This window comes from Haliotis asinina, chromosome 3 (assembly GCF_037392515.1).
Source record: "Haliotis asinina isolate JCU_RB_2024 chromosome 3, JCU_Hal_asi_v2, whole genome shotgun sequence".
NCBI classification, from domain to species: domain Eukaryota; kingdom Metazoa; phylum Mollusca; class Gastropoda; order Lepetellida; family Haliotidae; genus Haliotis; species Haliotis asinina.
The window spans coordinates 84860700-84932788 of NC_090282.1; the positions used below are offsets into that span (position 1 = coordinate 84860700).

General features: G+C 43.3%; 1 protein-coding gene across 1 annotated transcript; it reads right to left on the reverse strand.

Annotated features, from left to right (window-relative positions):
- Positions 1 to 7095: 7095 nt before the first annotated feature.
- Positions 7096 to 16766, reverse strand: LOC137279105 (S-antigen protein-like). Its single transcript, XM_067811581.1, has 3 exons — positions 16472 to 16766; positions 15095 to 15452; positions 7096 to 7195 (listed from the first exon to the last, which is right to left on the reverse strand). Exons 1-3 carry the CDS (start codon positions 16764 to 16766, stop codon positions 7096 to 7098), a joined length of 753 nt encoding a protein of 250 aa, XP_067667682.1.
- Between the last annotated feature and the right edge of the window lie 55323 nt (positions 16767 to 72089).

Here is a 72089-nt window from a genome sequence, read left to right on the forward strand (position 1 = left end):
GCAGTCAGGCCAGTTCGATGGTCAGCTGATATTGGCATCCCCTACTAATGACAATCCAGTAGCCACTCATTTCCGCTGTCGTAATACTAAGTAAAACCACCGAGGGCTGATTGTTGCGAGATGTGTCAATTACCCGTTACAACCCGGGGGTAGGTTTAATAGCTTCGGACAGCCATTAACTGCTTCAGTACTAGAGACTGTGACGAGTTTCTATCTATGTCTGTCAGTCGGTATGTCTTCCCTTGATTCAACACGATCTTACTAAACTGAATGACATTGAATGGTCTATAATGAATATCATGTTGTCAAGTTGGACAATCGTGTGATCCATACGGATCCACAAAATGTTGAACAACAACTGTCTTTTTCTTTACGGCGATGGTGTTTATTGGACACTAACGTCAGGTCTGTAACCTGTATCGGGTGGTATATATGGACTACAGAGTTTACATTTCATCATTCTGTTTTGTGTCGAGGCTTTGAGGTCAGGGGTTTGGAAAACGTTTACAGCTAATTGAACGATCAACAGCAAGCAACTCGCACATGTGTACTGAGATATGAAACTGGTTATACGTGTCACCTTTCGTGACTTGTTACTGCTGTTTCTGTTGATGACCACCACGTAACTAGCTCTACCCAATGTTTAATTCCAGGGGGCTGGATTCAACATCCATGTTGTCAGTTATCGCCATCTATATGCTCCTTGTATATCAAACAGTCGTGGGTTGTCCTTGATGTCTCCACCACAGTAATCAACGGCAGAACCGAGATTGGCCCGCCCGGGACTAGCCAGCAGCCAGTGTTTCGTCCCTTGTTTAGGTAGCCACGCTCCATGCATGATAAACAGGTAATTTCACATTTAAATTGAACATAAGTATATTCATTCCCTGATCAGTCAGATTTGCTTCCACTCGCTGGGTGGAGAACTGAATCAGCCTTGTTCCAAGGCTGCAACTGAAGCTGAACCCACAGATGTTTGGTAATGCTATTCTTTAAAAAGGACAGTCTAGATAACTGGCCACTAAGGACTGTGGTCTATTGTTTATTATTTTGTTCATAAATTATCATTAAAACTATTAATTGTTTACATTATATTTGTGCAAGTTTATTGGGGGATGAAATGGTTGTTGAAACTTTGAATCTTTGTCCCCTTATACTGTGTAGTTGCCATGGACACTGTCATCTGCCAAATGGGTCCGATTTATTCCCCATTCGTCTTGGATGGTTTGGGCAACACAATAACACTGATGATGGACATTATGTTGACGGACATATTCCCCTTACAATGTCCAGTTTCACTTGTTATGGGCATCACAATTATGATTTGTTTCTTGAGCGCCATTGTTGAGACTGATAGATGTTCTTAGACTGTCTTGTTCTTGAGATATCATGATGAGAAATAGAGCAGCATGACCCTGATCACCCCTCGTCCTCATCACAAGGCCAGTCTCCTGCCGTGCTGTTGTTCCGTGTGGTGTAGATGCAATATATAACGGACTCCCACGTTGCTCTGAACTAATACGTGACATTCTAACATGAAGCTCCTTCCCCCACCGTCAGGCGGCGTTATTTGTCACCGTTTACAGCACACAAATCACTGTGGTCCGCTCGGCCAATTCGCTGGTTTGGTGAACCCTGAAATAGCGGTGCTAGACAATACACTGGCTTGGTGAACCCTGAAAAGTGTGCAGCCTCCCCCACCCCCGGCTCCCATCATACTCTATGAACTGTCATATGGGGTCAAACCATGTATGGATGGGTAATGTAGCTTCAAGTCATGTAAGGGTGGGGGATGTTGCGTCAAGCCATGTAGGGGTGGGGGAATGTAGCGTCAAGCCATGTAGGGGTTTGGGTAATGTAGCTTCCAGCCATATAAGGGTGGAGGATGTAGCTTCAAACCATGTAAGGGTGGGGTAATGTAGCTTCAAGTCATGTAGGGATGGGTGTGTGTGTGTGTGTGTGTGTGTGTGTGTGTGTATGTGTAGCGTCAAACCATGTAAGGGTTGGGGGATATAGCTTCAAGCCATGTAAAGGTAGGGGATGTAGCGTCAGGCCATGTAGGGGTTTGGGTAATGTAGCGTCAAGCCATGTAAGGGTGGGGGATGTAGCTTCAAGCCATGTAGTGATGGGGTAATGTATCGTCAAGTCACAACATTGTGGCTGGGCACTACGTGTGACGTTAGTGAGTCCACTGTAATGATAATGATGCATGTAATACACTTTATATATTTTACAGAGTAATAAGAGAACACACGGTCATCGGGAATCAAGAACAAGACAGTTGGCAGGAGGCGTCGAAAGGCGTCACTCAGTTTTCATATTTATCACTTACGTCTAGTTCTCACTGTTATTTCCTCAAGGTCCCAGTTTTCCTTAAATTAAGATTCTAAGAACGCAGATCGTTAATCATATTCTGTCAACACCCACAGTTGCCGATACGTTAGTGCCTAATCCTGGATCCGGTGCATGAACTTCTCATGGGAAATATTCTCTAACCTTTTTTCATTGTTAACGTTGTTAAAATGGGAAATGTTACATCCAAACTGTTACATAGTAAATGTTCCAAATAGACTGGCGGTAAACACTTCATGCACGTACGTGGTAAATATTCGCATGGTAAACACCCAGTGCAGCTGCCTGGTTTATACTAAAAGACTCGTGAAGGTGCGGGCTTCATTGACGAGACTGATACTAGAACATTTAATCAAGAATGTGGTCAATGAAAATGGAATTCAAAATACGTTTTACTACACCAGGTCTACTAGAGAAATATACTGACATTACACAGGCTCCGCAGCAACAAGCGCTTCAAGATGTGCTGGTGTACATCCGCCATCACGGACACTGTCGGTCCATCTGAAGGCCATTAACAAGAAACTCGGGTCTGGTTTTAGGAACAAACCATATTTTTGTATTTTCATGAGGTTCACACAAATGGAACTCATTTTCTCACTAAAAAGCGCATGGGCAATGTGAGATTGTGAAAAAGTATGTTTTAGTTGGAAACCCGAGCTGATTCCGACTCTAGCGCCTGTTTAGATGGTGTGGGTATGGCAGATCGCCGTATCCTCGGGTAACGAGGCTAGTTAGCACATTCGCACTGAAACACACTATTGGCGTGAACGCCCAGACGCCCTCATCCACACAGACTTGCAGACAGTCAGGGGTGAGGCGTGCGTGTGCACGAAGGTGTTTCAAACTCTCCGATCAGTTCATCAGATATTGCTGATGGCAGAAAACTAATCCTATACCACAGACCATATAATACATCTGTTATATGGTCTCTTCTTAAACTCATGCAGTTTGATCTCCATGATTTAAAAGATACATAGTATTTTGGTTAAGAAGTACTGAACTTACGAAACAAGAAGTGTTATAACAGGGAACAGTTGCTTTTGCTATCTTATATTGACTGTTCATGAAGCTTGTATAACAGACTGGTTTGTAAATGGGAGGTTCATTGAACAGCATGATCATTCACGACGAAGTGTCTGTAACGTTTCTTTTCTAGTATAGGTGTTTCCCATGACAGGATAGTCTGCTAGCATTAGTCTTTGTTACGGCATTGGGATTCCTCAAGGGAAGTGTGCAAGGATCCGTCACGGCATGGTTTGTAGAAGGGTGCATCCGAGAACAGCGTGGTCTGTGAAAGGGAGGTTCCGAGAACATCGTGGTCTGTGAAAATAATTTTCACTTAAGCAAAAAATTGATCCCAAGTGAATAGACTTTAGAAAATCTAATCTTAAAAACAATACATTTTCAAATTTACATTGATATTCAGTTACGAAAAGAGTAACGTTACAGGAAATCGGAAGAACGTGTATAAGAAAAAAACGTATCAAAAAAGGACGAAACAACTACTTCGGCGTTATAGTTGAGAGGAAAACGTTCCACTTAGAAGTTACTGACACACCTGAGGATAACAGGGAACAATAGTAGAGGATACTAAAGTACCTTTCGTGTAATACCATTTTTATTAAACGAGTAAATGATTTGGTATCAAACGAACGAAAGCGAGTTTGATACGAAATCTTTTACGAGTTTAATAAAAATGATATTTCACGGAAGCGAGTTTAGTATTCTGTTTATTACTCGCCAACATAAATTGACAGAAACTGCCGTGAAATTCCCTACAGTGTGAGGACTAGTAAAATTGCGACATCGGCATTAGCATTGTGACGTCACAACTTTGAACCATTTTGACGTCATACGTCAAGCGGTCTTACACTAGTGCAATATTCCCGTAAAAATATTACACTGCAGTATCTTCAACGGGCGAGTAATAATAGAAGTTACTGACACACCTGAGGATAACAGGGAACAGGTATAATACAGTTTATTACTCGCCCGTTGAAGGTACTACAGTGTAGATCTAATATATTTACGGCAGTATTACACTAGTGTAATTCCGCTTAACGTATGACGTCAAAATGTTTCAAAGTTGTGATGTCACAATGCTAATGTCGCAGTCGCAATTTTACTAGACTCGCTGAAACCTGAGAGTCCTCATACTGTAGACAATTTCGCCGCAGTTTCTGTCAATTCATGTTGGCGAGGGATAAACTGAATACTAAACTCGCTTTCGCTTTTTGCTCGTTTGATACCAAATCATTAACTCGTTTAATAAAATTGGTATTACAGGTAAGGTCGTTGTTTAGTATCCTCTATTTACACTGAAACAATATTCACCCTGTTTATAGACTAGCGCGGTGTGTACGAACATGGTCCAATGTAAATGCACACCGCAGAGGCCAGTCTATCTGTACTGAAAGCATTCATCTATACTGGATAAATGAATGTATGATACAGAGTGAGAGCACGGTCCAGCCCGGGGGTGAAGATACAGATTAATCTCAGTGGGGAATAAGATATTATGGAAAGTATGAACAATCTGATACCAAACTTGTTGACTTGTGGTTCAACTCCAGACAGATAAATATGGAGTCATGGCTCAAGGCCGTCACAGGAATATTCATCGATAGACAAGTCATTATTGTGTTGGTACATGACGCTTGGGTCACACCATCTAGACGACGGGTAGAAATGGTCTTGAAAGTCGACAGTGAGAAATGGTGGCCATAATGTGTTTGTTAGAGATGAGGTGTATCACATTTAAGACATATGGTAAATCGACGATCAGAAGGGTCGTATATATTCTTCACTAGTCTTGATTGTTGCATATTTCATATACGCTGGATATATTGTATGTAATCCAGACTGATGGAATATCACTTGGAAAATACCCTGGAATAATTGTTTTTCAACCAAGATAGCACGGACGCTGAGGGAGAGCAGCTTGCTGTCAGTTTAGTCAAGGTAGTCCCTGGATCTGTCCTGATACACTGGTCACTCTCCACCCCTGACACACTGGTCACTGTCCATCCCTGATACATTGGTCACTGTCCATCCCTGATACACTGGTCACTCTCCACCCCTGATACACTGGTCACTGTCCACCCCTGATACACTGGTCACTCTCCACCCCTGACACACTGGTCACTGTCCATCCCTGATACATTGGTCACTGTCCACCCCTGATACACTGGTCACTGTCCACGCCTGATACACTGGTCACTGTCCATCCCTGATACACTGGTCACTGTCCACCCATGATACACTGGTCACTCTCCACCCCTGATACACTGGTCACTCTCCACCCCTGATACACTGGTCACTGTCCATCCCTGATACACTGGTCACTCTCCCCCCCGATACACTGGTCACTGTCCATCCCTGATACACTGGTCACTGCCCATCTCTGATACACTGGTCACTGTCCATCCCTGATACACTGGTCACTCTCCACCCCTGATACACTGTTCACTCTCCATCCCTGACACACTGTTCACTGTCCATCCATGATACACTGGTCACTGTCCATCCCTGATACACTGGTCACTGTCCATCCCTGATACACTGGTCACTGTCCATCCCTGATACACTGGTCACTGTCCACCAGACGTTTTCACAGCAAACAATATCACCATCGTAACTATATTTTGGCCAAAACAATGAGACAACCTTTTTTGCCAATTTATCCCAAATTGACACCAATTGTTGTGAGAATGATTTTGGTTTTACGCCGCTTTGAGCAATACTCCAGCAATATCACGGCAGGGGACACTAGAGGTGGACTTCACACGTTGTGCTCATGTGGGGTATCGAACCGGGGTCTTCGACGTGACGATCTTTTACCATATGGTTAGCCTGCCGTCCCAGACCATGTCGAACACAGACTGTCGTCATGGAATACAGCTGTGACATTTCCCATCATGAGAACAATGCATGAAGTGAAGGAGTAGTGTCGCCGCCAGTAGAAGGCTTGGTGTTTGCTAATAGTGCCGGAAAACAATACTCACCATTGCAACTGTTTGAACCAACTCCCGGTGTAATGAATGCGTATATGCGACTTAACAATTACCGATAGGAAAACCAGAAATTAACTCAGGTACCTCATGGTGTGCCCGACACCGTTTCAAAACGTATTCCATACCACACCTAGACTAGTGGTTCATAAACGTATACCATACCACACCTAGACTAGTGGTTCTTAAACGTATTTCCTATATAGAATAAGGTGTGATATGTCGTCTGGAAAATATATTATGCATCCCACAGAAAAGACAATGAAACAAGAAAGAAATACAACTTCCTTACATAAATTCAATTTTATGGTTCTTCAAAGAAACAGTCATGGCTAGTCACCTTTCATGTAAATATACAGGATATAACGGCAAAGGTTAGTTTTCTCCATGTTATATTCGTGATAGAGCAATACCAACTCCACCAAGGTGCAGAGGGCATGAACATGCGCTGATAACCAAGGTATCGATATATCCCGGCGTTTTATCTTCATCCACAGCTGAATAATGTTTAACGAAAGCGTGAATGTTGTTATCATGACACCAACGCTTCTCCGTAACATGTCGGCCCCAGCACGTTGTCAGTGGCGGCTTCGCTTATCGCCGTTTCCTAATCCCCATCATCTTCTGGCGTAACGCGGTCAGTTGAGCCGAGTCCCCGCAGGACACAATGTAGATTTCCTGGAGATAGATATGCCGTTATATCTGGGTTATACATGCAATTAGATACATATCAGAGCCTTCTTATCTTGGGTTGGGGGTAGAAGGTGAGGGTAGGGGGGTGAGGGTAGGGGGTGAGGGTAGGGGGTGAGAGTCGAGTCCCTCGTTTGAGGCTGCCAGTGTCACACATATGTGTTGAGGTGACTAGCGAGGGGTGTTTGGGCTTAGTCTGTCTCACGGCCCCTGAATCACATTGTTTCCCTTACTGCCAAGCCCTCTCTGCAATACTAAAGCCCTGTATGAAGCAAGTGTGGATTTCCTCAGGTTCGGGTTCTGAATCTCTGGTCTCCCCGGGCTCCATTTCAGTTTGTATAGGTTTGTTTGGTACTATCAAATTTATATACTTATGATTATAAGCTTTAGTCTAATTTGGGCTGTGTAACCTACTTTGGGTCTAGTTTAGGTTGAGCAACCTACTTTGGGCTCTGGAGATGGTCACTGGATTGAAGGAAATGATTTAACTGGGCTGGCGTGTCAACATACATTGATCTTTTAAAGGGGGATGCAGATATATTACTATAAACTAGATGCTCTGGTTCTAGGTTTATGCTAAACGTTTCATAGCAACATTGACAAGACTACTCGTGTTTCCAGTCTCTAGTGCCCTCTTTACGCTTAGTTCCTGGTTAACCCTAACCTGCTTTATCGTTATGGAGGTCGTAAATGAGTCTGTGGTTGTACACAAAGGTGTCCCCGAGACTGGTCTGTGGTCAGTAACGGACTAGGACATCGCTGACAAGCACGACACGCACGCCAACTGCACACCCATTGTAAATGTTTTTATACATCACACACGTCATCTAAAGTATACACGTCCAGCTCATCAGTTAATATGGCATCATATATGACACTAGTCTGTCACTACACTAGTCTGTCACTACACTAGTCTGTCATACACTAGTCTGTCATACACTAGTCTGTCATACACTAGTCTGTCACTACACTAGTCTGTCATACACTAGTCTGTCATACAAACCCTGAAGCAAACATATCAAAGAATGTCCAGAAAATGTGGCAAGTCAAAAAATACTCAGCTTCTGAAAATAAAGAAAATCTCCGGGCTCCTTTTCATTATATTTGATATTTTACTGTGAGCTTTTTTTCTGTAATATACGTTCATTTCAGAGACTAGTTGTTAGTCTAATGTGATACAACAACGAGTATATATCGGTAGGTCGATTGGATAATCCGTTTGATAAATCATTCTCTCGATATGTCGAAGATCCGGATCGATTGTCCTCGTGTAGACAATGTCAGGATTCTGACCATATATTTTTAAGTAAAAGCATCAGCAAGGAAGCAGATCTCACGTTTTGATTGGTCTCATTTATACATTATCACACCTCATCTTAATGTTTTCATCCATTGACATTGATAGGTATACTCTCAAATCAGAGTAAACTTTTCATCTAAGTGAGTAGAGCAAGTCATCCCATAAAATCAGTTATCGACATACGGAGGTCATATCAATCATAGAGACACGGTGATCATATCAATCATAGAGACACGGTGATCATATCAAGTAAGATCTTTTCTTCAGACACCACTGTCGCGAACACTAAGTCTCCAGAACGAGCCTAGTCCATCACGTGACCATCCCTAAGGGGATTTGATCAGATTGTTGCACTGGTCTTAATAGGTTTGTTGCTTTAATAGAAAACTTTACTGGTGGACATCACCGATCGCTTCTTTGCGATAAAACCAGTTTGAAATGTGACATCGATTTAGTGTTTGACAACAGCGTTCAACAGCGGCAACTCATCTCCGAAATCTGACTGTCGTTAGGGAGATATGATCAGCCCGGATAAGGGGGCTGAAGTAACCTTTTGCCTTGTGTTTAGCGTGAGTTATTGTCACGTTTGCATTTAGAAGAGCTTGTTTACGGTTTATCTTGAACAAATCTGACAATGATTGAAAAAAGGACAGCAGTCCAACTGCTGAAAACGACTGACCTTTGGCGCCATAGTCACAGTATGTATGTTTTATTAATGATTGAAAGACCACTTTATGCCTTATATTGATGCTCCAAGGAAGTATGATAAATGTTTCAGTGTCGGAATAAATGAGGACATTTGCAAACATCGCAGTGAAGATAATAACGCGGTTATATCTGGATTATGTTTGTAGCATTAATAAATTCAAAATTGAACCTGATTTTCTCTCGCGCCCATATAATGCGCGAAATTGTCTTTGTACGATACACAAAGCATATTATCTGGGTTTATCGTACCGACGTTGGGAGTGGAACCCGGACCCACAGTGTGCAAAGCAATGCTTAAGCCCTTGGACTATCTATCCACCGAGCATCATGTGAGTGGAATATCATGTTGTTGGCTGCACGTCTGTGACAAACATGAAGTAGTATTACTACCTGCCTATTGGTCATCTGACATACTGACTACAGATACACGATACGGCATGACGTCAGTGTCAGCTTGGCGGTGCCAGCAGGAGTGAGATATGTCTGCCAAGGTCACTCACTGGACTTGGAATGTTTACGTGTGTCCGGGACAACAACAAACGCCAGGTATAAGCACGACGTAACATTCACGTAAGAGCTGATGTACATGGGGCGACAAATGTTGTATTGAAATACTTAATCACATGACCAAACATGCTGATGTTACAAAACACCGATTACACAGAGCGACGCTATATAAGCCTTGCAATGCCGATCCCTAGCAACTAACAATAAAATGTTACTTCATAATCCGACCCTTGGGGCAGTGAGGGGAAGCGATAAACGGCAAGATTTCTCATACAAGCAGGTTAGATGGGGGCTCAAGATTGGCGTCTAATTTAACGCCGAATCACTAAACCGCCTTTGCACATGGCCGCTGACCCCAAACATCCCCGCGACCCCACTGGAGTTGGTTGGATCTGGGTTGAGTTGCCAGCGCCGTGGTCAGTCAGGAGAGACAGAGGGTCATAGGTCACACAGATACGACCTTTATGAGCTTGGTGAATGAAGAGTTGGATTTCAATCAATATTTATATAGATATAGGTGCTGGGGTTTGGTGTCTCCAAACGGAGTCACGGTATCCGTGCGCAGCTCTGTCTGGGTATTACTGAAAAGCGTTCATGTCTCCTGTTGGGTCAGTTGTTTATTAGGCTATCACCTGGCGGCGTTTTCATGCTTGAATTTACCTGAGTCTTGTCTTAACTCCTTTTCATGTAGTGTGTATCTATTACTTGCCTTCACATTCTATTGTGAATAATTGTCAGAACGATACACAAACGTATATTTTGCTCAGAGTCCTAGTATCCGTCGTGTCACATCACCATTTTCCGTTCAGCGACTGGACTGTATAAGAGACATTGATTGGCCAAACACTACAACAAAAGATAAATAGATGTTCAAGAAACACTTGACGTGTCTCCAGTTCACTGAAAACAGTCAGCATGCATCTACATTACGCAACACATTACACGCAATGTTATATCATTATGATGGGTTTTTTTCGAGATAATCCATACAAAACCTTAAACAGGCGTATTGCACAATCAACGCAGAAGGGCTCGGTGTATAAATTTCGCTCACTCAAACACGCATTCAACAAGCCATCCACCCAAGCACTCAACCACACAGTTAACCAACAAAACTCACCCTAGCACTCACCCACACAACTCACCCTAGAACTCATCCACACAACTCACCCTAGCACTCATCTACACAGCTCACCCACGCAATGAACCCTAGTACTCACCCGAGCACTCATGCAACAAACTCACCCCAGCAAGTCACCCGCATACAAACTGACAACACACAATAGTTTAGCGAGAGCTATTTGTTTGGATGACACGTCTCTTCATTAGGGGTTATATTACATTGCCATTGTTTCATTTCTACATTGAAATGTGTTTTGTGACTGAGAGTTGACCTATTGTTCGAAGAAAGTGGCTCCGAGAGTTCATTAGCCGTTTAGAGAATCATAATAAAGCGTATTTTCAAAGCTACAACTGGTCAGTACGATAGGCCATTATCTCCCTTATTACATAATGACCATGGACTTATCAAGCTGTCAATCAAACAGGAGCACTCATCTCACGATGGGAAACAGATTATTCAAATATCGTAAAGGGGCAATAAGGTCGAATGTTCTGGGAATATACAAATCAGTCAGAAATCGATAAATCTGATGACCGAGATTTCTGTAATTTGATTCAATATTGCCGTTTATGTATGTGGAAGAATTCCAGGACAACCAGGAGGTCGGCGTGGCCATTTGGGGTGGTATTTACTGTGATGCTGGGGCTGGATATATATTTTTTATGGCACAAACTTACTGCTAACGGGAAAGAACAGTGGGGTCAATTTCTACAAATTAATTCCTTGGCACTAATGACTAACGCAAACATCAACTCTGAAATTCTGTGTACCACAACACGAACACACAACCCGTCAAGTAAGGTCAAGACCCGTCAAGGCCCGTTAAGACCCGACATCGCCTTTTGTGAGGTGGTGAGCAATGAGATCAGTTATGATGTCGAGATGGATGGTGAGCAATGAGATCCGTTATGATGTCGAGATGGATGGTGAGCAGTGAGATCAGTAATGATGTCGAGATGGATGGTGAGCAGTGAGATCAGTAATGGTGTCGAGATGGATGATGAACAATGAGATCAGTAATGATGTCGAGTTGGATGGTGAGCAGTGAGATCAGTAATGATGTCGAGATGAATGGTGAGCAGTGAGATCAGTAATGATGTCGAGATGGATGGTGAGCAGTGAGATCAGTAATGATGTCGAGATGCATGTGAAGAAGGAAGTCAGTAATCATGTAGAGTTGGATGTTAGTAATCATGCTGAGTGAGACGATGAGCAAGGAAGTCAGTAATCACGTTGAGCTGAATAACAGTAATCGTATCGAGTGGGATGATGAGCATGAATGGTGGTGGCGAAAGGAGTGACAGTGAGTACTAGAGATAAAGAGAGAAATGCCACCTTAAGCAGACTCTTCAGTCGTAACGACATTGTGAACAGCTACAGTGTATGTTACCACTCAGCTGACATATCTTCACACCTTCGTCAACAGGGCTTACCTTTATTTTCCTTTGCAAATCACCTTCTTTGAAGCCGCCGACATAACGCTCCGAGCTTTATTTTAATGGATTTTTTTCTTTGCCATCAGCTCAAAGTAGTTGGCGTAGTGCGAGGAAAAATATCGTCTAGTCTCGCTGTACTGGTGTCTCGCTGTACTGGTGTCTCGCTGTACTGGTGTCAAGGGGCTTTGCCGGGGCTCCCCGGGTATATGTGGAAAAAAATGTTGGAGAGCAACACTGACCTAAGTAATATAACTCGTAAAAAGGGTGCGTGTGCCTGCCTGCGTGTGCGTGTGCGTGTGCGTGTGCGTGTGCGTGTGCGTGTGCGTGTGCTTGTGTCATCTACGAGATCTGCACGCACTGTGCCATCAGTCTGTATACGTAAACTAAGTCACCTTCATTATTGGTAGTTAAGTATATAACAGCTCTCTAGGTTCTAGTATTAGAAATCTCAGTCCTTACTTGTTTAAGAAAACATCGTTCTGATCTGGTTGCTCTGTGCACAGCTTTGTTGCAGTATTACTCTAGGTGTGGAAGTGACAAAGTTTCGATCATGTATTCCATGTAGGAAATGAATACATGCCACTCACCTTACATTACAGGAAATAAAGAGAGTTATAAAGCGATGATAACACTGACACCAGCGTGCAGCTGGGATCGCGAGATCCACCTCCCGCTTTGAAACCCATCGCTGCGTTCAAGGCTTTGACGTGATAGACGATCGATACGAAACCGTACAAGTTTCTTCAGGGTGTTTTTGTAATCTGGAAATTGCATGAATTTGTAATTTTAGCTAGGCAGTTTCCAAGAGGGTTTTCCAATTATTACATTCTGAAGGGAAAATATTCTAATCACGACAAAGATGAACCATGAAAGAAAGGTGTCGGGGGAGGTGTTGGTTGACCGGGTCGGGTGTGAGGTATCGGCTTCCCTCGGTGTCTCCCTGGTCGTCAGATTGGGGTAAGGATATGGAGGAGAGGAGGGGCCAGGAGCCTGGTAGCGGCGACACCCGACCCCTGAGTTCCTCACCCTGTTCTTGCCTGATTTCTTCTCTCCATGCTTCTTCCACCTCAATGTGTGATAGGGAGAGCTTGTTTTTTCCGTTGACTGTTATTTTCAGTTGGGAGGTGTAACAATGTGCTCGAGGGGAATGCTATGGTGGTTGATCGTTTGTCTCGGGTGGACTGTACCACGGGAAGCTGGGTTATTTGGAGTGTCAGTTCATGCGTGCTGCTTCTTTTGTGTACCCTCATCGTCCCTTCGCCACGCACCATCGCTCCCCCTCCTTAATATGGAAATGAAACATAATTATCTCCTTCAGACGGGGAAAGCATATTTCAAAGAAGTACACTGGATGACAATGGCGTATTTAAATAACCCGTCCTTTGGCAAACTCCCCGCAATGTCGGCCTACAAAGGAGAACGTGTCGAAATTGACCAGGGCGACTCTCGTCGCCCACCGTGCTCAGATGTCACCCTCCCTATGGCACGTCTACCTTGACCAGAGGTCAATCATAAAAACACCCGTTACCTTTGAAAGAAAACCTTCTCAAAGTGAAAAATAACATTCTGTTTATCCTCTCCCCATTTCATTACTGTCAAATCTGCCAGTACAACTCACTGTCACTCAAAACTTAAATCGGTTTTATTTCGATCTCATTTTACCATTAACCGTTTATCTGCTGCCCAGTGGGGATTGACGAATGCCATGGAACCATTAACTGTGAATTACGTCATCAATTTGCGTTACACGTCATCACGTTTTGTCGTCCTTGGCAGCTATGGCGGATCGCAATTACCACCCATTCCGTCGCCTCAGGGGTCAAGGAGGAGGCTAATTGTTCTCACCTGAGTTTAAGAGTGCGTAACAGCTCATAACTCTCTCCGCTCATGGAAGACCGGTTCTCATAGCTAACATTCCTTTATTATTGTTCAGTCAGTCAAAGGATCTTTGGGGACGAAATTGCAATGCCAGAAAAGCAATTACGGATTTCGGCCCTGTTATTGAAAAAGAAAACATTAAACGAGACAAATATTGCAGAGACAAATAGTCGGTTTTGGTTTGGGAGGAAAATAGAATGTCTTAATTCAAGAACCCCTGGCGATGTCACAGCTTGACACGGTCGCTCAAGGCATAAGACAATAAATTACCCCGGAATCAAAGATACTATAGTTTTCTAGTTAAAGACTATCAAGTGTGTGGTCTCGAATGTTTGACTGGTAAGAATTGCAACGTATTTTTCTGTTTTTCATGAATATTCATAAAAGTAAGGATACAGTATCGGCTTTATGTTTTTTTTAACCTTGTATATGACAACCAAAATTAACTGAAGCAGTTGTACTGTCCCCGTGAATAATGTTACAGTATTTTTTGTTGCTGTCATTAGGGTCGCATTCCATAATGTGAGTTAGTGTGACCTGTAATCGAAATGCCGATAGAGATTTTGAATCATCTGATGGTAGCCTGTTCCTGATCCTTCAGTTATTAACCATGGGGTCTTCATCAGGACCGCGGGTTCAGTAATGTAACAGTTTTAACGCCACCCTGACTTCACTGTGTAAAGTACGCTATACTCGGTAACTGTGACGGGTGCACCGAATGTGTTTTATGTCTGTGATACTGAAGCCATGTATACAAAGTGGGCTCACTGCATGCTGGCTTCATTTAGTTTTCCGGTTGCAATTTCCAGAGAACGAACTGTGGGTGTGTGGATCCCTTCTCTATGCATGCATAGCTGTTGATAACTGAAACTGGTTACGTATCATATTCCTTGAAAAACAAGAGGTGGCATCCTCAAATCCAACAAACACAAGATCGATCCTATGCTAAGTCTGTATGAAAACAAGTTAGCTTCCATATCACGAACACACATGGATATATAACAGATTTTGGTTGGAATGAATTGTACAGCAAGCTACATCCCTAACAATTACCCGGCGACTGATGCAGTTAGAAAAAGAACCCAACCCGTCCGCCGTCTTCCCTCGCAAGTCCGTCGTCTCACCATAGTCGTCTGTCGTCTTGCCCTGCCTGTCCGTTGTATTCCGTTGCCTGTCCGCCGCCTTCCCCTGCCTATCCACCGTCTTCCCCTCCCTGTCCGTTGTCTTCCCCTGCCTATCCGCCGTCTTCCCCTCCCTGTCTGTTGTCTTCCCCTGCCTATCCACCGTCTTCCCCTCCCTGTCCGTTGTTTTTCCCTGCCCAACCGCCTTTTTCCCCTGCCTCTCCGTCGTCTCCCCCGCCTGTCCGTCGTCTTCCAATCCCCATCCATTTTCTCCCCCCCCCCCACCCCGTCCGTTGTCTTCCCCTCCACATCCGTCGTCTTCCCCTGCCCATCAGTCGTTTTCCCCTCCCTGACCGTTGTATTCCCCTGCCCATCCATAGTCTTCCCCTGCCAGTCCGTCGTCTTCCCCTCCTTGTCCGTCGTATTCCCTTGCCCGTCCGTCGTTTTCCCCTACCCGTCTGTTGTGTTCCGGCACAGCAACTCTTTCTATGTCGATTTAATACAAACCAACAAATGCATCCCCTCGGCAAGCCTGTGTATATATGCCCCCAACGCACATCGGAAATATAGTCAAAAGCCTTTTGGTACTTGTGAGGCCTTCAAAGTACGATATGTTAATTGATGAGTGCATAATTATCCGGCTTTCGATCATGTCGCCGTGTTTCTGTGATACACCTTACATGTTATATACTAAGGTGACTGGATAGCAAACCGGGACCCAGTCTATCGATTTTGTGACCCACAGTAGGGGCCGATGGTTATCCACATTGGTGTCTCCAGGCCTCTCGAACCTGCCGTGCAATATGTTTAACAAGCCTTAAACCTAAATGATTCACCCTCTCTTGACAGAAAGCCGTACTTTCAGGCTCATGATTAGTCCACTGGTTTTGTGACACCTGCTGGCCTGGATGATTATGCTAACTTCAAATGCAGTTTAGCACAGGTGCACGTTGAAATATGTGAATGGCAGGTGAAAATGTCACAAATACGTTCATATCTGTGGTTAAATGAAGGGTCCCCCGTTCTTAAGAGCTGACTATCGTCCGTTTTGTTGGCCTCCTCACTTCTCATCCATACGTTTTGGGCCAGACAGCACCACCCCATCCATATCTGGTGGGCCAGACACCACAAACCCATCCATACCTGGTGGGCTAGACACCACAACCACATCCATATGTGGTGGGCCAGACATCACCATCCCACCCATGCCTGGGTGGGCCAGATAACATCACCCCAATCATGCCTGTAGGGTCAGACACCACAAACTCATCCATACCTGGTGGGCCAGACACCACCACCCCATCCATACCTGGATGGGCCAGACACCACCACCCCATCCATACCTGGTGGACAAGACACCACAACCACATCCATACCTGGTGGGCCAGACACCACCACCCCATTCAGACCTGGTGGGCCAGACACCACAACCACATCCATACCTGGTGGGCCAGACACCACAACCACATCCATACCTGGTGGGCCAGACACCACAACCACATCCATACCTGGTGGGCCAGACACGACAAACCCATCCATACCTGGTGGGCCAGACACCACCACCCCATCCATACCTGGTGGGCCAGACACCACAACCCCATCCATACTTGGTGGGCCACACAACAGCCCCTCATCCATATCTGGTGGGCCAGACACCACCACCCCTTCCATACCTGGTAGGCTAGACACCACCACCCCACCCATACCTGGTGGGCCAGACATCACCATCCCATCCATGCCTGGGTGGGCCAGGTAACATCACCCTAATCATGCCTGTAGGGTCAGACACCACAAACTCATCCATACCTGGTGGGCCAGACACCACCACCCCATCCATATCTGGGGGGCCAGATACCACCACCCCATCCATACCTAGGTGCGTCAGACACCACCATGCCATTCATATCTGGGTGGGCCAGACACCACCACCCCATCCATACCTGGTGGTTCAGACACCTCTACCCCATCAGTACCTGGTGGGTCAGACATCTCCCCCCATCCATACCTGGTGGGTCAGACACCTCCACCCCATTCATACCTGGTTGAGTCACACACCATCTCTTCATCCATATCTTGGTGGGCCAGACACCGCCTCCCCATCCATACCTGTGTGTCAGGCACCACAGCTGATATACCAGTTCCCCATCAAACACCTGTATATGCAATAATGGACGACACGGATTAAAGTCAACGACCTGTGGAAATCCGAATATGATTTCATTTAAATTAACACTGGTTCAGCTTTTGGAGTGGTTTACACATATTTCAGCTGAACCTGCGTCCACTTCTACCATGCTGCCCGCATGCTTACCATGCATGATAAGTCTCGGGGATCTCCATGCATGCCGTATCTGAATTGTACACAGAGAAGAAAAAAGATCCTCTACCTAATGTACGCAGTTTGTCAAATTCCATCTTTCTTTATAAGGCTCCCCTATCAACGACTTGTGTTCTCAAGATGGTTCCGAAACGGGCACCCTGGGAACGGATCTCATTTGGGGCTAATATGAGGAATTCACGCAGGTCTTGTGGAATGGATTCTTGGTGTGGCGGAGACGACAACAGACTACAGGTGCACACACATCATGGACAGCTTCCGGTTAGAGAAGGGTGATACATCACGCGGAGGCGGCAGTGAGGGTCTGGACGTGTTTGTGAGCGAGTCTGTGGTGTTTCTTTTGGCCGCTTACCACCAGTTAGATCATGATAGACAAAATACAACCAATTCCAGTGAAGCAGTGGAGGGGGGTCGAAACTGTTTCGAGATGAGCGAATGTGGTACAGTTCGAATTTTATTCGTTTTTCTGTTGTCTTAATTGTTTACATCTAGTGATATTTCCGTGTAGGTGACATTATGCGAAAATATAATAATCATAATTAAATAAACTCCCGTAGAGTCAGTCATCACTCAGTATGCACACTAAAAGTGGTTTAAAGTCAGGTCGCTCAGGTTATCTTGGTTGTAGTTGATTGTACAGAGCGGCTTCGATCAGACGTGCCTGAATTGCTGGTCGTAGGTTCGAAACGAAACAAACAATCGCGACATACACTATTAGTTAAAGCGTTCGCTCGTCACGCCGAAGACCCGCGTTCGATTCCCCACATGGGTACAATGTGTGAAGCCCATTTTCTGGTGTCCCTTTGAACAGCATGCATGCCCTATAAAACTTAAATAACGCACAATGTACACTATAAACATCATGTACACCATACACGACATGTACACAATAAACACTATATACAAAATAAACACCAAGGACAGCATAAATACAAACAAACCACATACACGAATATCACCTCAAACCAGATGTCTAATCACAATAAGTACATTAAGAGACCGAATGTTGTTTTATGTCACATTTCGCATTACTCCCGTGATGCATGTTGAATTAGCTGTGTCTTGACAGATCGATCATGTCATTCTGGTCGAATTCTATGAGACACGGTTTTAATAAGTATTGGCTGGCCACACTGAATGTCGAGATGGGCTGTGGGTGTTCGTCAAATGGAATACACACCGCACCGTGGCTGACTGCATGTCCTACATGCCGTTACATATTGCTGTAATAGCGGCACCATGCACGACTTGCCAAGTAAGTACTACTGTACCACGGCAGCAGCATCGACGACTGCAGCGACAATCCCTGTTCCCTCCGATACTACAGAGACTACGTCCTCACCATCCAGGTCTCTGGTGTGGACAGTGGCGATGTTATACTCTTGCCGAAACGGCATTATCGTGGCTGCCTGTCACTTTCTAACGCTCCTGGTTTACTCGTAGTACGCTTGAACTTTAAATATTGACAGAAAACGTGTTGATTTGGCCGCTTCATTCTCCGTTAAACCAGCGTCCGTCGTCGCTCTTACCTCCTTAACCCTAATAACAGACCCTGGAAACTGTCCGACATTTGTTCTGGACGCTGTGAATCCTTTCAGTTGTGCAACATTGGGGAGTGTATCTAGGATTGCATTCGCGATAGAAAGTGTTCAATCTTCACGGTATGACAGAGAAACTTTGGCAATATCGTTTTTAACGTTTTAGTAGTATGTGATGATTCAGCTTACAGGAAGGACACAGGATATGAAAAGGGTATAGGACATTGTGCGTTCTGATGTCAAAAGACATCCACATCATCACCATGGGTCCGTCACCGGCCGTTATAAACCATCCACCTCTCCGGGAAGGACTATTTTCATCTGGTCACATGCAATATGCCTCGCTCGTTCTGGACTGGCTTGTGGAGCAGAACCGCTTTGTTTTTTAAATGAAATATTATTATGCAAGCATTTATTGTATTCCAGCACGAAATTGCTCCTTGAAGAAATGCTTTCATTTATATTTTCAAAGTAAGAAAAATATCGTTCCTTAGTGGTTATGTCAGAGCGCACGCGCACTTGTATTTATCACCGAGTGATAAATAAATCTGCCGCCTCAAAATGGTGTATGGGTGTAAAGTACCACAGAGCTGAACTTTTACCAGATCGCTGCCAACTGAATCACCGTCACTAACATAGGGACTGGCTTGACCTTCTCCTCGTCTTCATGTACAATAACGATCTGCGATGAGGTGGTATAACGAACTGGTCTCCGATTGTGGTGGCCTAGATGCAGATCTCCCCAGAGTGAACCTCGTGGAGTTCTGAGTTAGAGGACTCCTCCGCTAACCGGCTGTATGATTCGGTGTACCGGGCTGTTCGGGTCGTTCACTTGACTGACTGCGTGTTGCCGTACCCGACGTTGTGGTTGGTTGACCACAACATCCATCACTGAACCGTCACGTCCAGACCCGACCAACCAAAAGCTACCGAAATGTAGCTCGAATGTTGCTGACTGCGATATTGACAAGACACCAGCCAGCTGTACAGTGTTACCGATTCCCCGAACACAGTGATCTATCGGAGTTTCAGTACGGATCCTCTGTGGTTTAGAATTTGAAATTTGGTTTTACGGAAATTCTACCGTTCATCGCTTGTAAACTTAAACCGCACACCGAAAACCAGCAAATGGTCAAAGTAAAGTTCTGAGTCGTAACAGCTGTGCATTTTGATCGCCTATGTAAAGAAGGCCAAATGTCCGTCCATAACACACAGCTATCGGTGGCTTTCGCTGTCTGGTATCAGCACAGATGCGAGCTTCGTGACATTGTCTGTATGTCTTCACCGTAAGACACAAGGAAGTGAAAGAAAGGTTTTCTGGGTAAGTGCGGTACGACTGCAGCTGAAGTCTTCGTTTGCGTCCCCACTGTTGTCAACATCATACCTTCAGAATACTGAACCGGGCATCAACGTCGCCCACCCCCTCCCATTCCCTATCACCCCCTCCCCATTACTCCCTCCCTTCATCCCCCGCCTGATGTGGAAACGGTAGAATGTTTTGGCTGGGTGAAGGGGATACGTCCACAGTGCTTACGGAACAGAACCGATGCTACACGCTAGAAGTGTCCGAGTGTCTGGCGACAATGGCAGAGAGACCTGTGGGCCTCGTCGACCGAGGGAGCAAAAACGCCAAGTCCCCAACCACAGTTCAAAGGCTGGAGTGTTGACACTGCCCATGTCCCGGGCTCTGAGATGTATGTAAGGCTGACACATAGCACTTGGATGGGAATACGCAGGGACCATTGATGAACTGGTATGTAAGCTGGGAGATGTGACGTTGAGGGAGTTTGACCACCGAAATGGATAGTTAGGTCAAGATGAAAGTAGGTTTGGGAAACAAAAATATCTTTTCTTTCTTCCCTTTAGTGTAATTCGGATGTAGTTAACATGTCGTGGAAGAATTAGCAGCCTCTGGTCTGTATTCAGACATGAACATGGGTAGCTGTGAAGGTGGACACGTGTTGGTGGCTGACCAGTCATGACGTGAAGGAGGACACGTATTGATTGTTGACCAGTCATGAAGTGTAGCAGGACACGTATTGGTGGCTGGCTAGACATAACGTGAAGGTGGACACGTGTTGGTACCTGGTCAATCATGATATGAAGGTGGACTCGTGTTGGAGGCTGACTAGACATGACGTGAAGGTGGACACGTGTTGGAGGCTGACTAGACATGACGTGAAGGTGGACACGTGTTGGGGGTTGACTAGACATGACGTGAAGGTGGACACGTGTTGGTGGCTGGTCAGCCATGATATGAAGGTGGACACATGTTGGAGGCTGGCAAGACATGACGTGAAGGTGGACTCGTGTTGGGGGCTAAATAGCCGTAACGTGGAGGTGGACACGTGTTGGAGGCTGACTAGACATGACGTGAAGATGGACACGTGTTGGAGGCTGACTAGACATGACGTGAAGGGGGATGCGTGTTGGTGGCTGACCAGTCATGAGGTGGAGTTGGACACGTGTTGTGGCTTACTGGTAATGATGTGAAGGTGGAAGAGAAGACTCGTGAGCAGAAGTGATCTCTGGTCGATGGCTTTCTGTAATTACTACATGACAGGTGGGCGTGACATTATCGTGGACTGAAACTGTGTTGAATGCGTTTTTGTAAGTGAATATTATTGGCCGATGTCAGCAATAAACAGCATGGTCGGTGTGGACTGACTGCGGTCTGCATCGTCGAGTCACGATGACACGTGGTTAGACAGGCCATACATACTGACCACAGGAACAGCATCAGATGGATCTGTGACCGGTCTGTTATGTTCACAATCACAATGCACCGTTATGACCACGAGGTCAGTATCTCAAAATAAGGCACAAACAACTTTGATCCGTGTTCAGTGACAAAAAAGTGTCATACTCCGACAACACACCAAACAGCCCCTGAGAGTTACTCCATCCCCAGTCTACCCAGCCACAACAGGGATACAGTTGCAAGACTTAAACAACGGCCTTTCTAATAAAGTAATATAGGCTCCAGCACAAAGACCAATAACACTCCGTGGTGAACAATACACCACCACATGGTCCTCGGATTACTAAGAAGCTTGAAACTTAACTTGACATGAGTCTGTATTCATCTTAATGCAAGAGTCTGGCATCGGGTCAAATTCACAGCCCAGGTTCGGGCAAATCGTGTCCGGATTTTAATAAGGTACACCAAGAGAGAATGTAGTCTTTGTGAAGGGTGGGCACATTTTGTTATTGTAAAAGCGTCGACTCGTTAACGGGGCCCATACAGCGACACATGCTATGTACACATTACCCGCGAGTACGTCGCTACATACAAAATACCATGAAGAATAGCAGCTTGAGTTTGAACATACACTGAGTTCTTCGAGGTGTGAACGCCTCTTAGATATACCGGAGTGCTTGATTCAGCAAATGGGGCATGTTCATGTTGCTGTATATGACGGAAACGGACGTCTGTGGCTAGTGATTTGAAAGCCCTATCTGTGGAAGTCGTTAAAGTACCTGGACTAGGTTTATAACACTGCGACTATAGAGCGCATGCGACGTAGCCGACAGGGTCTGCTGATATAATTCACACCTGAGTATCAACCCGTCAACGTCCAAAGGCCATTCATTACATGTCTGCTTGTGTACTTTGCTATAGGTTTTTTTGACCACTAATCCAAAGTGCTGAGCAGCAGGTTATCACAGGCCTCCCTGGAATACTGAAGGCATATACTGGGGATAGAACTACAGGTCACGATCGTCTCAGATTGTTTTATTAACATTCACATGTTCAATTCCACTTGCACTTCACTTTGTGAAATCAACAAATGTCGGAGGGTTAGTGAGGGAGCGATCAGTACTGTGACATACAGACACCTCATTGAAGCACGGTAGTAGTGGGTTTGCATAAGCTAACCTGTTTACTCAAAGACAATGACACAATGACAGAACAGATAAGAAACTATATATGCTGAGAACAACGTGCCTCAGCTGCAGGTGTCTGTATACTAAAACAGCCATACAAAATGATAATTCGAACCAAAGGAACCTTACAATGTTCAATATTCCACCCTCTGTCGCCACTACACCACGCCTACACTCCCTCAAACAAATACCTACGCGCATGAGATTCCTTTTGACGCTTTAAACGTTCTTCTTTTTTTTATGTACAAAAAATGTCATTTTGCGTCACCATCACGCGAACGCTATGACTTGGAGGAATGCTGCTTACTCAACTGTTATTGTCTGGGGTGTTTTTTTCATAAACGGGCTAATTAAATAGATAAATGAATTTAGTTTTTGTCAAAGGGTCCTTCAGTTTGATACAGGGAGTTGAGGACTCCTCACGACTCGCGCCCGCTACGTGAAAGGGGCCAGTGAGCGCCCGGGCTCCCAAATGTTGACACTTGATAATGAGCAAAGCGGGATGAAATCACTACAAAGCACCACCGACCCCGCACCTACCTCCAGGTGTGATATTAGTCGGTGTCTGTGGACTTAGCCCAGACTCTTCTTGTTTACAGACAGGTAATCGAAATAGCAAGAGCAACCGTAGTCAAGGCAACGCTAACCTTGAAGGTTGCATATGGGATATCTACCCCTTCGCTTCACTCGCGGGATCGCGAGTACTTGGACGTTGGCAGGAAACGGGTAGAGTTCCCTTGTCGCCAAAAGGGTTAAGGAGAGTTACCGTGGAGCGAGTGGGGGCAATGGCAGTCTGGTCGTGGAGTATTGTGAATGAGATATTTAGAAAGCTGGAGTCCATATTGAGGTCTGCTCGTCAAGCTGGTGTGAGAATGCCTGTGCATGGGTAGGTAGTCAGGGTGGTTTGGAGGAGACTGGAGGAGACCGACTGCTCGCACACGGAGCGAGGCAAGAGATAAGCCACGTCCAACTGTCAGCGGTTGATTTATTAATTACCCGTTGTCTTCATGGTAAGACGCGGGATAGCGGCTTGAGACAGAGTCTGTAGTGTGGGATCCCCCAGATGAAGACATCTTGCTGTGCTGCGGTACCAGAGAAGCATTGTGAACAGCCCCTTGTGTTGGGGTTGGTCGCGCGGGGTTCAGGAAGACATGTTTTGTTTGACAAGGGAGATAACTCGGTAGACTATGTCCCGGCTGTGTTAGTGCACGCTGTTCTGGAATGTCAACGGCTGTATGAGGATATTGTATGAGGATATGTATGTAAGCTTCTCACACATAGTTGCAGTAATGAAATGTTATCACGTAATAGAGCTGATTGTTACTGATACAGTACGAACAGTTTTACATCCTTGTGTCTTTTTCAACGTTTTATGTTTGTACGATCTGCCATATACTCACTCATTCATCATTTTTGGTGAGGAAATGTGCACGCCGCTGACGTGTATGCGGGAGGTTTCTCCGAGTGTTGTACACAAACTGGGAGCAACACTTGACATACTCAAGTATCCCCACATGCAGAAATATCTGTAAGCTACTGATGTCATGCCTTGCTATGTTGTTTTCTACTGTTTGAGTTATATTTTATTTTGTTTTGTTGTTTCTAGTTGTTCATCTCCTCTTGACCCGTGAAGGTCCCGGGGTAGAATAGGCCTTCAGCAACCCATGCTTGCCATAAAAGGTGACTATGCTTGTCGTAAGAGGCGACTAACGGGATCGGGTGGTCAGACTAGCTGACTTGATTGATACATGTCATCGGTTCCCCATTGCGCAGATCGATGCTCGTGTTGTTGATCACTGGATTGTCTGGTCCAGACTCGATTATTTACAGACCGTCGCCATATAGCTGGAATATTGCTAAGTGTGACGTAAAACTAAACTCACTCACTCACTCATCTCTTCTTTTCCTATTTTCTTTCTATTTTTTCGGAATGATGCCAACCTCACAAAGGCAGTATGTGGAAACACTCATCGCTAATGTTGATAACGTCTATCTATACCGACAGGTGACGGTCCACTGGCTGTGATTGCAACAGATTGTGCCCTAAAGACAGTCGTCTCCTCTTGCTCCATAAAATAATACTCTTCATTAAATTACAACCCGCGCGGCCTGGGCAAGTCTATGACCACTGGTGCCAGAGGCGACGCAACAGGAGCGAAGTGTCACAAAGTTAGCCTCCTGCGATCTCCTCCCCTCCCGGCGCGTTAGCTCTCGTTACTCCTCCATCTCTCACCGGCATTCCTACCACCAACCCGGCAGCGCCCAGACCGCCTCCCCGGGTCTCACGGCTATTCTAAACCCATTCTGTACGTTCCAGCAGCAACAGTTGAAATCAGAAATACCACAAGAAACCATGGCCGGTATGGTAAAGCCAATCTGTTCCTCGAAAGTAACTGCGTTTATTTAACTATCGCGACCAAGCTGCTTACCTCCTATGCTGGCTGTTTATTCAGATGGTTGTACAGGAAGGCGTGCAGATAAAGTTACCGGCAGTTCCTCTATAACACCCTTCTTCACCGATCACATTTTCCATTCCGCTTCTTGCAGACTTTACAGGCTTCAAAGCGAAGAAGGCTGAAACAGCTGGAGTCGGTAAAGACCGACAAGTCTCGCAGAGACCATCTTTACCTCTCCAGGAGCGAGAGGTGGGCATGAAGCGAGCCATCTCCATAGCTGCTGCTGTCATTGGAAGTCGACGACACCAAACCGTTCGCGCCAATTAGTATAGCATAACGGCCGTCTGACACGGAACACGACTCACAGACGGGAGCCTCTTTTTCAACACAACCCACCAACCTCTTCCTCTCGAATTTCATGTTATCTTGGAAATTCGCGGAACCTTACATTATGACGGCTGTTTGATAATTACATACATGTAAGACTTCCTTTTTCTAATTTATCATATTTCCCATTAAAATGAGAAAATTTATTTTCTAGGGATCTTTCTTTGAAAATGATATCTTTTGCTTTCAGGTGTGACAACAATAACGTTTAGAAATAGTCTTTCATTAGCAATCTGGATAAATCTGTTAAATATTATATTTTTATAAACAGCCGTTAGTGTCATAAGACATCAGGAGATGGTATCTTGTTTGTCCAAATGTCCTATCAAAGCCGCTTCACTTGTATGCCAACTGAATACGAAGTTGACACTAAGAATTAGAGAATTATGGAAATCATCAAATTAAGTAACGTATAAAGTATCTCAGCACTTGATAGGTCTCCTTGATTGTCTGATAACGCAATGTCAGTATTTTGTCTTTGTGTTATTAGAAAGTATGAACCAGACTCACACTGATTTTATTTCTTCATGCGAGGATAACTAACCCATCACATGCTGCTTGTATATTTCAATTACCGCACGTGGCCGTTACATGCGAGACTTGGCTCAGCATCACTAATTGCATTACGTCATTCATCTGACAGCAAACAGTCTGCGCCTGCTCAGAAAATCAAAGGGGGTTGTTGTGTCACGTGACAGGAAGAGAGAAGGAAGCCATGTTGCCAACTTTGACTTTACCGGAAAATAAACTATAGATTTGTGTTTTGAAAGGGGGAACTATCCCTTATCACATTTCATGCAAACCGTCCATCATCCCCCGCTCGGGAATTAGTAAAGCGAAATCTTTCACACCGGGTCTTTCCATGACTGAGTGCGAGGAACCTGAGTTCGGGTGATTACTCTGAGAATGGAAAACAGATCCTTGGTCCAGATGGACAAGTGATTGGGCATCAAAGCGCAGAGGGTTGCCTGCTAAAACAGTCAAGTAACCCTTCGTACGCTGAGTCTGGCTTCGCAATGGGTAATTAATCTTCTGTATGAATATGGCACGTACATCAAAGGAGAAGGGGCACGTGCAAATTACATCATCATAATTAGGCTGATAGGGATATTCCGGGGAGGGATGTGTTCGGGAAACATATGTTAGCACAATACGAGCTCATACAAGAAGGGAAACCCGACAGAGAAGAACGCAAAATGGGCAAAAACTTTCAGTGATTATTGGAAACACCACGCAGGAAAGTATGCTCTTTCTACGGACGTGGAGCGGTTAAGTGATTCGTTAATGAATCTTCAACATATTGAGATAATCTTTTCGACAGCTAACTGAGCTGAAACTGTCTGTCACCTAAAAAACACTGCGTTTATAGGTTTAAGGAGGGTATGAGGGGATCGACATCGGCCTATTGTTTTTTGCCCCACAACTGAGGAAGTTGATGTAGGAGGACAAAACGCAATAAAACATACCATTGCTGAATGTTTGAAATATGTTATCCAGATTCTAGGGCGTGTGACACTCACACTTTGGCGCTAAACCCCGGAAATGTTTTCGTCAAACTACCATGACATGCGCAGAGACAGGGCATCAGCATGCATGCTTGAATTCTATTACAATGTTCTATGCGAACTACAAGCAAAATGTGTTGCTTGGTTGGTTATTTGTGGTCACCCTTTTTAGTATCATATATGTATAAACCACAAAAGGCTGTCGACGATTTTCAACACACAGATGTTAAAAATCATTTTCTGCTTTCAGCAAAACATTGGACCGTTTAAGGCGCCGCAAGTCACTATTCAGTGTTACGTCCCTCCCACGTTGAAGAATCGTGTTATTGGTTCGAATCTCTCCTCAGCACAGCTGAAATGTCCCATGAACTTGTAATTACCCTCGGCTATCACTGGCTTGACGTATTAAAGTTTAATGCAAAGGGTTCAATCGCGTAAACGACCTCCCTATTTGTTGTGTTTACCTTAATTGACCTCATTCACAAACAAGAACACCTAGTCTGCATGGACATTCCTATCCTGGTTTAACCCACCCCACCTCACCGCAGATAAGGTCTGTAATCACTGACACGAGCCTATAATTAGCCTTCCCACGTGACCTTGACCTGGTTGATGGCGTCACTACGTTGAGACTAAGGTCGGTGTTATGTCGCTGTTAACATGGAATTACTGATAACAGCGACCAGGTCTGCCACGTTCAGTTTTCGACAGTAATCCAACACTTCGGTGAACCCTTACGTTCTGAGGCAAGCTGACTGGGAATCTCACTGTAGGTGAAATACATTCCTGCAACGGTGACCTGATGAAGAGGGCGCACAGTAATTGATAACTTGAATGATCCAACAGCGTGACTTTCCATTTAAAGATTTACTGATTACAAAAGTATATATCGGATGCTTTGTATTCAGTTAGTCTCCCCTTTATACAGGGGCAATTCGAACTCAGTATATATCTACATCTACCCTGCTAACTGTGTTCTAACAACTACCCTGTTTTCAGACTACCCTGTTTACCATGTTCTGTCAACTACCATGTTGACTATGTTGTAACAACTACGTTGTTGAATATGTTGTAACAACTACCCTGTTTTCTGTGCTCTAGCAGCTACCTTGTTTACTGTTCTAACAACTACCTTGTTTACTTTGCTCTAGCGACTACCCTGTTTACTGCGTTCTGTCAACTACTGTTTACTGTTTTCTAACAACTACCCTCTTTAATGTCTTTTGTCAACTACCCTATTGACTATGTTGTAACAACTACCCTATTGACTATGTTGTAACAACTACCCTATTGACTATGTTGTAACAACTACCCTGTTGAATATGTTGTAACAACTACCCTGGTGACTATGTTGTAACAACTACCCTGGTGACTATGTTGTAACAACTACCCTGGTGACTATGTTGTAACAGCTGAATTTTTTACTATGTTGTAACAACTACCCTGTTTACTGTGCTCTAACATCTACCTTGTTTACTGTTCTAGCAACTACCTTGTTTACTTTGCTCTAGCGACTACCCTGTTTACTGCGTTCTGTCAACTGCTGTTTACTGTTTTCTAACAACTACCCTCTTTAACGTCTTTTGTCAACTACCCTGTTGACTATGTTGTAACAACTACCCTGGTGACTATGTTGTAACAGCTAAAGTTTTTACTATGTTGTAACAACTACCCTGTTTACTTTGCTCTAGCGACTACCCTGTTTACTGCGTTCTGTCAACTACTGTTTACTGTTTTCTAACAACTACCCTCTTTAACGTCTTTTGTCAACTACCCTGTTGACTATGTTGTAACAACTACCCTGATTACTGTTTTCTAACAACTACCTTCTTTGATGTCTTTTGTCAACTACCATGTTTACTGTGTTCTGACAACGGACCTGTTTACAGTGTTCTGACAACTGACTTGTTCACGGTGTTCTGACAACTGACCAGTTTTCTGTGTTCTGACAACTACCCTGTTTATTGTGTTTTGACAACCATTCTGTTTACTGTGTTCTTACAAGTATTCTGTTCACTATGTGGAAACGGTCTTATTGTAGTGTGGGTACGTTATACTTTGTTCACTCGTCACTCAGATGAAACGGCGAAGTATGTCCGATCCGACACGGTACTAACAACATTTTCCGTATAAACATATTTTACGACATCGAACCAGCTGCCTTCTCTCTGGGCTGGCCCCTGTATCCACTGGGTCACGGTGGGGGTCATTCGCCTTGGACATTGCACACTGCGGACCAGGTTTGAACTACTCGTTATGATTAGGCAAATTAGTTAGGCCAATATTAATCATTAAGTTCAACACCCTGATGTCTTTCAGAACACCTTATACTGTAGCTGTCCAACAACCTTACTGTTTCCTTTCCATGTCTACAGGCGCCATTGAGTAACCCATCTTGGACCAGCAATAACCCAGCTAGACTACAGGTACCATTAACTAACCCATCTTGAACCGACAATAACCCACCTAGACTACCGGCACCGAAGACTTTATACCAAGGAGACGTTTTCAGAACCCGAAGAGTCTTTCTGGCAGCCAAACAAGGAAACACATAAAAGTAATTTGAATCCAAGTTTTAAGTAAATTTAACACGTTCGCGGTACTTTTCGCGAAACGTTTTTCCTGTATATGTGTTTGACAGAGAAAAGCCCGGTTTACAATCCACACAACCAAACTATCTCGACACCACAGTCCTCTCTTCATTTGCTGCCATGTCAAGGGTTGAAGACATTTAGACGCCAAAATAGACTCACACTAGTCTCTCAAAGCGCCGATAATACCGCGAGTGTTTGACGGCAGGTTTTGTTGTCCCCCCGTTAGAAACCGGTGTAAGGTAAGACGATGTCCTCGTGAAAATAATTTCCGGAGCCGGTGTAACACAAGCCAGGGTCCCCTGGGCATCAATACTGAAATCCGGTTTGTGACAACCTGTAGCCCGCTGGAGTAGGAATATGAAGCCGTTTGAGGTGGATCGATGTTATTTGGAAAGAAAAAAAGGCCAAAAACTCGCGAGCTGATATCGTTCCCACAGAAATACTAAATGGAAACCCGAGATTCTTTTTAGCCTGAATGCAAATTACAAAAAGATACATGTCTTTTTTTAGAGAACTTTAGAGAAAAAGTGAGATGACCTAATAGTGAACTTGGATGTAGATAGTCTATAAGCTGTAACGCCTCGCTGTTGATGCCAGGGATATGTGATGAATGGAAGTAAACGTAACTACGCCTAAATAGCCGAACTTAACCATACCTTCCTCTGTCTATGCGCAACATGTCAGTTAAATGTGAAGCAAGAAGCTGGACAACTGATTAGCTTCCCTCTCTCGTGTGACTGTTTCCCTCTGTCGTGTGACTGTGAGTCCTTCCCCGGGGAAGGGTAATAAACAAACTCATCCCCCATCCTGAGAAATCAATCACAACTTGCCAATTTTTGGATGCTGGGATGTGTTAATAATCAACCTAGTGTATTGATCATTTTCAGAATAATACAGTTATACCTGTTGGCATATTGGCGAGTCTCTAAACCAAGCTTAATGACAGGTGCGAGCTGTCTCTAAAACGCCCTGGTACACATTTTCCCTCTCACGGCGCTCATTCACAACTACACAAGTGAATCGGCCTCTTTTCACGCCTCAGAGAGTCTTGTTAAGGGCCAGCCTACACAATGGGTCTCAAAGCCCGTTTTGTGTCGAGCGCTCAACTTCGGGTTTTGGGGAAAAATTATCTATTAATTCCCAATTGCGCCGCACCGAAGCGTGTATCTGATGTTCTATTGTGGCTGGAAGCAGAATTATGAAGCTGTGAAAGGACTGGGTACCTGGTTATATTGCCTATAGTGGTTAGCGAACAGAGGAGAAGACCGACAACGAGAGTGACTGTCTTCAACACAAATCGTTATAGAGAGTCCGTGCTTCGGCCACACCAGTGGGGCAAGCTCGTTCTCATTGGTTACGTCTTGTCCTATCAGTTGAAAAGAAGTTTCAATAGGGTTTTTGGATCTACCCGACTACAAAGGGATTGGTTTTAGCCAGAATAATAACAATAATTACACAGAAAATGCATATATTTAGATTCTGAACAAATGTCAATTTTCTGAAGGTTTGGTCCATTATGGCCTGAAATTCGCACTATACACTGGGTGAACCTTTTTAAGTAGTTTTGAAAGTTTTATATGTTTGAGGGCAGATATCAGTCTAAGGGGAACTAGCAACAGTACCGTCCCTGTGGGTAACCAAAGGGTTCAGTGCAATCGAGATAGGAATCAGAAATCAAATCTAAATCTGCAGTGACAGCGTATAGCTTCTCACAACACCTTGGAATTTTCAGCCACCTGTGGCGGCTAGTAATAGATACTCTAAAGCTCCACACAGGGTTTAATTCCCGTAATCAGAGTTACATCGGCTGGGACAGCATGCATCACGTAAATTTAGCCGCGTTTTTTGCTGTGGATTTGTAAGTCTAAAACCAGTGGTATACTTTGTTGCCTGCTTGCGTGCAAGCCTCTCTGTTCTGATCCACGCCACTTCACAGAATGAATAGAATCAGTTTGTAGCAACGCCAGATTGATGCGAGTAACCGCTCTCTTCTTACCAGGCTAACCAGCGCATTTGAAAGAACGAACTAGACTCGGTTTTCTTAAACCGAGAGTGCGTGCACCGGCGCCATTTTGCCCGAAGGCGTGCGTTGCCACGTCGAGTCGCGGCACAGGCTTACACTTGATTTGGAAATCCTAAACACGAAAATTGATGGGATATAGGAGAAATTGTTCTCACACTAAGTCCATTAAGATCAATAGTTTTTTAGCACTAGCCATGACGGTTCTGACACGCTGCGCGCTGAAGACGCTGCCATGTTGGACTAGACAGTCTGGCATTGAATCCAGACCTTCAGCCACAGGATCCAAGGGTTTTGGGCCCCAAACTTCTCCAGTCCTTCTCGAAGCCCTCTGGAGTCCATCCTCCAGGCTCTATCCACTGTCTGATTCGCTTCTCATGACGTAAAGAACCCAGTATTAGCCGTGCTTATATATATATAGCGGTACTTTGCTTCGCGGAGGGAAGGCTAAAAACATTTCTGTGAACCGCTGGGCAACTTTTCTTACTATTTGGTGGAATAATATTTTGATTCTTGTCTTCTAGTATACGTGCTGCGACATTGCGAGTGCCTGTTTGAAGGGGGAAAACCTGCTGCCGTGTTACCATGAATACCTTACGTCTTGTCAGTACTTGCCCGCTTCAGCGGGCATCTCAATGTTCACTAGCCAAGGAAAGTTGACTTGTATCATAAATTGCAGCTATGAAATGTTAATAACACATTGCTTAATTTGGAATTTGGGGTTATCATATTTGTTTATATCGAATAATAATATTGTGATGAACAGATATGTTTTCGATGTAAGACTCATTTGGACCTTGGATTTTATATGTTTATGAATGCAAACTTGATCTCGTCACTGTACGGCTGGAATGATGCCGATGTGACGTAAAGCCCAACTCTCTCCCTCCCTCCCCCTCTCTCCCTCCCTCCCCTCTCTCTCTCCCTCCCTCCCCTCCCCCTCTCTCTCCATCCCTCTCTCTTTCTCTATACACGCATGCATGCATACATACATACATACATACATACATACATACATACATACATACATACATACATACATACATACATACATACATACATACATACATACATATCTTATATCCTATACTCCAATTAATTATTCCAGCCGGGAGTAACTTTACAAAACATTATAACAACTATTCAAATTTAACACGAAAACGTGCGTATTACCAGGATGCCCTCACCCAAGTGTATATTACCATCATACTGTCAAGCACGTGTATATTACCATCACACCGTCAAGCACGTGTATATTACCATCACACCGTCAAGCACGTGTATATTACCATCATACCGTCAAGCACGTGTATATTACCAGGATGCCGTGAACCACTTAAATGAGACTAAAATATCTGTATGTATGATTGTATGATGAGGCATGTGGTGAAAACGGTTTGACAGATGGAATATACGAGACGTGGAAGAATAGGTAGGAGGACAGAGTAGATACATAGAACAAAGGAAGGCACATGGAACAATTAAGTAGAAAAAAAGAAGGCTTATGGAATAGTTAAACAGAACACAAGAAGACACATGGAATGGTTAAACAGAACACAGGAAGACACATGGAATAGTTAAGCAAAACACAGGAAGACACATGGAATGGTTAAGCAGAACACAGGAAGACACATGGAATGGTTAAACAGAACACAGGAAGACACATGGAATAGTTAAGCAGAACACAGGAAGACACATGGAAATGGTTAAGTACATCACAGGAAAACATGGAATAGCTAAGTAGAACACACGAAAATAAATGGAATAGTTAAGCAGAACACAGGAAGGCACATGGAATGGTTAAACAGAACACAGGAAGGCACTTGGTTGAACAATAGATCGGTAGATTGAATAGACATAGTAATGAAGACTTATATTCTCCGCTGTTTTACTTAGATTAAAACAGAAGTATTTGCTTTGCCGTGAAGGGTTATCCATGACACATTCAGTAACCTTTGACACATTCCATGTATCTGACGGCAAGGGGGAAGGGGGAGTGGATTGGAGTGGTGGGGTGAAGTGTAGGGAAGGGGGGGGGGGGGCATAGCCAGACGACTCACGCCCGTCCTCTATGAGATTCCACCTCGTGTTTCTAACAACTCTGTGACATTACAGAAGTATGCACCCCAGGAAAACATGACGAGCACATATAAGATTTATATCTAGTGTCTCTAATGCTCGGTCTTTCAGAAGTAAATCGACTAAATAAAGACGGTTATTACGATCGCTGACACGAACACACCAGCGTTTAATTGGAGTTTTAATCCCTGTCTCAAATGGCGATCTGTCACACCAGAGCTTTGTGTTTAGAGGAAACCCGATCTACCTGGGTTAGTAATGCCAGCGCGACCACTCAGTTCACTGGGTGTAATTACAAAAGCATTGTCGCATCGCGGAATCTGTAGCGATATCTTAATAATCAGCCTCGGTGGACTCGGCGCGTACGGCAGGCAGCTAGGTGGTACCTAGTTGTCTTGAAAGTAGTACTTCGAGGTATGATACAACCTTACACTGAGGGTTATTACAACGGAAACGTACACTCAATCACCTTCTCAGGCGGAGCATTCCGACCCCACCTGCCACACTCTCGGCTCTTTCCGCCAACTCACGACAAATAACGAGATCGGGTTTCGGTATTAGGAAATCAACCTATCAATCTTATTGCGAGCTGTTTGAAGGAAAGTAGGTTCCAATATAACAGTAAATTATATTTTCAATTATTGCGCTAGAAACATACGCTGTCCATGAGCCTTACCTATCATTTTGAGAATATGCTCCAGAAACAAATATGTGTAAGCATTGAGAGAATCGAAGAGGACAAAGGAAACACTTTCCATACAAAAACATTTGCAACATTTGTATGTATATCTACACAGAGGAACACTTGTACATTTGCCTACACAGAGGAACACTTGTACATTTGCCTACACAGAGGAACATTTGTACACATACCTACACAGAGGAACATTTGTACACATACCTACACAGAGGAACATTTGCATATATATGCTTACACAGACGAACACTTGTATATATGCTCATATAAAGAGGAACACTGGTATACATGCTCACACAGAGGAACACTGGTATACATGCTCACACAGAGGAACAACTGTACATATGCCTACACACAGGAACACCTGCATATATACTCACACAGAGGAACACTGGTATATATGCTCACACACAGGGACACTGGTACATGTGCTTACACAAAGGAACACGCGTACATATGCTCACACAGAACACTTGAGTATATGCCAAAACAAAGGAACACTTCTGCATATGCTCACATAGAGGAACACTTGTATATATGCTCAAATACAGGAACTCTTGGATATATGCTCACACACGGGAACACTTGTATATATGCTCACACAGAGGAACACTTGTATATTTCCTGCCAGAGAGGAACACTTGTATATATGCTCACACAGAGGAACACATGTATATATGTTCACACAGAATTATTACGATAGCTGCCATGAACACACCAGCGTTTAACGCTTGTACATATGCTCACACCGAGGAACACCTGTATGTATGTTCACTTGCACACATGTTCACACACATAGGAACACCTTTGTGTACACTATAAGTTGTTCACTGGTAACGAGGAGGCGCATGAGTTGATGCACCCCCGATTGTTGTTCTTGTTAACATAAACAAACATCGAGGGTTCATCCAGACATGGGCCCCGAGGGACCAGTGAACAACGTATTTATCTCACTTAACTCCTCAATGTTAATTTTGAACTGTTCGTATCGGATCGTACACTACAGCCAACCTGTGTGAATCAAACGATTCTATTCTTGCATCTTGCAAGGTGTAATTCCCCTTCTTAGTATTCACATGGACTACATTTGAACGTTTTGTCAAAATGCATTTATTGGAATGAGGGGCAAATCGTGCCGTAGCCATCGCTAGTTTTCGCAGACGAAACAAGAAAGACAAATTTAGAGTCATCTCCCTTACATCCATTTGCATTCGCACAACATCGGTAATTTCCGTGCACCATGCGTGATTAATTGTTATTCGAGCTAAAGAAATACTACCACGAAATCCCGAATGAGCTGTCATTGCCATTGCAATGTACCAACAGAAGAGCGCTTAGCCAAACAGAAAGCGACATTTATGTGTGAGGTAAGATAAGCACTCATGGAAACGAATAAGGGAACACATGAAAGTTAAAAATTTCCCTTTTTATTTGCTGAATGTCACCCACGGTGCAATTCATACCTTGTGAAGAAACCCAAAATAAATACAGGAACAGACGTTCTTTTATGTTGCCTTTTTAGTTTCCATGAGTATATAATGGTGAGGTGGGGTGAAGTGACACGGTGTTTAACATGGCGTTCTACATAATTTCGCTTGTATACTGATAGACTCAGTTAGATCCGCTGTAGCAGCATGGTAAGGGATACCCTACATAGACACAGCTATATCTCGAAGCATCCAGTTTTTGTGTCATATCCGTGTTGTTGAGAGTCGGGCAGAGTAATATCAAGCAACATAATCTGGCGTCACACGAGTGCCAGTGAAGTGCAACTATTTGAACATTACTAGAACTACAAATTTCAACATTCTTAGTAGTGGTGGGTTGCATGTACAGTAGAACACAGATGTAGACAAACACCTAGGTGACTCGATAAATGTACACAAACAAACGTATGTATGGATTCTGAATAAAAAAAGCGTGTACACTGTAAACTAAATTCCTGTTGAAATAACGGTAGAAGTGCTGGCAGCAGGGTTGCCAAACATTTACCGTTGTTTTAACAGTGCACCATATACGTATAAGGAAAAGATCTGTAAAATCTTTCAGTAACAGACAGCCGTTGAAATAACAGTAAATGATTGGTAATCCAATTCTCGGTCCACTCACGGTTAATACGGCGGTATGGACCATATAGAAAATATACTACTGTATGATTTGTAGAAAAACACATGTCAGTATGCGTTTAGAGAAGTAAAAGCAACAAAACAATTTTTTTTTATTCTTAACAAATCTTGGCTAACAACAGAGTGGGGCCAAATGAAACAGTCCGACAATATCAAGAGTACGTCTGCATAAGCATGGAATTCTGGGAACCAAACATTTAGATGAAACAAATATTTTAGTGTAAAAAGTACATAAATAGGTGTATGAATTTACAGAAACACTGTCTCATATATTTTGAGACACAAATATATTTAGAGATACAAATGCATTAGCCATACCAATTAACTGAGAATACAAATGTAGCGGAAGTAACGTGCATTTGGAGATACAAATATATTAGAGATACACAAGAGATGTACAAGAGTTACGAATGTATTAGACACTCAAGTCTATTAAGAATACAAATGTATTAGACATACGAATGTATTTAGAGATATAATTGTATTCGAAAAACAAATGCATTAGCGATACAAAGGTATTAGAGATATCAATGTGTTGGGAATACAACTGTACTAGAGATGCAAATGTATGAACGATACAAATACAATAGAGATATAGATGCATTAGGCATACAAATGCATTAGCAATACAAAGGTATTAGAGATATCAATGTGTTAGGAATACAACTGTACTAGAGATGCAAATGTAATAAGGATACAAATACAATAGAGATATAGATGCATTAGGCATACAAATGTATTTAGAGATGCAAATGAATTAGAGATAGAAAATAAATTCGAGATATTAATGTATTAGGCAAACAAATGTATTTAGGGATGCAACTTTATTAGAGATACAAATATATTAGGCATGCGAATGTATTTATTGGCGCAAATGTATTCAGAAATATCCATATTACAGAGATACAAATAAACTATAGATACACATGTATTGGAGTTACAAATAAATTAGGATACAAATGTATTTACAGACACATTTTCTTCAAGATACAAATTATTAGAGATACAAATGCATTGGAGATGTAACTGTCTTAGGCATACAAATATATTTAGTGACAGGAATGTATTAACGATGGAAATGTATTAGTGATGTAACTGCAAAGATACAAATGTATTTACAGATACAATTTTTTTTCAGTTACACATTCTTAGAGATACAAATGTATTGGAGATGTAACTGTCTTAGGCATACAGATGTATTAGAGATACAAATGTATTGGAGCTGTAACTGTCTTAGGCATACAGGTGTATTAGAGATACAATTGCACTGGACCTGTAACTGTCTTAGGCATATAGGTGTATTAGAGATACTAATGTATTCATATCTGAAAAGAAGGAAATATATGCATGTACATACGTTTTGAAAAATACATATGAATGCGTTCAGAAAGTAATAACTGTATTTTAGAATCCTATGTGTGAATACATTACTCACAAATGAGATAGACATGCATACAAAGGGACAGAGAGATACGGGGAGACGCCAGGAATAGCGACCCTGGAGAACATTCTTAAAGAGCCACCATCTTCTTAGAAGGAAAGAATTGTTCAAAGCGTTCCTTAACTGACGATGTAACTCACGTCTTCTTTATCGTCGCTCCTTTATATGCAACGATAAGACATCGCTTGTTGACGATACAGATGAAAACTTACCTCGTCGAGTAATGCCACACACAGAAAGACATCGACGAAAGGAAAGACGACAGCCATGACCTTCAAGGAACGTTTGTTATAATTTGTACTTTGATCTTAATTTCGTCCATGCTTGAGATTTGGCGTTGTTGTACATAAATAATGTCCTTCACAAAGTGAAGTGCCTTGGGATTCATGCCAATATTTAACCGCTTGGTGGCCATTCTAGCTGATGGAAGTGTGATGATATTAATGTAATGACCGTTCTGTATTTCCCAAATCATCAAACGGATTCAGATGTCGAAACTGACAGATCCTCAAGAAGTCTTTGGATCCACCACGCATTCTCAGAGAGAGTGTGAAGCATGCATGAGAAAATCATCAAAGTCTCGCGTCACCTTTCAAGTGTTGTACGCGAGATCTCCAAGACACAAACTTTGTTTGAGTTCTTCTTCAAAGTGGCCGCCATCTTTGTTGTGTTGTCTGTGAGGTGATGGGCATGTCTGCGACTTTTTCTGTTTGATCACAGAAGCACAAATGGGCGGCATCGTCTCTAATCAACCAGTCGTGCAATGTTAGATGATTGCTGTTTTTGGAGCGGTAGAAAATAGTGTCTTGTGTAAATTCATAGAAATCAGTCGTCGATTGGAAAATAAATGTGGTGGTGGGGGGGGGGGGGGGGCGCGGTGGGGTGGCCTAGTGGTTAAAGTGTTCGCTCGTCACGCCGAAGACCCGGGTTCGACTCCCCACATGTGTACAATGTGTGAGGTCCATTTTCTGGTGTCCCCCGCGGTGATATCGCTGGAATATTGCTAAAAGCGGCGTAAAACCAAACTCACTCAATTTGAAATGGAAAGCGTGTCCTCTTATCTTAGAACTAGTTTGGGGTTTAGTGGTACTGCAACATTATACCTACAACGAAATAAGTGATTGCAATTACGTTTAGATGATGTCAACTCTGGCGAGGATTTGTCATCGTGTTTCTGTTTCTACATCTAGAACTGACATAACAGAAGGTACTCGTTAGCAGAGTGCCTAGGCTTACCAGCAATAAGTGCTTGTTCTAAAAGGTATTAATGGGTCGGGTTTTACGGCTGAGGGACCTGGTTGACTTGAGGTCGAAGACGGCGTTGTTAACAACATCGATCACTGAATTTACGTTTGAATATTGGTTATAGAAATGTATTGTGGAGCGACATAACGGTCACATAAATTTAAAGAGACAACGTTCAGTGCTTACTTTCTACACCATTAATGTCGAAAACTGATTTCATTTTATTACTGATTCACCCAGCAGTACCACGTAGATTATTTCTGTTAAAGATAGTGTTTTTTCTCATATATATTTGCTTCCATTAAACACATCGCTTTAATTGTGGGACGGTGGTATGCCGACTTGTTGACACAAACATCATTTGCGCTTACGGAAACATAAATAATTGTTGATGCATTTGTCTACTCATGAAAATTATTTTTTTTCTTTCTAAAGCACTGTCGTCAATTACAACACTCTTCATTGAGCTTGGGTTCCTGTATAAATGTAAACACATCATCTGGGGAACTCCTTTAGAGTGTTTTGATTGACATCCGCACGAGGGCGCCATTAATTACTTCTTGACTCGAGCAGACGACACGATACGGAAATCGGATGGCACTTCTGCCCTTTTCCCGCCATTCCAACGGTTCTAAGTGTGAGGACCTTATCACAGCGTAATAATCTTCCCGTAAACATCGCCTCACTTCAGACGCACTATTTGGATCTATATTGGACTTTCTGGCGTATCATTTTCCATTGAGAACAGTCTTGGGGGGAAATGGTATGGTCGATTGAGGGCCATCGAAGCTGGAAATGAGGCTTAAAAATTAACAACAGCCCACTGGTACCACATTCCCTACAACTCTTAATTAATCCTTGCTGGTGGAGCCACTCATCCATCATTGCCCGGTATCCGTTAGATGCTTTCAACCGGTCAAACGCTTCCCAGATTAGGCAACTCTGATGGACCAATTTGTACGATATCAGCATGGCAAAGTCTGTATGAAACTGCAACCACGCTTTTACAAACAACATTGCCGAGTTTGGAGTTGTTTTCTTTTATAAAGAATAATACGAGGGTTTGGGTTGTGGAATGAAACTGGATGTTCTCAGTTTAAAGTACCAATAACATAACTTTTCAAAACGACCTTACTACACAGTAGTGAACGTTAAATTGGTTCCGAAACAGTTGTAAACGATCAGTGATAACACGGTAGGTGCATAACGTGACACTGTCATTTCTATTCGTCAACGGTGGGTTTTGATGGGTTTTTTGTGCTTAGTTCTGGTGTCAAAAAATCACAGACTGTGTGGATTGTATGTTAAATCAATTGAAACACTCCCTAGGGTATACGGTATTCTTGAAAACATGGCGCTGCATTATCTAAATTCTTTCAAGTGAGAAGATTCTATATGCACATAAACATATCAGTGGTGCAGTCGGCAACGAGACAGCTGTACGGGGGAAGAGTTTTTTTCTTCTTATTTCTAAGACTACCATCACAGACATTAAGGAAAAGAATACCGTCAACGTTTATTGTTTTAACCAGTTGTAGTTTAGCCTGACCAGTCTGATCTATGACCAGCAACCCAACGCTGATTGCACGCCGACCAAGCTGTTGGCTTCTGCGATTCTACGTCAATTAACAAAATTCAGCGGCTTGGCCTGAAATTGCTACTTTAATTAAACCGGAAGTCTGCCGTTCGGTGCAATAACTGCACGTGCGGACTGCTTTTTGCCTCGTTTTCATTAAAAGGAGTCAATAAATATCTGGCAGCCTCGTTCTTACGCTGCTCGAGCAAACTTTGCCTGAAGCAATGCAGGTGTCGAAGCCGGAAACTAGACCCGCGTATGACATGTCGTAAAATTCTTATCAGTCCCAATTTCTCAGAAGTTTGCTCTTGGGGTGCGACTGTTATTTAACGTTTTTGTTACTTTTATAAGTACATAACATAAAATCATTAATATCCCCCTCTGCATACGCATTATCAAAAAACGTACCATGTGCAGATTTAATAAGTTTTGAGCGAGTCTCTGTTCACACGGACTGATACTCCCAGACATCAAATGATTGATATGATAATACACGTGCGTGCTGCACGTGTTTCATAACATTTGTAACTTATACGTCGAGGCTATAAACCATCGCGTAGGGCCTCAATGTAATGAAATAAACCTTTGCTGTAATTAACGCCAAAATGTCCAATCTCAAAAAGGTCACTTTTAACTGCAACTTCAACCAGACTTTATGAATCTTTCTAAGCAAACACTCCAAATTCGTTATATACAAACTTTTATCGTAGCCGTTTCGCTATTTGCAGACAACATAAACACAAAGTGAAGCAAAATGGTGATGTTTACAGCACAGAGAAACTGGATCCCAGACCAGGCGGTAACTATATGTTGTAGGGCCGCTTCGTAGAACAGGTGTTCCAAATAAGCATTTCTAGGAGAATGTTATGCATATTTCTCATGTCAGAGTCAGACAGGGACTGGAGATGTCACTAGCACGTGTTCAAGCTCGAGGAAGTTCCCGCCACTTGGTATACACTCGCCTCGGGCAATTTATATATTGTGTAAATTAACATAATAAATATGTACAATACTGAACAATTCACAATGATTATATTACACATAGTAAAGCCGCGAGTTATTTATACAAGACATCGCCTACATACGTTTGAACTGGGCTTTAAGAACTTTGTCTTTTGTTAAGTTTAATAAAGTAAGTGTGTCATTTGTATATTTACACGAATTACGATAAATAAATTCTGCTTTCGTTTATGGATTTCATCGAGAAGTTTAATCCATAGTTTCTTGAAGTTTGTCTTTTTTACTATGAACAACAGTTTAAGCAGACAAACAAAACCGTGTGGCTTTCTAATTTGTAAGTCATCAAGTGTGATGTGAACCTCTCTAAAAGTGCACTCTGAAACGTAGTGGTTCACCTTGTCATCATTAGTTGCCGTGTGCGTGTGCGTGTGCGTGTGCGTGTGCGTGTGCGTGTGCGTGTTTGAAATCACAATCATATCGGATGCCAGAATCCATATTTTGCACCAAACTACGGGATTAATCTCATATAATGAAACCTCTGATATCCTGAAACAGGTTTTAAATTTAATATTTTAAATTTTTACCCACATGCTTAAAATCGATAGTCTAAATTGCGCAGACAATGTAGTTGAATGATACCTGTCATTACTCATGTGCCACACATCTATAACACGTGCTAGTTGCACCTCCATAAGACACTGGCATTATCTTAATTCCGTTAATTAAGATAACGGGAAAACATAACGTGTAACATATTGATATAAATTTGCCAAATCCGTGTATATTCTAAACCATATTTCCACCCCTTAGGTTCGCCAACATCTCAGCCAGGTCCACGTGTCAGACGATAAGTACTGTGTGAAGCGGTGGTTATGCCTGACAGGGGTTACCTCCCTTTATCACAGCCCACGTAGGAAAGGCTGTGTATGTTGGTAGCGAGTGCAGACGACGTGGTAACAGGTCCACACTCCCGCATGGTGTCAGTTCCACATTTCATGCACTTGTATTACTAACATACATCGTTGTCAGCGTATTCCAAGCTAAACTAGGGCGACAATGGTTTAATGCGAAAACAAATCAGCCTGTGCATGTAATCATAACTGTGTTTGCCACGTCATTTCTATTTATGTTTTCTCATACAACTGAGGTGAAAAGGCGTTTGTAGTAAAAGAATATTTGACGAGACATTTATTTGCAAAACAGAGTATACCATACGACAATATCCCGTGTTAAGAATGAAACAAAATAAACGACAACGATCTGTTTCCAGATGGATGTAAACACGAGATTTCCCTAGTACAAGGATCTTGGTAGTGTAGTAGACCGGGAGTAGCATTATCTAAACTAGTCGCAGTATAGTAACGCTGGGATAATGCTTGTAATATGTTTTTGCCAGATAGACATTATTTAGCGTGAGTGATTGAGTTTAATTTTACGTCGCGGTTAGCAATATTCTAGAAAAATTACTGTTGGGGACACCAGATATAGGCTTCACACATTGTACCCATGTGGGGAATCGAACCCGGCGTGACGAGCGAATGCCTTCAGCAGTGGTTCTAATGTGGTTACCCAGCAAGGACTGAAAATGTCTCCCAGGTCCCACCGCAAACCCAAGACACCCAACTGACGGTCTACCCAATGTAAATCATTGTCGTCTCCACCCCCTAATAAATCTGCCAAATCAGGGAATCCGAAAGGACTCCGACTGAACACATTCCGTGTATTCCCGCGGCCCTTTGCTTGCCGTGACATTGTTGTAGTCAGTGAACATACCTGGTGGTGGGGTGTAGTTAAACCTGACATTCCCCTATTGTTATCTACAAGGGCTTACCAACGCCACAAGTCCAAGAATGACGTTACTTGAAATCAACAATTCAATAAACGGGTATTACTGCGTCAATGGATAAGTCCAGGGTATAGCCATGGCTTACCGTCCACGTTAACTCGGACAGCGTCACCCCATGAGAGGAGGTGACGTGGATAAAAACCACCAGAGGAGCAGGTGCTGAATTGATTTCCTATTTGCAACCTTATTTTGATTGTGACAATTTTGCTGAAGAATTCAGTTGATAAATGCAGCCGGATATATTTTCCAACAGGTCTTTTTTGTACTTCGACTTTTTTGCGAAAGAGTGCTTGTTTTTCCTGTAGACTTTGTGTTTCTGTAAAATTTCAGATAATTAGTGCATTTGCAATACAGTAAGAGCTCACGTGCTGTTGTACAGAGGATATTACAGCTAATTTCCATTGCTTAACATATACTTTCGATAGTCGCACTGCTAAAGTTGTTTTGTACAGCAACACCCTGTCATTCTCTCTCGTACGTCACAAATTATGACGTCACAAAGGTGCAACCTGCATGTATACAAGCCAACACAATGTCTTGGACTTTACGTCAACACCTCATGTTGGGTAATGTTGTTCACCGAATCGACACAGATGATGATGATGATGATGATGACGACGACGACGATTTGCTTAATGCGTTTAGGACATTTTCATTGACAGTGTTATCTCTTCACCTTGTATACTTATATAGTAAAAACAAACTCAACATCAATTACCCCCTGCTGTAATATGGGCTTGAGCGGTGAACATTACAAGATATGAAACTGAACAGTACAAGATATGAAACTGAACAGTACAAGACGGTTGTTTTTCCTTTGTCTGAACTGATATGAACTTGTCGTGCATGTAGTTGCAACGAGTATGTGGAGGTGATGGTGTAGTGTTAGTAGTCGCTGAGGGAGGGCGAAAACAGTGGTAGTTGCAGCAGAGACAGGAACAACAGTTGTAGTGGTAGTGGTAGTGGTCGTGGTAGTGGTAGTGGTGGTTTTGGTGATAGGCGACTAATGAATGCTTTGTTTCAGAATATATAATCTTTTGATAGAAAAAAACTATATTCCTTTTGTATTGAAAAAGAGCCCAATAAGATTAAATCCTGAGCCTGAATCTGAGGAAATCAAAAAAGGGTTAGGCGAAAGGGAAGTAATTCTAACTTATTTACCTTTTTAAGACCCACGCAGTAGTAACGGAGATGTTCATTCAACGGACTGTTATCTTACTCATGCACTTAGTCCGAATTACAAAGCATCGTTCTCATAGCAAATTGATTCTTGGGACTGTCATTTTAGTCTGCAACCCGTAATTGAGAGGGTCCAGATTATAAAGCAAGCTTTAATGATAAATTAAGAACAATTTTGTCGGGACTCAGTAGTCAGGATTGTGGAGGAAACCGTATCTGGATTTGTCAGATTCCACTGTAATGCGGTTGAGGAATGTGAGACAGACTATAGAACCAGCAGCAAGTAGCAATGGTTTGCTGATTGTTACGTATTCGCTCCAAGAGAATCAGCCATTCATCTTGTGACGCTATAGGTGAGGTTGATGGACGACCTCAGTATTTTGCGAGCTGGAGAGTCTGCGACAGCTAATTGTCAGGGGATTTGATCCCAACAACGAGAGGATAACAATGCCACCCCTACAGACCCCTGTCCAACAGCAATAGGTTAAATCAAAGCAAACTGTCCTTATCGCACGGTATTAATCTACTTGCTTCATGGACAGGGTTCAAGGGGTCGTTTATAGATTATTGTTAATAACTGGGCTCCTATCGGAAAACACAATCCCTTCAAAGAAACTCGGCTCCGCTATTTGTCGAGCAAGGTCGGAGGTCGCGTCGTTTATCAAATATGATAAAACCAAGTTATGGCGCATCTACACTGCACTGAAATGTCCGTGATTTGTTGGAGGAGATAACGAGTGACATTGACTATGTTGGTAACACTGCCTGTCAGGTGGTGTGGAATCAGCGTAGTGGTCAATAAACGGCTCTGAATGCATGTTTATGGAATGCGTGCTGTGAAGTATGACATTGGTGTTCACCTCTATAAACACACTCGCTACGACAGTTGAATAGGATGATCAGCATATATGATCACAGAGACTAATACTCCAGTTCATTGTCATCGGATGTCCTCAATGTAAGTAAGGAAGCTGAGCCAGAAAACTGACAGTGAGTGAGTGTAGCTTACCGACACTACAAACAGTAGTTTAGTCATATCAGGGCGTCTAATGCTGAGTTGGAGGATTTGGAGGAAAGCCGTGATGCAGGTCCTACACGTTTACCAGTTCTGCAAAAGCCACGAGGATTGGCATGGCGGTGCCAAGGATGGACTCAGAGCAAATCTACTTCCATTTCAAAACTCTTTAAAAAATATTGTGTACTGTTTTCAGTGTCCAACATCAAGTTTGTTAGTATGGCTACGCACACATATACCAGTTGTGTAGGGTTGACCTGACTTGATCTGCTACCAGCCTGTACGCAAACAATGCATTTCACAAAACAGTAGTCTGTGTAAACTGATTAGGAAGTATATGTGTGGTTGATATCTAAATAAAGCTGTATTTGATCTATAGGGATTTGATTCTTCTCACACCGAAATAGTTTCGTGTTGCTTTAATATACACAGCGTTACACCGCCTGGTTTGCAATGATCTCCTGATTGTGGGGTCGAATCCCACTTTCGTCCAGACTGCGGATTACTGGCATCGATCCAGTAGTTCTTCCAGAACCAAACAAGAACATTGTGACATGTAACAATAAAATACTGTATAGAGCAGTATTACTCACTCACTCACTCACTCACTCTCGCTGACTGACTGATAGACTAACAACTATAGTCTCTGAAATGTACCTATTTTACAGAAAAAAAACGTTCATGGTACAAATACATATAATATTATGAAAAGGAGTCCAGAGACTTTCTTTGTTTTCATAGAAATCTTAAACTTGCCACATTTTCTAGACTTGCTTGGGCTTTCCTGGATGTGTTTGCTTCTGGGTCTGTATGAGAGACCGACCGACCGACCGACCGCAATTCATGTTTTATAGAAATAATGGTCCGTGATGCTGGAACTTTACCACCACAAGTAAATCTTGTCTGTTAAGTTTTCACAAGCTAGGGCAATACATGTCATATACAGTTGTTGGTATGAAAGGTCGCTGTTCTGTGTGTCCGTGTGTAGTCTGTAAACATGTGCTGTCCCCTCAGACGGGGAGGGAATCAGGAAGGAGACAGCGATAACATGAGATGCTCGGGGAAAGCCAGGAATGCCCTGCTCCGGGGCCATACTTCTTCACAATGTCCAAGTTTACACAAGTTTGACGAACATGGCGTTTATCGGCGCGCTGAAGCTTTATTCTTGTACCTCATCGACTTCCTTCATAAATCATGCTGGATTACGTGGCGAGGGACTGTCGATCACAGGTCTTGGAGTGTCATGTTGGCGATGTTTGACGCCATGCGTTACTACCTAGTCTGCCACGCATCTTCAGGGCTCGCGGCGACCACGACACACTGGCCAGTAGAGGAATCTTGAATGATTTCAGACATAAATCAGGATGGGATTATCTTATTCCCTAAATCGCGAAGCGTTAATGACGCAATGTTCATTGTCACCTTCGTAGTGTTTGAACTTGACAGAACGGATACATGAAACATTGTGGGTGGGGTACAGAATTGTTAGAGAGACCGAGGGTGGTGGTATATGAGAGGGTTACAGAGACTGAGGGTGATGGTACACTAGGCTACCCGCCGAGAGGCTGTGGGTGAGGGTGTATAGGAGGGTTAGAAACACTGTTATGGTACAGGAGGTTACTCCGTTGAGAGACGTGGGTAAGGGTGTATCGGAGGGTTAGAAAGACTGTTATGGTACAGGAGGTTACCCCGTTGAGAGACTGTGGGTGAGTGAAAATCAGGGAGGGCAAAGATCAATATTTCCACGTTACTTGTCAGTAAAGGGAGGTAACTGGTCATGTCGGTGTCGATGGCTGGTCTATTTATCCGAAGACAGATACTGATGTTAGGGACGAGGACCAGTTGACATAATGGCCGAATTACGTGTTTCCATGAAAATAAATCTAAATAAATCTGTTACTTTCGTCTAGGCGAAGTCTGACCCGCCTACAGCAGTGGCGATACTTGTATAGGTTTCCTGATGCCTGCACGTCACACGCGCGTCGCGCTCGACATAAAACAAAGATTAAATGGATCATTAAGTCCTCATGTGGACGTTTGCTGATAATTCCTTACTTGATTCACCACTTATATCAGAACAAAGAAAGTGTAGGCTGTAGTAATTACTCCACACAGCAAGGACAGCGAATTAATCAAAGGGTCCGGTGCCTTGTTATAGGTACTTACTTCTTTATGGGTCTTACTGGCATCGCTTAAAAAACATGCAATCATCTGAATCAAAGCAAGTTTGTGTTCTAATCGAGTGAAGTGATGTTTAATACAGTCAAGCAGTGGAATTATTCAAGAGTGTTTGGAAGATTATGTAGGATGTTACATGTCTCTACTTCCCGGTGCCCTGAAAGGTACATTATATGTAGAACCCATCAACGTTTCCACAAATAATTGACGACGACACCGATTCAGCCTTGATCTGCATGCTGAAGTCACTGGTAACGCAAGTGGGGCTGGGTTCACACGGTTCACACGGTTCAGTCAAGTCTTTGGCTAAGTTTGCTTCACATCATGTTGTGTAACAACAATCAATATACTTCAGTCATTTCATCTGTATGTGATGGACAGGGGTTTGTGGGGTGTGGCTGCTCTGGACACAGCAAGTGGCAAACAAACAGGTGTAAATGCTTCAAAGCCAGGCTGTTGTGCAACCGTCGCTGACCCAATAATTTTAATTGTTTAAATACGTGATGTTGAAATTGTTGTAAACTTCTGTAGATTAATTTATTCGGTGAAATTTCATTAAATGACTGAAGATTGAGCGTTGTTACAAAAATGACGCGAAATGGCTGACGTATTAGTCATTTCACGAAACTGACTGCAGAGTATACATGGTGCAACAATTGACTATGAGGTCACGAAGGGGTTTTGTTAGAGAGGGTTTGGTTATCCATGATCGAATGTACAATCCAACACTGATATAAATCTGTTGCACGTAGCTTCTGTGGTGCTAGGTGAAACTTGCCTGGGCTGCCAACTCGCACTCGAACAATACCCCCTTTAAGGCCTATGGAATTATCACTGCAATAGGTACCATTCCCGTATTGTCTGTTCTTATAAGTGCGTGGTACATGTAAATGGTGCTTTGGATGTTGTAGGTTGTATCGTATTCCATTTGATAGTCAGATCACGAGCATTGGTCTGCGGAATTGGGATACGATGATATATGTCAATCACGTCAGCGAGCCTGACCACCACGCGTCTTAATACAAAATTGGGTTGCTACAGACCAAATTCAAACCGGATCTTCACGTGGTGATACTTGTTGTTACCTGGCGTTCGGCATTAAGGGATTTGATGGGATGTCTGTTGTAAGTGATGTTTATTCATTTTATATTCTATAACCTGTACTTTATATATCCGAAACCGGAAATAACAGCTCAATTCTGATTTCAGAATAACTGTTTTATGTCCTCCTGTGAATTTATGACGTCAGGCGTGTATTACTGGCAGCTGCTTCCCTGGTGCAAAATCAAAACAAATTAAGGTAAAGCAATAAATTACTTGACCTGGGACAGTTAACATCAACCCTGCATATGGTCACTCCATGTCCAGACATATTAACGGGACCTTACAAAGCCCTAATGACCCCTAACTGTCAACAGAGCGACCTGCAAAACAACAACCTGATTCATTCCAGGCGCGTGGTAGCTCTACTATCAAGTCCCTTCTCATTATCAGACATACTACTCCCCTATAAACTAATTACGTCAAGAACGTGAAGTGAGTGGTCATCTATTGGTTTCCAGCATGCCTCTCGATAACGCCCAAGCCTCAACGTCAAGCCGCGGCGTTGGGAGATAGATTGAGAGGGACAGTGAAAATACTTCAAAGCGTCCAGACGGACTAATTGATAACTACTGGAGAAGCTACTGACCAGACAGGGTTGGTACCTTGCATAATGCTGTCTGGCTGTTCGTTACAGCTAAGGTGAACGACATAGCGTGCAGTCTTGGGGCGCTGGACAACTTAATGACTTTTTGTAGGAGATGAGCATTAAGAGGGGGAGGGTTTTGAGGGGACGTGAGGGGGTAAGGTTACAGTGTCTGGGAATGCATGTGAGATACAACGATGTTTTGAGAAGATGCAGATGACTTGGTTCGGGGCATGTGGTTATGATGTCTGTGTTTGGGTTGAGATTTGACGTTGTTGATGGTGGCCAGGAAACATGTAATGGCGTCTGTGAATGTATGTTGGAGCTGACAGACATCGGATGATAGAGATTAGTGGGTATTGTGTGACTGATGATAATCTGTTGTGTCTGTTGATGCTAGATGTTTGGAAAGGAGTATGTTTACAGGGCTTTTAGCTCTAGTGTAACAATATCACAACAGGAGGCAAAAGCAGTTAGTTTAACCAAGGTGGTGGTGTAACGTGTTGTGATGTAGGTGACGCTGTGGTAAGGGAGGTTTGGGTGTGTAGGGTGTGATTTGTTGTGACAGTTGTACTTGGATGTGGTATGATGGGGTATGAATGGTGGGATGTCTGACTGGGTGGCGGTGTGTTTGTGTGGGGTGTGGACGTGATGAGGTGTGACAGACCAATCCTGGGTCCGTACCAGTGATCGCTGATGACATAATGTTGCAGAGTAATATGAACAGTAGGTGAACGGGTTTCTGAGCAAGCTGGTTTTGTAATAAATTTCGGTAGATACGCCAGAACACCAAATAGTTCTCCTTGTCTCTACTGATTATGGGATTGTATGGGCAAAGTGGCTTCTGTGTATGAACGGTTTTAGGATGAATGGTGACTGTGAAAAGACCCATGATCCAGTTGTTGCCGTTTTAATGAAAGGAACACAAAAGTACATTATTCAAATGATTAACGATCGTATAACACCGGGAATTAGCAGACTGGATGAAGATGAGCGACATTACCGACAGAACCAGGCATGAGTGTAATACTAGGTTGTTCAGTTGTTGGACCTTGATTATCTCAAATATGAACTACCATTTGCCGAAATTGAGTCCTTTCCAACTGTAAGATTAAACATGTTGAAAGGCACTGACTCAACTGTTCAAAGAGTGGTTTTAGCCATATAACTGACTTATAGTTCAAAGCCGCGTAAATCCCATCTCACCTTCCAGAAGGAAATGTGGTGCCAGTGACATAACATTGATATTGTTCCGACTGCTGTCATGTCCTCCTCACACACCCAACAGATCAACTCGCTCATACAACATCCATGTTAATCACGAGTTTAGCATTCCAGGGGAAATCACCAACTGACCTCCGATTACTTTGCTCTGTTGTGGTTTAACAACAACAGCTGGTCACGCCATGACCAAGGTCATCGCCGGCCAGCATACGTAATCTTTCCTGTGAACAGTGTCCTGAACACGCTACCATGGCTGTAGGCGACTTAATCAGACGTAACCATTTACGTTACGCTGTCTACGAACGTCAGGTTACAAGCGTGGCCACACATTGTCTTTCGCTGGAACCAGCTCCCGACTGTTTATGATAAACTGTCTGGGAATGGGACGATACCAGAGTTGCATATTACAATGTCTTGGAATTACGCATGAGTTAATCCTTAAGTAATTGTTGACTTTACTAAGAACTGTCTAAGAACTGACATGGAGAATGCTGCAACATTCGATATACCATGATGTCGCAAACATCTGCCCCGACAGGTGCCCGGCCTGGGGGCAAACACGGGGCAGCTCTTACACGTTCACAGGATGTGTGTGATTCTGTAGTTGACTAGTCTTTTCTTTGGGTCATATCTACTGATAATGATATCTTGATAACACTTCCTTAAGTCAGTAACAGACTACAGTGTGTATTAGACAAATAATGATATTTGAAATTAGACAAACAGTCGTTATTCACATGACATGCATAATTACGATCAAAACCGTAACTTTGATTTCATTTCAAAGTCAATTTGTCTGACACTTTGCTAGACTGTGATTTACTTGTAACAAGGGTCAGTTAGCATAACAGTCCCAGTCCACCCAGCTGTGAATGGGTACCTGGTAGGGAATGGGAAAGCCACATTAACATGGTACACCAGTAGGCTGCAATGATCAAGTCGAAAACAAAGCTCCTATGAGCAGGTGAGCTGGATATCGACGCTATAGAAATATTAGCATAACAGGAATAACAGGAAAATTGCCTTGTACTCATTCGTAGCAGATATATCATCAGTTTAAATAAAAATATATACCACGTGCATTATATTGGTATCCCGCATTATACAGCTAATATTGTGACGATTCTAACTGGCATGTCTCTATTGACCGCCTTCACTTATAGATGATATGCATCTGCACATTTTGTACATTACATTGCACATTTTACAGTAATATTCGCTCCCATCGTGTGCTTAAGTGTATAGATGGCTTATCTATGTCATAAACGGGATTGTAAAGGCAAGACGAGGACATGTGGTACAGATAAACTGTCTTTATTCATACAACCGAGTGGTCACACTGGCCCATTTTGTGCAAAAGGTATTGTGATGTGAGGATTGCTGTGCAATGGCTGGTCCGGTAATTCCTTAAAACTTATGTAGGCACATGTCTCAATTCGCCCCACATGTAACAGTAGTGAAACAAGTATGCCTATGCAAGTAGTCCTTAGCTTTTGGCAAGTCCAGGTTATTGAAATGAAGCAGGTATTTTCTCCTATATGTATTGTTTTATTACTTATATCATCAATGATGATGATGATGATGATGATGATGATCCATAAAGCGCTGTATCCACCCACAAAATGTATGCTGAGACTGATGCTGAGGAAAATCGGAAATGGCCAATATGACTAAGGTCTCTAAAATCCTAAGAGATAATCTTGGGTTTATATCCACGTACTGGAACCAAGAGGAGGTAATCTATCTGTCCCTGTTATATGGAAGCAAAACACTTGCATGAATATGACACCATGCACTAGGTCATTCCTATCAGCTGAACGACATTTACAGAGACAATGTGAATGTTTCACATAATTACCTCCTCATCCTACAAAATGTAAGGCACGGAATCAAAGGGTCGGTGATCACCGGTGATGCTATACACAGTGGTTACCTGTCGGTACCACAAACATGTTACCTCTGTCTGTCTGTGAGAGGGGGGAGGGAGGGGAGGGTAGAGTGAGTGTAGAGTGTTGTTAAAATGTGTGCTTCATGCCGCAGATCCGGGTTCGAAAGTCAATATGGTGTAGTGGTGGCGTGAAACTCACCCACTTGCTATATCACAGGTGGAAATCAGGAAATGTATTAGGAACAATTATACACTTCATGTGAACGTCGCAGAATAGAACAGATGAATGGTTACCACAATCAGATATGAACAAGTAGGTTGCCACGGTACAAGGAACACCTGTCTGGCTACATCACGGTCAGAGTGGAAAACATAGTTCGGCCATTGTAGTCTATGTCAGACAAAACATCCAAGGTCAGGTGGTTACCTGAAACGAGCACTTTTTATTTGAACGTAATTATTTCATCCACAATGGCATATCGTGTTTCTGTGAGAAAAACGCTGCATGTTTCCTTGGTAAATGTTTCATTATCATTGGGTGCCTGCTGCCGTAAGATAGTGTTAGTTGCTATATTACAAGACTGGCAGGTTAGACAAAACGCCCTTCATTTACTCAGTGATACACAGCATATTGTTGGTGCGGTGAGGTAGCCAAGTGGTTGAAGCGTTCGCTGGTCACGCTGAAGACGTGGGTTTGATTTCCCATATGGTAGAAATCAACATTCTGGTGTCTCCCGCTGTGGCTATTGAAAAAATACCACTAAAAGCGGCGTAAAACAATAATTATACTCAGCTTGACGTCAGGTATATATACCCAACGAAGCCACTGCAAGTCTATAATGTGTGCCAAATCTAGACTTCCACAGTTTCAGGTTCAGTACTAAGTAGCTAAATTCACAAGCGAGCGCAGATGTGCTACTTCAATTTGCAATTGCGTAATTTCAACAGCGCAAATGATAGAAAGAAGTCGCATTGGATCCTTTAGGCTGTTCACGGAGAGATGAACATGTCTTGCGCCATCTGTGGCATCCATCGCCAAATCATGCATAGGAACCTCAATTGCTCAGCTTGGTGATCACGGTGTAAGTCAAGGTAGCGACACCAACAGACATCGGCCCGTCACCTTGTGTCATTTTTAGACTTCCTTTCACAGTTTCATCACCTCAAATGAAAGTTTTCTTAAGAAATGATGTCTTGTTGGTACATATTCGGATACTGTTATTTTTTAGTCGTGATGGCTGATAGTTTGCTCTCAACACAGACAACAGGAGCCAGCCTAAAACCACACATGCCACGCTAAAGCAACCCATGGTTGACCGTGAGCTCAGCGTAGATCAGAGGACCTCGGTGATTATTCCACTATCAATGCCTATCATTGCCCTCAGACGCCGGGTTACACAGAACAGACCCCGTCAAGACCAACAGTAATTCAGTTCAATTTAACTGCAAGTCTAGACGGACTAATGTTGGACAAACACCGGCTATGGAGGGCCACATCCAATTATCGCTGCCATTAACAAGTGTGTTTGGTCAGCGACACGTGCTTGCCCAGGAACTGCATACTCTTGTACACTTACAGAGATGGCGAAGGATATGCAGTAGGACGGCCCTTTGGACGCTCTTGACGTCATATTACCACGGTAAATGATGAAAATTGTACGGTCATTTTGATGTTAAAAAACCTGGAATCGCTGGACATTAGACGCCGTCTGCCTTATGAGATGAGAGAGTGAGTGAGTTGATGGGTAAGTGCCGCGTGGGTGGGTGGTAGGAAAGGTGAGTGAATATATAGGTGAATGAGTGAGTTGATATGTGAGTGAGTGAGTGAGTGAGTTGAGTTGTAAACATCTTCAACAATCTTCCAACCAAACATAACGTTGGACATGCGTTATTACCTCCAAATATTGGTCAGAAGTTGTCGTAAGGATACAGGGACTAGAACCCAGACCTCCAGCAGGAGGAGCGAACGTTCGACCACTGTGCAGTCAGGCGTTCTGTAATGACTTTACTTAGTGAAAAGTATAAAATGTTAAACACAGATATGGCTACCTATAGTCAACATAGGGTCTCTCGGAATGTCCCACTGCATTCATTGTGCTAATCCGTAACAGCACTCTATGAGAGTCGAACATTCGAGAAATCTTTCCAAACATGCTATCTGTTGAGAACTGGACATAATTCTGCAATAAACCGCCTTGTCGTGCCAGCCGATTAATCATCAGAAAAACGTACACTTCGGTTCTTTATCCATCGTATTATGTGCCATTTTTTATCTTTAGAGCGGAAGAAAAAACCTTTTCAAGGCACTTTTAGACACACGTGTATACGGACACAGAAAAACGGTGTTTGTTTAAGAGAATTCGAAATAAAATATAACATCTCAATCTCCTAAGGTAGAAAATATCTAAGAAATGTAAAGAAATCAATTAAATCACTTAGGATTGTCTTCCCGGCACGTCTTGTTGTGTTTAGATTAATGTTGGATCTACTTTTATTGTGATAGTGCGATAGAAGTATAACTGCAACATAGCTTATCCTTCCGCCGGTTCCTCCATCGTAACGTGTCACACGACTCTATGCTCGCTTCTACTCGTTTCAACGACACAAAAAACGGAATAATTCGATTTGAGTTGTCGGTGATCGCCGCCAGCTGGCGCCACTGCCATTCATTCACGGGGAGAAACCATTGGATAAAAATGTAAATTAGTTTAGTTGAGGCGGCCTTGTTTATGTTCTTTCAGTGCGGCATATTCGGATTAGAGTGAAACAGTTATATCTTATCCAGTTCTCCAAAGATCCTGTGAGGGGCACATCGTCAATAACTCAGCAGACAATCCGTTATGCCGCCACTGGTGCTAATTTATTTCAAGCTTAATTATCGTTCAGTCATCTTTTGGAGTTTTACTTAAACAAAACTTGTATACGTTGACACTAGTTAGTCTGCAGTTTGTTTGCAGGGGCCAGTGTCTGTTTTAACAGTCACGGATGTGCCAATCTCCCTATTGGGAACCCGAGGCAGATATGACTGGATGGATTACGCGAAGGCTTTCAGTCATAGCGGCGTGGTTGTAACAATGTCCCCTCATGTTGTGCAATCAGTGAAGTGTGAGTGAGGTGTCTGTACATACTTATACCAACATTTCAGGGGTATCACCTCGTGCTGGTTAAATGTGTGAGGAAGCTTCGAAGGCCTCCAGGTAACAGGCAATCTTTGATGAAACAACAAACTATACTGCGAATGGTACAGACAAACCTTGCCTCATAATCGTGGCGAATTCTGAATTCGAACACATGACACGAATGCAACCTTGCTGGGTTGTGGTAAGCAAAAAGGCAGATATATACCCATGCTATTAACCAGTGGTTCGTTTTGTTCAAGACGTACACTCCATGTTCTGAGTGAAGTGTAAAGTCTGTTGTAAGCTGTAACCAACTGCCCATGCATCAATTAATGTTTGAGAAGATGGATATATATCTCTGTCATCTCTGTTTCCTACAACAGCGATAGTAACTTAATAAATAGTGATGTCTTGTCATTGCTGCATCTATTCCATAACAATTGATGATTGATGTTGATTGATGACAAGGAGGATAAACTCAGGGGAATAATCTGCTCCCTTCACCTTGCTGGGTGCAGTTAAATGTTTCATGTTTTTAAATTGTCCGTCCAAATATTCGTCGTTACCAACATGCAAATTAATTCATTACATATCTAGCTGTAAGTACTTTCGGAAACTTGAGACGCTTGTCGTTAGAGCGTAAGAACTAAGACAACAGCAAATAACATTATCACCATAGCAAATATAGCTTGAAACAATATGAAAAACTCCAGCACTCTAACACGACTTGATAACGTCCTTGCAAACTTTCATGACGTATTCAGCTGTCATTTGTTCTCTGAGATCTTTTTATGTATCGAGAACGGAATTGGAAAGAGTGTCAGTTTATTGCTTTGTTTTTGTCCCTAAACGATTACACTTATTATTCCGCTTGTATGCGTTTGACCCACGCCGCGCAATTCAAACTTTGCACAGTTTTACGTGGAGACATTTATTCAGGACGGGTCGCGCCTATGGAACTAGCTGACTGGTCAAACCAAATTAAAGGTTACTTTCTTCTCGTGAATACAACATGCGAGAGAGAAGACATCTAATATTTTACAGAAAGAAAAGTTCATAATATAACACAATGAAAAAGTGCCCTGAGATTTGTGGAAATCTAGACTTGCCACATTTTAAAGACTTGAGTGGGCTTTCTTAGAAATGCTTGCTTCAATTTTCTGTACTGAGGCCCTACTGACACACGCTGCCTTCTAGTGAAAAGATGCCTTGTAGCTATCTCGAACCTAGCATGTAACCCAATAAAAGTTTGATTGCAGCCACCCGACAGTAGATTACATGAAACAGAGGAAACGGAAGGGTGATTCCAACCTACATGAAGCTATTCAATCCTGTGTGTTAAAGAATGATCGGAGTAAGCTGGGCGCTACGTTAATCACAGGTGGATGGCATCGTAATCAAACTAGATTAGAGAAACCAGACAGTTGTAAGGAAGAACGTAACTTATCTTTGTACTGTAATTAAAACAACCCTCTCACGATAGCCAGTGTATGTTGAGAAGGTCCTTCAGATATGGGATGAAGAATGGTGAAGCGGAGGGTGGGGAGCTGGGGAGGGAGGCTGGTCTGGTAAGGGTTGGGCACAGGGTAAACACATTACATAATGGGACGTGCGTATCATTGGTGCAGTTAGTGGTTTTCTCGGTTCTGTGTGCTGCATCTCGATAGCGTCATTCTGGCAGCTGTAATGTGATACCTCGTTAAAGGAATTGTAAAGATATTTATTTAGCTGGAGACGTTACACACAAAGGCTGGCTTTCGCTTGTATACGTGCTACGTTCTGCACCTCTCATATCCATACACACAGCACACACCGTCCCTACACTCGACTCGTGAAGATCCGGGTTAGAACTGATCTTCAGTAACCCATGTTTGTGGGCTCGTTGACTTGGTTGACACATGTCATCGTATATCACTTGTGTAGGTAGAAACTGATGTTGCTGAACACTGGATTGTCTGGTCTAGACTCGAGTATTGACAGACCGCCGTCATACAGCTGGAATATTGCTGGGTGCGACGCAAAACTAGACTCACTCACTCCCTACACCCTCATCAAGATACACCGAACCGTTTGTACCAGCAGTCACACCCTTGGCACCACCACCCCCAGTGCCGCCACTGGAACCACCAAACCATCTCCACTTCACCCTATGCCACACAATGTCACCATCATCCAATCACACCAGTGTTCAGTTCCGAATCAAAACTCAACCTTACAAAACAAACCCAATAGCATTAAACCACATCGCTGCAGACAATATCAGTCTATTTTTGTCACCACCCAAAGCTGAAGCTGAAACCTCATCTCCCTCTGTTGGTGAGTCAGCTTGAGTCAGAGTCATACATCTACACGTGTCACACACAGGTTTATCCCATCCTCTCGCTCCGCCAGGTGACGTGCTGTTGCAGACAGGAGACGCTGGCAGAAGAAAAATGTCCACACTCGTGCCTGGACACCACGGATGGTGTCATCATCATCAAAGTTCCACACGCCTTCAGATATTCATACATTCCGAGGAACCGGCTCGACAAAAAGACAACAGTTTACATTTGTAGCTAGTTATACTTTCTTTAATTCAGATGAAACAAATCGTTCTGCTTAGAACTATATCCAGCTACCCTATATATACACTAGTCCACACACCAGTCCACACACCAGTCCACACACTAGTCCACACACCAGTCCATACACCAGTCCACACACCAGTCCACACACCAGTCCATACACCAGTCCATACACCAGTCCATACACCAGTCCATACACCAGTCCACACACCAGTCCAGACAAAAGTCCACACACCAGTCCATACACCAGTTCATACACCAGTCCACACACCAGTCCACACACCAGTCCATACACCAGTCCAGACGGCAGTCCATACACCAGTCCATACACCAGTCCACACACCAGTTCACACACCAGTCCATACACCAGTCCACACACCAGTCCATACACCAGTCCACACACCAGTCCACACGCCAGTCCACACACCAGTCCACACACCAGTCCACACACCAGTTCACACACCTGTCCACACACCAGTCCACACGCCAGTCCACACGCCAGTCCACACACCAGTCCACACACCAGTCCACACGCCAGTCCACACACCAGTCCACACACCAGTCCACACACCAGTCCACACACCAGTTCATACACCAGTCCACACACCAGTCCATACACTAGTTTGTAAAGTCACCACTTCTATAAAGTCACAGCAGCCGAATGCTCATAAACCACCCATAGTCCACACACCAGTCCACACACCAGTCCACACGCCAGTCCACACGCCAGTCCATACACCAGTCCACACACCAGTCCATACACTAGTCTGTAAAGTCACCACTTCTATAAAGTCACAGCAGCCGAATGCTCATAAACCACCCATAGTCCACACACCAGTTCACACACCAGTCCATACACCAGTCCACACACCAGTCCACACACCAGTCCATACACTAGTCTGTAAAGTCACCACTTCTATAAAGTCACAGCAGCCGAATGCTCATAAACCACCCATAGTCCACACCCCAGTTCACACACCAGTCCATACACCAGTCCACACACCAGTCCACACACCAGTCCATACACCCGTCCATACACTAGTTTGTAAAGTCACCACTTCTATAAAGTCACAGCAGCCGAATGCTCATAAACCACCCATAGTCCACACACCAGTCCACACACCAGTCCACACACCAGTTCATACACCAGTCCACACACCAGTCCATACACTAGTTTGTAAAGTCACCACTTCTATAAAGTCACAGCAGCCGAATGCTCATAAACCACCCATAGTCCACACACCAGTCCACACACCAGTCCACACGCCAGTCCACACGCCAGTCCACACACCAGTCCACACACCAGTCCATACACTAGTCTGTAAAGTCACCACTTCTATAAAGTCACAGCAGCCGAATGCTCATAAACCACCCATAGTCCACACACCAGTTCACACACCAGTCCATACACCAGTCCACACACCAGTCCACACACCAGTCCACACACCAGTCCATACACTAGTCTGTAAAGTCACCACTTCTATAAAGTCACAGCAGCCGAATGCTCATAAACCACCCATAGTCCACACCCCAGTCCACACACCAGTCCACACACCAGTCCACACACCAGTTCATACACCAGTCCACACACCAGTCCATACACTAGTTTGTAAAGTCACCACTTCTATAAAGTCACAGCAGCCGAATGCTCATAAACCACCCATAGTCCACACACCAGTCCACACACCAGTCCACACGCCAGTCCACACGCCAGTCCATACACCAGTCCACACACCAGTCCATACACTAGTCTGTAAAGTCACCACTTCTATAAAGTCACAGCAGCCGAATGCTCATAAACCACCCATAGTCCACACACCAGTTCACACACCAGTCCATACACCAGTCCACACACCAGTCCACACACCAGTCCACACACCAGTCCATACACTAGTCTGTAAAGTCACCACTTCTATAAAGTCACAGCAGCCGAATGCTCATAAACCACCCATAGTCCACACCCCAGTTCACACACCAGTCCATACACCAGTCCACACACCAGTCCATACACCAGTCCATACACCCGTCCACACACCAGTCCATACACTAGTCTGTAAAGTCACAGCAGCCGAATGCTCATAAACCACCCATAGTCCACATCTATAGTAGAAGCATGAAAATATTGTATTGTTGATACTGCTTGTGTATGTTAATGCAAATATGTAAATGGGCATGAGGAATTTCTTCCAGAAACTGAAGAAACATGATTTTGACGTAACTGCTCCAGGGAACCATAGATTTCACGGTCTAAGATACCCTTATCAACCCACATCTCTATCCGTATCTACCACGCCCATCCAGGTACATCCGTTCGCACTGCCATAACACATACATCGGATACTAATGTGTTTCTCTAGCATTCCGCCGGTCCCGAGAAAGGAAAGCTGCGCGGCAAAACAGTAATGGTGTTTGTTGTTACCCTGCCTGGCGCTCGGCTTAATGAAGCAGGGGCCGGTCTATACGGAGTTGGTGTACTGTACATATCAACGACACTACATAAACTTCAACTTCAACTTAAACTTCAATGCCAGTGCCTGTCCATTCAGGCATTAACACCCCACAACTCCTCTCGGTCATCAATGGCCGACCCCACACCCTGTTCCTGCTTGATGCCTGCAGCACGCATCCCGATGTTTTACGGTAGCTATGACAGATGGTTTATGTTGATGACGCCCTGTACAAGATTGTTAAGTTTACACCGACCTAGTATAGCCCATCACAAATCCCCTCAGCCACATGAAGACTTTTACTGCGGCTGTTGAGGCAGCAGCTTGTATGAGAAGGAGACGTCGCTGGAACTGTACTGTTTCTAGATGATGTCGGGAAATAATTCATACAGCATTCCATATTCAGGGATGAAGTAAGATCTGGGCACATGTAGGTGACAAGGGAATGACGGCAAGGGGTTTTTTGGTGGGATTTTTGACACGGCTGGGGTTGGGTTACGTATGGGTTGTCGGTGGTTATCGGGTATATGTTTGGTGTACAGATGCCCGTGGACCGGGTGTCTGCTGTAGTGGGGTGTAGAATAGTCCGTTGTCTATGATATACCGCAAATTAGACAAAAATGCATACTATTATTGTTTCAGACCATACAAAGCTCTCACACTGCTGCAGATCTCGCTATTTGGGTATGTCGATTATCAAACCGAGTGCAAGCATGCTAACAGAGAGTGTGATAATATATGGCATGGAAGATATTTCGCGCCGTGACTTTCCGTTTTCAGCTAGTTCGACACCAGGTGTCTGGCGTCTGTCATCCCGATTTCCACCAGTCCCCAGTCTGGTTTACATCACGAGTGTTATCGCACACCATCAGTCGTCTCCCGATCGGGTGTTTGTCTGGGCTCACACGCACAGGTGTACTCTGTCAGCTTACAGGGAGCGCTAATGAGGATGCGAACCCCGCCGTCGCAGGATGGAGCTGAAAATCCAGCTCTGAACTTGACTTGTTTCTCTGCAACTCTGGTCTCAAATGTCTGCTCTGGGGTAAGAGAAGAGCTCCCGTGATATTTTGTGCAACTGTATAAATAGAAAAGAATAAAACGCGATTAGCTTGATGGAATTCAAGTGTGTAGAAAACACTGTAAAAACAGCCCTTGATGGGAAAGCAATAAATGTGTGTGGATTGTGTGGTGATGTGTAATATCGGGGTGTCTGTGTGTTTTGTGATCCATGATATCGGGGTGTCTGTGTGTGGATTGTATGGTAATCTTTGATATCGGTGTGCCTGTATGCGGATTCTGTGGCGATCTGTGATATCGGGGTGTCTATGTGTGGATTGTGTGGTCATCTGTGATATCGGGGTTTCTGGGTTCACCAAGAGTTGACTATGGTGTTTCAGTAGATAGTCCGGTGTGGTTGTTATTTAGGTGGTGTCCGTTGTTGTTGTTGGTTATTTAGGTGGTGTCCGTTGTTGTTGTTGGTTATTTAGGTGGTGTCCGTTGTTGTTGGTGGTTATTTAGGTGGTGTTCGTTGTTGTTGTTGGTTATGTAGGTGGTGTCCGTTGTTGTTGGTGGTTATTTAGGTGGTGTTCGTTGTTGTTGTTGGTTATTTAGGTGGTGTCCGTTGTTGTTGGTGGTTATTTAGGTGGTGTTCGTTGTTGTTGTTGGTTATTTAGGTGGTGTCCGTTGTTGTTGGTGGTTATTTAGGTGGTGTTCGTTGTTGTTGTTGGTTATTTAGGTGGTGTCCGTTGTTGTTGGTGGTTATTTAGGTGGTGTCCGTTGTTGTTGGTGGTTATTTAGGTGGTGTCCGTTGTTGTTGGTGGTTATTTAGGTGGTGTCCGTTGTTGTTGGTGGTTATTTAGGTGGTGTTCGTTGTTGTTGTTGGTTATTTAGGTGGTGTCCGTTGTTGTTGTTGGTTATTTAGGTGGTGTCCGTTGTTGTTGTTGGTTATTTAGGTGGTGTCGTTGTTGTTGGTTATTTAGGTGGTGTTCGTTGTTGGTGGTTTTTTAGGTGGTGTCTGTTGTTGTTGTTGTTGGTTATTTAAGTGGTGTCTGTTGTTGTTAGTTATTTAGGTAGTGTTCGTTGTTGGTGGTTATTTAGGTGGTGTCCGTTGTGGATGGTGGTTATTTCGGTGGTGTCCGTTGTTGTTGTTGGTTATTTAGGTGGTGTCCGTTGTTGACGGTGGTTATTTAGGTGATTTTCGTTGTTGTTCTTGTTTTTTGGGTGGTTTCTGTTGTTGATATTAGTTATTTAGGTGGTGTCCGTTGTTGATATTGGTTATTTGGGTGGTGTTCATTGTTATTGTTGGTTATTTAGGTGGTGTCCGTTGTTGCTGTTGGTTATTTGGGTGGTGTTCGTTGTTGTTGGTTATTTAGGTGGTGTCCGTTGTTGGTGGTGGTTATTTAGGTGATGTCCGTTGTTGTTGGTGGTTATTTAGGTGATGTCCATTGTTGTTGTTGGTTATTTAGGTGGCGTCCGTTGTTGTTGGTGGTTATTTAGGTGGTGTTCGTTGTTGTTGATTATTTAGGTGGTGTCCGTTATTGTTGTTGGTTATTTGGGTGGTGTTCGTTGTTGTTGTTGGTTATTTAGGTGGTGTCCGTTGTTGATGGTGGTTATTTAAGTGGTGTCCGTTGTTGACGGTGGTTATTTAGGTGGTGTTCGTTGTTGTTATTGGTTATTTAGGTGGTGTCCGTTGTTGTTGGTTATTCAGGTGGTATCAGTAGTTGGTGGTGGTGTCACAGGTGGTGTCCGCAGTTGTTGGTGGTGTAGGAGGTGGTGTCAGTGGTGATGTAAGAAGCTGTGTGGGTGGTGGTGAAATTCTGTCGGCTGGTTGAGTTCTAGCAATCAACAATACAGATGAGATACGTATTGTTGGCGACAGAACACCGTTTGGCCGTTGAGACCGACTACATACTTGATACACAGAGATCAACACTTATCTTTTCCGTCTATTTCTAAGCCGAGCGACCTAGCTGTGACATATGTCCGCAATGTTGACGTTATCAACAAAAGTAAACGGTCATCTGTGAATCGATTCCAGCCAATTATATCCCACAAGGACTGAAACATATGACAGGCAGAGGCTGATGTCCTAGGAACCCTCGATCACACGTATACGGAGTTCTAGGGAAGAAATCCCGGTACCAAATGTTTAGAATTCCAATGGGACGGATAGTAATCCCCTACACTGATTTGTGGGAGAGGAACACGTGTGTTGTGTTACTCACGGGGTGAGGGGGAGCGACTTTATCTTCATGGGGGCCATTGTGATAAGTAATGACCATTGAAGGTCGCAAGCCTTCTGGTATCAGGAGATTTACTGGACAACATTGACCGGTTGTATAAATACCACATGCCCCGAGACCCGACATACCAGTCTTAAATGTGGTTGTATGTTGTCCCAAAAGTACAAACACAGTCTGAAATGTGGTTGTATGTTGTCCCAAAAGTACATCCCAGTCTGAAATGTGATAGTATGTTGTCCCAAAAGTACATCCCAGTCTGAAATGTGATAGTATATTGTCCCAAAAGTACAAACACAGTCTGAAATGTGATAGTATGTTGTCCCAAAAGTACATCCCAGTCTGAAATGTGATAGTATGTTGTCCCAAAAGTGCACCCCAGTCTGAAATGTGATAGTATGTTGTCCCAAAAGTACATCCCAGTCTGAAATGTGATAGTATGTTGTCCCAACAGTACATCCCAGTCTGAAATGTGATAGTATGTTGTCCCAAAAGTACATCCCAGTCTGAAATGTGATAGTATGTTGTCCCAAAAGTACACCCCAGTCTGAAATGTGGCTGTATGTTGTACCAAATGTACATCCCAGTCTGAAATGTGGCTGTATGTTGTACCAAAATGACTGTTCACGTCAGTTACACCATCAAAATGGTGGTTGTATGGTAGTGAATAAAACAATGTTGACTCATGTTGTTTTTCACTTTCCGTTTCTATATGTTACCAAAGTATCTTTCGATGAGCATGTGTTCATGTTAACGCGCGGTGACGCTTTCGTCGGTTTATTGCCAGAAATCTGTAATAGGTACGTACGATAATAGCTCACTTTTGGCATATTGCAGAAGACGACATATATAAATATAACCATACTCACTTACTGACACACCGACTTACAGACACCCCGGGCAGCACAACACAACATGATCACTGTTAGCGATTCACAGAATTTAAACATTTGGATTTTCTTCGTCGTTCTCTGATGACAGAGGTATCTGGCTCATGGCTTGTGTGTCTTGGATATTTTATCCCTGTGGGGATAAGACCAAAGTTCCTTGTAAATATATACCAATAATGTCAAGATGGTATTTTATGTAGCCCCAGTGCATAGAGTGGTAAGTAGCTTAAGGCTCTAATTCAATGTTTATGCATTTGAAGTCCACGCCCGCGAATGAAACACGAATATGGTATCCCGTGAGACCCAGACATACTCAAATGCTCCGTTTAACTGTATATGAAACTATTCACTGTTCTTATTAATGGAAAACATCTATTAGATAAATGCGGAGGAAAACATTTGCAGTATCCTTAGAAGTCTTTGCTAAAAGCGGTCAGTCCTTTGATCGATTCAAAGTATATCATAAGCATTTATTTATGAATCAACATGTTTGCTATATCAGCCAATCTGCTATTTAACAGTAGTATATATTTCGATAATGTGTTTCTTGAAATATCTAGTCCAGATAATTGATTAAAACGTCGAGCATGTAAAGCTCCTTGATTCAGTAACTAGTGCTGGAAAGTATGGTATATGGAATACAGTAGCTACCGAGTCTCTCGCTGTCCAGGACTGGAATGCGTGGTGGAGCAACAGACTGGCCGTGTTGCCTCTCTCCTCACAACAATGAGAAGTAGGCGCGTTATCGTCATTACCTGTCGTAAATTACCTGTCCCAGGTGAGCTTGAGACAGGTAGTTAGACACAGGTAAACACTAGAAGATTCTCTGGCAACACGTACTTCAGAGGACAGATGTGGGGTCGCTTTTCACCTGTGGTTTTCACTGTCACTAGGTGTTCAATATGCGATCGTGAACACGGAATACAACACGAACATTAAGAGCTTCCTTGGTAAAGATAAATTGTTCTCTCATTTTTTTCATTTGCAAGGGCGAAATTAGCATTTTTGTAGCACTGAAATTAGCGCAAGTAGAAAGGTATCTATACTACTCAAAATATGTTAAGGATTACGTGAATAATGATTGCTTCTCGGATGGATATAATGATAGGAAATAATCGTGTGATACCTTCACTAGAACAGTATCTTCAACTGGCGAACATTCATACAAATTAGGGCACTTCAAACATTAAGTGTGCCTGTCTGATTCAATGTCACGTTGGAACCGAGAAGGTTCCGGGGTAGAAAAGGCCTTCAGCAACCCATGCTTGCCATACAAGGTGACTCTGCTTGTCCTAAGAGGCGACTAACGGGATCGGGTGGTCAGGCTCACTGACCTGGATGTCATCGGTCCCCAAATGCGCAGATCGATGCTCGTGTTGTTGATCACTGGATTTGTCTGATCATTTACAGGCCGCCACCATATAGCTGGAATATTGCTAAGTGCGGCGTAAAACTAAATTTACTCACTCACTCAATGTGATGTTGGCGATTTGGATTAAATGCCGCTTCCAAAGGTTTATCCTTTATATCATATATCATCAGATGCATGTTGAAGGAGGCCCGACCATAAGCGGAGTACACACCAAACACACAATCAGACAAACCGAGCTGCTAAGGGAAGTAGCCCTGGAACGCTGAGCAAGTGACAAGGGAAAGCATGTACGAGACGCATTTAAGGAATGATAAAAGTGTGACAATGCGAGGAGAGTAATGTTATTTCGGTGAGAATTGGTGACTGAAAAATATGCCGGCACCAAAAACATGACATAAAATACAATCAGTCCTCTCTTAACAGTAATCACATTTCAGTAGACTGAGAGGCAGTAATCTGCCACCTTAAAACCTAGTTAATATCATATACGATATTTAATAGCATTACTATTTCTCTGAGCATGAACGTCGCTAGGACAGACAATGTGGTTTTCTTGTTTCCTGTATTTGACATGCTGTTCTCCCCACACTCATGTCATATACCTATCATTGTCTAGCCTGTTCACACTTCCAAACTCTTCAACACCCACACGTTATTAAATACCGACATCAAATCATGCCAAGATTTCAAGTAGTTGTAAATCGCTCGCCACACGTACCGCATTGAAAACCCCAGAGTATCTGAGACTGTGGCGTTTGAACAGCGTTTTAATAGCTTCCCGATGTTTGCGAAGTCGAGACATTGACTTTCTGAACACCCACAATTTGCACTTGTTGCGATCGCCGTCTGGTGGCTGGCGGCCATCTTGGAATCTGTCAAGGGAGGCCATTACGGCTGAGGGTTCGTCTTGAATTTATTGCTGAGAACTATCCCTCGCGCAATATCGACTCCGCGATCGGGATATTACGATTAATGACTGGAGGCTCATAAGAGGAAATGAAAGATGATTAAATGGTAGAGAGGCCGCAACTGACTTCTTTATAGCTGTAAATCAGATAGTAGCCTCCCGCACCAGGCGACGCTGGATTGGATGAGGGAGATTTCAGATTGGTAATAAACCGACACTTGATCGTGGCTTGTAGAGGAATGGTAACAATAAAGTCTGCAACTTGCAAGCAGTATTAACTATGTTGCTCACTTGAGATACGTTTACTCTAGTTTCCAATGCTGTGATTTACGGTGTAGGCAAATGGTATCAATTCCGTCCCAAATCATTTGAATTTTCTGGGTACACACTGATAAGACTTTGTACGGCATGTTCTGTTGTAAACTGTAGATATTTCCCTGTCATTTATGAAGGAGAATTGACCCTTTCAAGTGGTTTGAATATCACATAACGACCAGAATGTCACGGAAGGATACTTTATGTCTCCTGATAACAATGCGCACCTGATTGTTTATCCCTACATTGCCTCACAGCTGCAGACACGTGTGCAAACCCATATTTCGATAGTTCTACTGTACAATACATGAGATAATTGCTGACAACCAACAAGTCACTACGGAAAAGATTTCTTTAGACCAGAAACCTTTTACTCAACACACTTGCTAGGAACCAATACTGTCCTGATCACAAAAGTTAAACTGCCAATGCAGTTTCACCTAAACATGTGTCGATTCAGTTCTAACAGACAGGTTCTAGGCAACAGGTTTCATGGTTTCAAGAAGTTTTATTGTGCTTCCTCCTCTAACAGAAGCTTTTGAATAACACTACCAGAACACCATTCAGTTGGATCTAAGGGCTGCGAGAGGATCACCAAGAAACAATTTGTTTGATTACTGGATCAATGAAACATGGACTAGATTAGACTAACGGAAGAACCTGTACACACACACACACACACACACACACACACACACACTCTCTCTCTCTCTCTCTCTCTCTGTCTGTGTGTGTGTGTGTGTGCACAGTCTCAAATAAAAGGTTTAAGAGATAGTTTCCAGACAGAAACAGAGAATACAACTCTACAACGCGGTGATAACAAACTAACTGACTTAAACGGAAGTCGTATAAGTCATAGAATAACCAGTCTTGGTTATCTGCCTAAACAGAATCTACAGGGAGTGAAACACAAAACAATGGTTAAAACTGTGTGGACGCACACGGTATATGTGTACTGTGAGCGTGATGACAGGACTGTTCCTTGTTGCTGGATGTGTAGAAATGTGATGTGTTGGTTGGTCCCTGGCAATATGGATGTGTAGGTAATGGGCTTCACGCCGTACTGATCACTATATCAGTTCAAGGACAACGTAGAGGCCGATAAAACAAGGGTCATAATCAGGTCAATTTGTGTTTAATACCTCGGTCAGCAGATCCTGGCATAGCGCATTGTAGCACCTTTCGTCGCCTTGCTACTCACGTCTGCTCCTTGCATACCTGAGGAACATTCACTTCGTCGCGAAACTTTTCATTTCGTTGATGAAAACTTTCACTGCACACACTTGACGAACTCTCTACGGTGAGACAAAAGCATGTGCAATACAAAAAAGCCCAACAATCGTTTAAATCATCACAACAGGAGGAACACCCAGTCCGCACTGATGTCGCCGCCACATCAAATATCGCAAGCGGGTCTTCCTTGGTGATGCTTGATGCTTGATTACAGCTATTCTCTCGCCACATCAAAAGATTAAAACCATCGGATGTGTTCACAAATTATCGGTCATAAACGATTAAACTTCTAAAGGCCATTCCCAATACCACAAGACGCCATGGTGACGTCACCATTGTTCCGACTGTGGCGTAACTACTGTCGGGTATTTCCGCTCGGCTGATAGACGAACGTTGCAGACGACAATGACGGTCGTCCGTTCTGTTGGATATAATTGGCGATCAGAGTCACAAGCCCCTAATGAATGTTTTCGTCATTTGGTTCCCACAGTTCTCCAAAGGATAATAAGAAGGCTGTAACCAGGAGGAACATCCTCAGTGCCTCGTCGACCAACTTCAAAGGACCGGTGTCAAGTTAAATAGGTTCTACTGAGACCGGACCTTATAGATCAGACAGTTGTCGCGGCTAAGACTCATGCATTCGTGATTTAGACTGCTAAATCACACTTTATATTCAAGTGGATATTAAGGAGTTAACCAGATAGCCTCGTAAGCGGGAACGTAAATCACCAAATATATTCCCCGTGTGAAGTTAGACTGGCTCTCCTTGATATACGGTGTAGGGGGGAATTTGCTCCGGCGGGTGATTTCGTCACACTTAAAAAATGCATCTCAGCATGATATCTCCCTACAGGGAACTAACGATGACTATCGTGATACACGCTGTGTCAAGAGTTCATGATTAATTACAAGAAGGAAATGGAGTTGTCCCGCTCCAGCTAAATTATCGTGCATAGTGGAACTTTGTGCTACCAAGATGGTGTCGAATTTAATTAAGTCCATTGAGAGGCCATTGTGTGGTGAAGGGCTGGTCACAAACACCACCCTCGGTCCGACACTGGCAATCCCTCGACAAGGCGCCAGTGTTTCTTGAGGTAGAAACAATTTGTACCTGATGAAAAAATTCTAACACTTTTAAGTACTAGGATTTATACCAGTGTGTCAAGCAATAACTGAGTCTTGAATGATGCAGAGGTGTGTACCTATACTCACAAGCAGAATAGTGATCTAATGATAGTAATCTAATGATAGCGATTACTGCGAAATGATGCATGATGATGCAAATACAGAACCCCAGTAAAACAATATCCGGTCAGTGATATCTAACATTTACATATATTTACACCCATGTTTGAAGGCAGGGGTGGGTACAGCTTTTTTAGAAAGATCATATAAGAAAAATTCAGGACTAGAGTGGGAGGGCGCACCCCTGCAACTCCCCTCTGGATCAGCCAATGGAAAGGTAGGTAGATACCATGAAGCACACCAGGCAATGTTGGATAGCTATGTACTAGATACTGGGTTTCACTGGTGTTTTGGCTTATTTCTGTGGTGTGTCGACGGCGACTGTCTTTATCCGATAGTTATGGGGCATATCACTTACAATCTCCTGTACTTGTATATGCCATAGCCTGTATTCACTTCAGTATCCCAGCTTGCTTGGATCGGTGCGCATGATGCCAGTTGGATTGTCTGACCGATTATGTACAGATCTATACAATCAGTTCTATGCAATCAGTGTTCTTCGATATTTTTACTAATTAGAACGCAAATGTGATATTGCAGCAAATACCGTCAGTTTATATTATATAAGGTCATGTACAGTTTTGTGCTAAATCTCTTTTTCTAGTTACCAGTTGAAACATACTGTCAGTATATACATACTAAATGAAGCTATTATTTTGTTATATGAAACCTTCATAATTATCTTTAAGTATTTCCAATGGCTATATTGGGGTGATGGTGCCGTCTAGTCTTTCAAGAGTTCAGATCAAGATGCAGGCCAAGGGCCCGTTCTTCGTAGCAAGTAGAGTGACGACAGTCGTAAATCTGTGTTAAAGTATGCGAGGTACGACAGTCGTAAGTCTATGTTAAAGTATGGGAGGTACGACAGTCGTAAGTCTATGTTAAAGTGTGGGAGTTACGACAGTCCAAGTCTATGTTAAAGTATAGGAGTTACGACAGTCCAAGTCTATGTTACAGTATGGGAGTTACGACAATCGTAAGTCTATGTTCAAGTATGGGAGTTACGACAGTCGTAAGTCTATGTTCAAGTATGGGAGTTACGACAGTCGTAAGTCTATGTTCAAGTATGGGAGTTACGACAGTCCAAGCCTGTGTTAAGGTATGGGAGTTACGACAGTCGTAAGTCTATGTTAAAGTATGGGAGGTACGACAATCGTAAGTCTATGTTATAGTATGGGAGGTACGACAGTCGTAAGTCTATGTTAAAGTGTGGGAGTTACGACAGTCCAAGCCTATGTTAAAGTATGGGAGTTACGACAGTCCAAGTCTATGTTACAGTATGGGAGTTACGACAATCGTAAGTCTATGTTAAAGTATGGGAGTTACGACAGTCGTAAGTCTATGTTAAAGTATGGGAGTTACGACAGTCGTAAGTCTATGTTCAAGTATGGGAGTTACGACAGTCCAAGCCTGTGTTAAGGTATGGGAGTTACGACAGTCGTAAGTCTATGTTAAAGTATGGGAGGTACGACAGTCGTAAGTCTATGTTAAAGTATGGGAGGTACGACAGTCCAAGTCTATGTTAAAGTATGGGAGTTACGACAGTCGTAAGTCTATGTTAAAATATGGGAGTTACGACAATCGTAAGTCTATGTTCAAGTATGGGAGTTACGACAATCGTAAGTCTATGTTAAAGTATGGGAGTTACGACAGTCGTAAGTCTATGTTAAAGTATAGGAGTTACAAGCAGTCGTAAGTCTATGTTAAAGTATGGGAGTTACAAGCAGTCGTAAGTCTATGTTAAAGTATGGGAGTTACGACAGTCCAAGCCTGTGTTAAAGTATGGGAGTTACGACAGTCGTAAGTCTATGTTAAAGTAAGGG

Bases quoted from the DNA above. Each gene is read 5' to 3' on its own strand.
- LOC137279105 (XM_067811581.1), bottom strand. From the start codon at position 16,766: ATGGATGAGGGGCTGTTGTGTGGCCCACCAAGTATGGATGGGGTTGTG. The intron at 15,453-16,471 runs GTATGGATGGGG...ACTGATGGGCAG, and splicing joins TGTGGTGTCTTGTCCACCAG to GGGAAGACGACGGATGTGGA. The intron at 7,196-15,094 runs GTTGGGTTCTTT...TGACACTGGCAG, and splicing joins CGAGGGAAGACGGCGGACGG to CCTCAAACGAGGGACTCGAC.